Source organism: Nycticebus coucang, chromosome 18, assembly GCF_027406575.1.
Source record: "Nycticebus coucang isolate mNycCou1 chromosome 18, mNycCou1.pri, whole genome shotgun sequence".
NCBI lineage: Eukaryota > Metazoa > Chordata > Mammalia > Primates > Lorisidae > Nycticebus > Nycticebus coucang.
The window spans coordinates 8,681,712-8,753,800 of NC_069797.1; the positions used below are offsets into that span (position 1 = coordinate 8,681,712).

General features: G+C 44.9%; 1 non-coding gene and 1 pseudogene across 1 annotated transcript; one reads left to right on the forward strand and one right to left on the reverse strand.

Moving 5' to 3' along the window:
- Positions 1 to 23,599: 23,599 nt before the first annotated feature.
- LOC128571467 (small nucleolar RNA SNORD65) lies at positions 23,600 to 23,673 on the forward strand. Its single transcript, XR_008375874.1, has one exon. It is a non-coding gene; the product is annotated as a small nucleolar RNA SNORD65 (small nucleolar RNA).
- Positions 23,674 to 25,760: 2,087 nt separating this feature from the next.
- Positions 25,761 to 59,916, reverse strand: LOC128571002 (leucine-rich repeat-containing protein 75A-like; annotated as a pseudogene).
- Positions 59,917 to 72,089: the final 12,173 nt, after the last annotated feature.

Consider the following 72,089-nt stretch of genomic DNA (forward strand, 5'->3'; position numbering starts at 1 on the left):
TTCCATAATACTCCCTTCTCCTATTTTCCCTAATTATCTGACCATTTTCTCTCATCACTGCTTTACTGGCTTCTCTACCCGAAATATCAGTGTACAACTGCTTTCTGGCTGATCCTATGGCTTATTCCAGTGATTTCCACCTGGTGTGCCATGAGAGGGTCCTACATATTCCACAAAATTTTTAAAGATCATTAGTTAAATTATTATGTTTTTTGAGATAGAGTCTCTGTCATCTTCAGTAGAGTGCTATGGCGTCGTAGCTCGCAGCAACCTCAAACTCTTGGCACAAGCAATCCTCCTGCCTCAGCCTCCCAAGTTAGCTGGGATTGTAGGTGCCTGCCATAAGGCGCAGCTACTTTTTAGAGATAGGGTGATGATCTTGCTCAGGCTGGTCTCAAACTCCTGAGCTCATTCAATCCACCCAACTCAGCCTCCCAGAGTGCTAGGATTACAGGCATGAGCCACTGAGCCTGGCTTAGTTAAATTATTTTTGAAAAAAGTTCAAAGCACAGTAAGAATATTCTTTTATTTGTTCTTGATTGACATAATTTAAGTGTGCTATGGAAGTTTATCTGTAGGTTCAAGTGTGCCGGGAGATAAAAAAGGTTGAAGAACACTGGCTTCTTCTCTCAACTATTTCTCTATTCTGTCCTATAATCCTACCCCTTTCCTTGAAACAGGGTGAGCCTTTGTGGGTGCATCAACCAACAGAGCAGGGAAGAAGTGACTCCAGACATTGACAGAGCACCCAGGGCCGCTCCATGAAGACCCTGAAGAACAGGAGGAAGACTGAAGAAGATGAGAATTCAAAGAACCCACCAAACCAGCAGGGAGTTTACCAATTTTTTCCCCTTTGATATTCTTCAATCTGGATTTAAAGCAACTAATAACCCACAAGTAGACATCAACGCTGCCAAAGAAACCTTAAGGAAAACCCTGACAGTGTGTGTCAGTGATCTTTCAAAAATTTACCCCTTTCCCCAAGAAATTCAACTTTGCAAAAGCTACTCCGGGTAAGTACTTACAGGTATAGTCAAAGAGTGATGTACCACAGGATTATTATGACAATTAAATGAGATAGTGCTATGAAGTACTTAGCACAGTTCCTGGCATAGTAATACATGGATTATTCACAACAAGAAAATTAAAAGAAGCTAAAATGTCCAACAATAAAGACATAGTTTAAAGAGCAAAAGATAGCTTTAAATACTTGGTGGCTAACTATACAGCTGTTAAAATCATGCCATTATGGAAAGAATAATGACTTAGTTGATTTAAAAATATTTGATACATTAAAAGGAATAGGAAAATAAAATATTGGATGTCCCCAGAGAATGCTCAGGCACTCATCATCCCTAACTAAAGGGAAGAATAAATAATAAAGTGTTTGTCCTGTCTTTCCAGTATGAATTGTCTTTCAGGGTAATAACACGTACCTAGCGAAAAAGAAAAGTTTTTAATATGAAAATGTTCCAGCTCAATAGTGCAAAGGAAATGACAGAATCAGAAAATCACTTTGGAATCCCTAATGAAATAATGGGTCCCCTTAAATAAACAGTAAGTGGATGGAAAACCCATTACAGAAAAGGTCAAATGGAACACTTGCAAAGAAAGGAACCAAGCTGTCATCCCCAAACTCAGGGATCACTCACAGCTTCAAAATAATTGAGAAACCCAGAAATGGGGGGCCCCTGCTGTGGGGAATCATAAAGTACACAGCAACCCCCATCAAGCCGTCATGTCCCCAGCCCCTGCGACAGAAGAGAAGGGAGTTGAGCGTGAATTAAATCAGGTGGCCTGTTGTCTCTAACTTCCCCTTTTAGGATATCAGAGAGTTCTGAAAATGGACTTGATTCCAGATAATGTTAAACAGTTAATTCTATCTGCATTTGATACTACAAATAATGACATTGTGGCATGTTTTCATAAAGTACTTTTATGAGATACATACTGAAATATTTGATATCAAAATAACATGAGGTCTGGGGGTTGTTTCAGATTCTTCCACAATAAAGCAGGTGGCAGGTGTAAGAGCAGGTGAAAGGGGAAGAGGGATGTGAACTAGTAAGGCATTGTTAGTGTTGATGGTTACGGAAGCTGAGCGATCGGTACATCAACTTCATTGTACTATGGAGGGTACGTTCAACTTTCATTATAAAATATCTTAAATCATGTTATTAAAAATAGTTAACAACAGAGAAACATGTGACACAACTATTATGAAAATATCAAGGCTGAGGGCAACACGTGTGGCTCAAAGGAGTAGGGCGCTGGCCCCATATACAGAAGGTGGTGGGTTCAAACCCAGCCCCAGCCAAAAACAACTGCAAAAAAAACCAAAACAAAACAAAACAAAATATCAAGTTTGAAAAGCTAAACCCAAAGGTGGGTTTCTGATTTTGCAAAAACAAGAAATATGAAGGCAGCTTTTTAAAAAGTCAAATCATGATGGCAGAAACATAAAAAGCTTTTATATATATATAAGAACATGCGTGGTAGCTGGACTATACTGAACTCCCTTTCCCTAATTTAACCAGGTCAGGGGGAGTGGACAGAGACATGAACTTTTGTTTACTGCAATTAACAACAGGATTTATCAGGACCACTCACCAACCAAACAGGGTGCCTTAAATTCAACTCACTTCTCAAACTGTACAAACTGTCTGGCTGAGACCAGGAACTAGAGGCTCCCCGGTTCCCTCTGGCATCCCTTTCCCCACCCTACCACACAGACATAAAGCTCAACCTGTCCTGTCCCCTAACTCCCAGTCTTCCCACTGTACTCCTCAATCAAAGCACAGTTTGCAGACAGATGTGTGGGTGACACCCACAAATGAAAATAACTGGCCCTGGAGTAAGTGTCCACTATTGCAACCTTCATTTTACCTCATATTTGCATTCATTTATTCAATTAACCATATTCACTGAACTCTTAGTCTATGCAAAACAGGTCTAAGTCAACTTGTCAAAAACCTCTCTGCTGCATGTGTAACTCAAAAACCACTGCAGGAGAGCAGCTATTTCATGGGAGGGCCTGGTGCCTGCAAGGAGGCCAGTTCCTGGGGTCAAGGCCACAGGGTCAGCCAGGGAAACCCCTCAGGAGCACACACTGTCTCAGAGTTATTTATCAGGAAAATACAGATGGGATCACACATGAAGGAAGAGCTAGGCTTCCCCACTGCCAGGGGAATGAGCCTCACACTAAAACTTGAGAAAATTCTCCAAAGCTGATAAAATCATGTCAGCATCACAGACTGCTATAAACTTAATCAGCATATAAAAACTAGTTTCTGTTGAATTTATAGCTATGTAAAGACAAGCACCAGAGAGGGGCAAAGTTTCACCAGCTCTTTCTACTCCATCCCTCTCTCCACTCAAACAAAAGACCCAGTGGGAGGGACGGTGTTTCTGTCCTTCAAACCCAGCTCTCTCTTAATTAGGAAATGCAGGCTCAGGGATGTTAGGCATCTTGCCAACATAACACTATCTTTACCCAAAAAAGGCTTATTTCATTTAACACAGCCTGAAGAAATCGCAACCATACACTCATAGATAATTCTTTCATTTTTATTGACTGGGAAGTGTTGGTTATTTTCTGCCCATTCTTTTCCATGCAAACGTGTGGACTCTATCACTAGACCTCGTGAAGTGGCTGCAGGCTAGGATCCACAGTTTGCACCCAGGAGACACTTAGGCAAACTGTGGGCCTATGCAAGGTACTCAACCTCTCTCTCTTACCCCTGTTTCCTCATCTATAAAGTGAAAACGATCATCCTTATTACCTCTCAGGATTACTGAGAGAATTAAACGAAACTATTTTTGAAACAGACTTAAAACACAGTGCCCAATAAATGTTACCTGTTATTATTTTTATTGCTACACTTCAAACACTTCATGTGTGAACTATGAATAAAAATTTGGTTCAGTTTAAAAAAAAAAAAAAGGAGACCATAAATTGGTTCTAAGAGCATTTGAAAACATTTAATAAGAAGTAAGAAAATGGTAGATTAAAATACCTTAACCCACCAAGTTTTTTTGTTTATTTATATTCAATAAATTTTAACAATAAGATAAAAACACATTGCTGCTAGAATTATTAACCCCAACTTTAAAAACGGATTATTTGTTTTTACTATGTCTATTAACTTCATGTTAAAACTAATATCCTTTCAATGTCACACAACTTATTAATTATTAATGCCTTCCAATTATTTCTGTACTAATCCCCTCCCCCTCTTCCTAATAGTTTTCCACTCCATAGCTAACAAAAGGTAAAGCAAGTGAAATCAGCTTTTCAGTCACACACTAGCCACAAATCCTCCACTTACCTTAAGGTTTAATAACCAGAATCCACAGAGAACTCAAACGCATCAGCAAGAAAAAAACAAGGGATCCCATCGCAGGCTGGGCAAGGGATTTGAAGAGAAACTTCTCTGAAGAAGACAGGCGCACGGCCTTCAGACATATGAAAAAATGCTCATCATCTTTAATCATCAGAGAAATGCAAATCAAAACTACTTTGAGATATCATCTAACTCCAATGAGACTAGCCTATATCACAAAATCTCAAGACCAGAGATGTTGGCGTGGATGCGGAGAAAAGGGAACACTTCTGCACTGCTGGTGGGAATGCAAATTAATACATTCCTTTTGGAAAGATATATGGGGAACACTCAGAGATCTAAAAATAGATCTGCCATTCAATCCTGTAATTCCTCTGCTGGGCATATACCCAGAAGACCAAAAATCACAACATAACAAAGATATTTGTACCAGAATGTTTATTGCAGCCCAATTCATAATAGCTAAGTCATGGAAAAAGCCCAAGTGCCCATCGATCCACGAATGGATTAATAAATTGTGGTATATGTATACCATGGAATACTATGCAGCCTTAAAGAAAGATGGAGACTTTACCTCTTTCATGTTTACATGGATGGAGCTGGAACATATTCTTCTTAGTAAAGTATCCCAAGAATGGAAGAAAAAATACCCAATGTACACAGCCCTACTATGAAACTAATTTGGGACTCTCACATGAAAGCTATAACCCAGCTACAACTTAACAATAGGGGGAAATGGGAAAGGGGGGGTGGGTAGAGGGAGGGGAATCGGTGGGATCACACCTGTGGTGCATATTACAGGGGTATTTGCGAAACTTGGTAAATGTAGAATGTAAATGTTTTGGCACAGTAACTGAGATAACGCCGGAAAGGCTATGCTAACCACTGTGATAAAAATGTGTCAAATGGTTTATGAAGTCAGTGTATGATGCCCCATAATCATATCATTGTATACAGTTATGATTTAATAAAAAAAAATACAAAAAAAAAAAGAAGCAAAAATTGCAAGGCTAGATAAACATGGAAACGGCACTTAGGAGGAAAGTCAGCAAATTACACGATTTTCCATCACAACAAATACTGCGATGCTCTCCTACAATGAAGTGAAACCATCTGTCCCTCCACTAGAGCTCTACTGGGCCTGTGACCAGTGACACTGTAAAAAATAGGAGACATTTTATTTGGACAAAAGAGCAATACAATGTAAAAGGCATTTCTGCACCCACTGTCAGCTCTGTGAGGTACACAGAGCAAGGATTTATCATGACAATTTCAAAGAAACTAACCAAGGAATGAAAAAAGTTCTAGAATCAGCCCAAAGTCATAAGACCAGAAAGTAGCAATGCCAAAATTGGATGCACATTCTCCTCTTCTAATTTTTATTCTGGGGATCTTCTACTTCTGAGTCAGCCAGCAACTCGGTGAAAAGCTTCTGACCAACTTTCTGCATTAAGTGATGAAAGAAAAAGACCCTGCAGTCTGCACCCTGCAGGGACTAACAACCTAGTTACAATGACCAAATCTCCAAAAGGAACATTTTAAAAGCACTCTGTTTAGAACACACCACCTTAATTAAACATCCTTAGTGGAAAGGGAGTAAAGATGGCAGAGGACAAAGACAAAATATAACCAACGACTTAGGAATCCATCATACGCCAAAGAATGTCCTAGGTCCATAAGAGGGTAAAATCATGAAAAAAATATGCTTCCAGCCCTTAACCAATGATAACACAGTAAGACCATGTTGGTGGCACACCCTTAAAGCAGACATGCAGAGTATGGGCTCCTGACTGGTAACAAAACAGAACAGGGGGAGTCCCTGGATCTTTCCCCATTTGCCTGAGACAGTAAAGTCTCCAAACAGGAATAGAATCTTTTAATGAAGAAACTTCCTTGCCTGTGGCTCAAGGATAAGTCGCTGGTCCCATATGCTGGAGGTAGTGGGTTCAAACCTAGCCCCTGCCAAAAAAAAAAAAAAGAAAAAAAAAAAGAAAAGGAACCTCTTTGGAAACAATAGGAGTCTTCTCAGCCCCTGCCACTGGACTTAAGATGCATATAACTTTTCTGTTCTTATTGATCACGAAAACTAACAATTTTTGTCATTATGAGGATCAAATTAGTGATAATTCATTACTTTTCATCTTCAGAATTTCAGAGCCAAAAGAAATATTACAGATCATTTAGCTCAAACCCCTCATTTCTCCTGTTTAAAAACAAAAAAAAATCAAGCCCCAAATAGTTGCACAATAAGTTTAAAGTTATAGAAGTGTGGGGTTGCACTGAGTTTTATCTCTTATAATAACTTCACGTTTAATCATGTTTTAAATTTATGTTTTAATGGCCCGGAAATAGATCATTGATATTTTTTTTCATTTAGTGAATTTTCTTGGTGGTTGAAGTATACACAATAGTTACTGTATTTTAAAAGGTGTTAACTCTGGTTTCTATTTCTTCTAGACCAATATATCTTATGCAAAATGAGAATTAAAATAGATGTCTTGTCATGTAAAACTTTTCTGATTGTATAGCTCAGACATATCTCTCGAATAAATTTCCCCTGAAATCCCACATTATCTATCAATTGAAACATTGGAGGAAGTAGGCTGCTTACAAGCAAATCTATAATTAGACATTGATGATAACTGCTAAAATTTATGTCAGTGAATACAGAGATATCACATATAACATATCACACCTACTGATAGTCTATATTGACTAAATAAGAAAAATTCATAGAAACAGAGGCCCAAGTACAATCAAATAGGAAAAAACAGAAATTAACAAGTCTAGTTTTAGATCCAAAATGCTTTAAGTTTTTCAGCAACAGAAAGACTCTGACAAGGGCACAAGGGAACTCAAGCCTCTGGCCCTCCCAAGCAACCAGCATACCACCCAGGCCCAGCACCCTCCCTGCCCCGCAAAAAGTCAGGGTTTAAACTTGGTGTCCTGTGCTATCTGTAAGCTGACACTTTGGACATCACTCCTGCAGCTATGTGGTCTCTGTAACAGTTTTACTTGTTAATGGGTGTTATGTGAGGTCAAAAAAATATGTCAGTGAAGATGAAAAGTGTATTGACTGCTATTTAACTAAAATTGTACACTGCATTTACAATGTTTTATAATAGAGTAAACTATGTTACAATAAAACTATGCTACAGTAAATGAAGTTTGTCTTTGTCTTAATTTCCTGTGAATTGGTGTATTTCAATATTAATATCCAGTGAATACAGAGTTTATGGTATGGTATAATAGGTATGGTATGATATGTTGGTATGGGGTATAGAATTAGGCCTATTTTTAATAGTATCTTTTCTAGCAACTGGAAGCTATGTTAATGCAGAATCTACCAATCCCCATGGTGCCCCCAGATAAAAGACAAATTACTGCCTAGTTGTATTGTAAATATCATGGCAAGTTCAAGAGTGGATAACTTTTAAGACCACAATGTAATTAGCCCAAGTTCATGCAAAATGACCTCTCAGGGGTCCTCAAACTACAGCCCACGGGCCACATGAGGTGATGTGATTGTATTTGTTCCCATTTTGTTTTTTTACTTCAAAATAAGATATATGCAGTGTGCACAGGAATTTGTTCACAGTTTTGTTTTTTTTTTTAAACTATTGTCTGGCCCTCCAATGGTCTGAGGGACAGTGAACTGGCCCCCTGCAGTGCATCTTACAAGGGTATATGTGAAACTTAGTAAATGTAGAATGTAAATGTCTTAACACAATAACTAAGAAAATGCCAGGAAGGCCATGTTAACCAGTGTGATGAAAATGTGTCAAACGGTCTATAGAACCAGTGTATGGTGCCCCATGATCGCATTAATATACACAGCTATGATTTAATAAAATAAATCATATTATTTATTTATAATAAATAATAAAGAGTTTGAGGACACCTGAACTCTCCTAGATAGCTGACAAGCTGATTGAAGCCAGTTCTTATCAGTGGTTATCATCCACGCTTAGTTAAGCTTTAACACCCACTGTCTCAGCCCCTGCTTTCATACTCCGCTGTCTCTTATTCCAACATTTGACCCCCTTAAGAGCTTTGGGCCCTTGGCCTCTTACAAGGGAGGCTAAAGGGAAAAGATTCCCACTTCGGGGGTGGTACCTGTGGCTCAAGGAGTAGAGTGGCAGCCCCATATACTGGAGGTGGCTGGTTCAAACCCAGACCCAGCCAAAAAACAAAACAAAACAAACAAACAAACAAAAAACTGCAACAACAACAAAAAACTGCAACAACAACAACAACAACAACAACAAAAACCAGAAAAGATCCCACTTTGGATTCCTACTTGTAGGGGGTGATGACCCTCCCTGTGGGCACCAAAGTCTTTTCTATCTTTCCCCTGTCTAGTAATGGGACCAGGTGTCAGGGAATGGGATTTACTGGGTGTCAGAGGATGGGATTGAAGGCACCTCACGGTGGTAGGAGGGACCTTCAGGGTGGTCAGGTGGCTGTCATGGAGGGAGCAAGCAGCCCGATCAAGGGGATAGTGATGGTGCCTTTTTGAAGAGGGACAGTGCTAAGCCCTTGGGGTACCATGATATGTTGTAGGGTTGTCTGGACAACTTCAGAGATAAAAGATTTTAAAAGTTTGATAACATAAGGAAATGAAGGACAAGTAAAAACTATAATTATAATGGGGACTATAAAGGGTCCTAGCACAGACCACAGCATTCGCCAAAATGCAAGTCATCAAGACTTCATTCTAGAAGCTTTTTTTTTATTATTATTATTACGTTATAGCTGTGTACATTAATGCGATCATGGGGCATCATACACTGGTTTTATATATTTGATTTTAGTCAGCCATGGCGACTGACTTTTTAGAGCTCAGAGTTGGACGATAATAAATTTGTGCTGTTTCAAAAAAAAAAAAAATGCAGGTCCTCATGAGGATAGTTTGCTCCAGCAGCTCTGTCTGACTTTCTCTTGATGACCTTGACAATAGACTACTATAGTTGTCTTGGCTGGTTTCAGAATACCCTGTAATAATCGAAGGATTCCACAATGATGGTTAATGGGGGAATTTTCAATAATCTCTGCTCCTTCCAAATGGCAGCATGCACGTGAAGAATGAGGAAGGCCTACTTGGAGTCTGTGTAGACGTTAATTCCCTTTTCCCTTCCCAGCTCTAAGGTTCTTATGAGAGCAATTAATTTGGCCTGTGGGGCCGAAGTGCTGAGGGCCAGAGGTCCCATTTTTATACCACCGTTAAGGCTGATGATAACATATCCTGCCTTTCAGATGTCATCCAGCAGGAAGCTGCTGCCCTCTGTACATTATTTCTCATCTTTCTAATGGGTTGCCTCCTAAGTTTGGTCTGTTAGAATACACTTGTTTTATAGTTTCTATACAGAAATGTGTCAAGGTGGTGAGAGGTCCCGTGGGCATGATGTTGGCCAGATTTAAAGTCTGGCACACTTTCAGACTGATTTCCGGAGAGGCCAGAAGACCTGGTATAAAGTAACATGTCCTTCTCTTGGCCAATGGTGACGTTTTATTTCTATGACACCTCACACCGGATGGGGAATTCTGACCTCTGGGGTCATCCTCAAGGCCAACTTTGTGGCCTCTTTAGCCATCAGGACTGTGGTCAGTAGAGCTCTTCAGCACCCAGGCCAGCCTGTGGGCACTGATTCCAACTGCTCAGGGAAGTAGGCATGGGTCATGGGCCTGTTCCAGAGGCTGGGTGAGCACACTCAGAGAGATCTGTCTTTCTGTGGCAAAAAGAATGAAAGGCTCATTTAGGTCAGAGGTCCCTAACATGGGGGTAGCTGTTACAGACCTTTGTTTTGGAGCTCCTGTTGTTGCTCTGGTCACCAATTCAAGGGCTTAGTGTCAGATCCTTTTAAAGTTACATATAAGGATTTTGGCATGATGCTGAAACTGGGAATCCAAATTCTGCAAAATCCAGCCATTCCTCAAAATGTCCTTAGCCATTTCTGGGCTTGTGAAGGGCCAAGTAGTAAAACGGCCTCTTTTTTATTTTATTTATTTATTTATTTATTTATTTATTTATTTTTATTTTGTATGTGTGTGTGTGGACAGGGAATGCTGGATCCCAAGTGCCTGGATCTGTTGTAAGGATATTTGGGCTTTTCCTTTAGAGACCCTATATCCTCTTTTGCCTAGAAAGTTAAGAATCTGGACAGTATTGTTATCACATAAATTTTTGGTAGGATTATAGATAAGAATACCATTTGTATATTAAAGAACAGTCCCTTATGGGAGGAACAACTCTCTTAACTTTTTAGCCAGGGCATTTCCAAAAAGGTGATAACTGTTTTTAAATCCTTGGGGAGAAGCATCCAGGTATGCTATTGTGAGAATCCAGTATTCGGATCACTCCACTTGAAAGCAAAGAAAAACTGGGATGCACCTTTCCATTCTCTCCATGATACACATGACCATGTGGTCCCTGAGTCTGACTCCCTGCTGTCCCCATTAGCAGTCCCTGTTGGGATCTGAAAGTGAATACCTGCCATTCCCACGTGGTTCTGGAGACGTCAGGCAGCATTTAAGGTGTCTGCAAGGGCCCAGATGCACATTCTCTCCCTTAGGTGCAACAGTGAGAAAGAATTACATTAATCTCCCTATATGAGATCAAAGGAAAGGATCAAGCTTTGAATTGTTCAGTAAACTTTCCTGGATCCACAAGAAACTGGCCAAGGCTAGTCTGGTACTGTAAAGTTCTGACACAGAAAAAGGAACACTCTGGTGGCACCCTTGGCCAGCGGCCATCTCCAGTAAAGGGCACAGGAGTCCAGAGCCCAGCTTAGAGCCAGGAAGTTGAGGATACTAGTGGGTTGGGTGGGGATTTGCTGCAGAGGCTGAAATTTCCTGAAGGGGTCCTCACCTCTGTTTTGAGGCTCCAAATTGGCTCTAGAGTTTTTTGAACTGGAGGAGAAGGTGCAAGTTTAGGTCATAAGACAGGAATATCTCCTGGGGGTGGTGACTCAAACCTGTAATCCTAGCACTATGGAGGCTGAGGCTAGTGGATTGCTTGAGCTCAGAAGTTCAAGACCAGCCTAAGAAAATCAAGACCCCATCTCTACTAAAAATAGAAAAATTATCCATGCATGGTGGTGGCACCTGTGGTCCCAGGTACTCAGAGGAGAAGGCAAGAAGATCACTTGAGTCCCAGGTACTCAGAGGATAAGGCAAGAAGATCACTTTGAGGTTGCTATGAGCTGTGGATGATGCCACAGCACTCTAAACTGGGTAACAGAGTAAGACTCTGTCTCAAAAAAAAAAAAAAAAAAAAAAAGACTTAGGAATATCTAGTTTTACAGGGCAATGTGCTAGGATAGAAGGTTTCATAGCTGAGGGTTTCCTCTTAAGGCCAAAAATACCTGAACATAAAGGGAATTCAGACGGTTTCTACTGTCCTTAGTAAAAGAAGGACAGTATTAGAGTTTTGACTCCAGTTGACTGGCCAGAACTCCCGTCCCCCAGTTTATGTTGGGGCCAGGCAGCGCTACATAGGAATATGAGTTTCTTTCTTTTTATGCTATGCAATTTAAGGGTGGCCAATTTTTGGAGAATGCAGCCCAGAGGGAAGACCCTTGGAGAGGTGGGAATATTCTCCATTTCTCTGGCTTTCTGTTCAAGACCTAGAAGAAGGAAGGGGTTGCAATGGAGTCTTCCTGAGGCTCCTAGGGATGACAGTTGAGCCCTAGGTGGCTCACAGGTGAGGGAATATGGATGACCCATCTTGTCCCCTCTGTATTACCTATTGCAATGGCATCCATGTTGTCCAATCACCTTTGTACCCTCCTCCTTGCCTGGAAAAGACCTCCTCAACCTGGCAGTCATGCCCCTGGGGGAAGTCCCATCCCTGCCCCAACATCCATGAACCTGGGGACTGGGGTAAGGAGTTGTCCAGGTCTTGAGGTGTGGGTCATGCTCAGTTATCAGTGGTCCTATGTTGGGGTGGACTGCTCTAGAACTGGCATCTCTCAGGTTCCAAGACCTCTATAATCCCACCAGCCTCTCTCCTACATCTGATGGAGCACCTTTAGCTCCAACAAGGTAGTGAAAGGGAACAGAAATTTTGTGTCTGAAAGGCTCTTCTTTTATTCTTTATGTAACATTTGAGATCATAGACCATTTTCTCTATCCCACCAGAGATGACTTCTATACAGGTTTCATTATGACAGACCTCCTCTGGTTTGCAGCATTCAATCAAGAGTCTGATTCAAGTTCCCTTTCCATTGGGTAACCCTGCCTATCCTCCTAATCCTTCCAAAGGAGTCTGGCACAAACAGAGCAAACGGGGAGCCTGGCTGACATCATAAGGGCAAGCCACTTAAGGGCATCCCCACCTTGCGAGGCTGCTTATTAAGTTGCAAGTGTGTTGCCTCCAGGTATTGGAAAGTGATCCAGAAAAGTAAGAATGAAATATAGCAGCAGAAGCTAAGCAAGAATTTCCATGGCTTAGAGAGTGAGTATTTGGGCTTCCGATCTCCTGCCACTCCCTGGGTTGGTGTCACCCAGCATCCTGTGACACTTTGAATCTGCATAGCCTGGGAGCAACCCTCTGCCATCCAGTCAGCAGGAGCCACAGTCAGCCAGATGGAGCAAAGTTATGTACCTGTAACCCACTGAGAAAAGCAAAAGCAGTGAGACACAAATCTGTGCTTACATCAAAGCACAATATGGCAGTCAAGTCTAAGCTTACACGCCCTCCAGTTCCTGCTCGATCGCCATGGAGATGTTACAGGCCTCCTAGCAGAGGACTTTCAGGTTCTTGGTGATCACTGCAAAAGAAGAATTTCAGGATCCACCCCAGGTAAGCCAAAAGCAAGCAGCTTGTATTGAAAGCAAAAGTGAGAGTATGCTCTCTCAACAAAGAGCAGACAGGCTCAAAAAGAGGAGTTGCCCCCAAAGGAAGGCTTTTAAAAGTCTCACTAAATGAGGGGAGAAATAGTCAAGGCTATGGGGCTGGTTTTTACTAAAAGTATGGGGAATGATTCCGAGAATTGGGTTACACTTTATAGAGTTGTTTCAGAACTGTCATGGAGATTTCAAGGGTGGAGAACTTTTAAAACCACAATGTAATTAGCCAAAGTTTGTACAAGGTGACCTAGTTAGCGACAAGCTGGTAGTTAGGCAATGATATAATGAGGTGGTCACAGCCCTGGGGAGACTGAACTTGAGACAGTCCTTGTCTCTGGCCATCAGACCCCCATCATTAGACTTAAATACCTGCACCCACTCTGCAGGCCCCTCCACCCATCTCCTATCCTCATGTCCTAGTCAGCTTCTACCTGAAGGTTGTTTATTTTAACACCTGCATGCACCCTGCAAGCCCCTGCTCGAGCCCCGGTCTCAGCCCTGTCTCCTAGTCTCCTACTCTGACACTACAAGTTATGGATTTGGGGATGGAGAGTATTTATTTCAAAAGATCACAGAACGAATTAAGATTCAAAGGATGTAGTTATAGAAATGTTAGAAATGTCAGAGGAAAATGATTAAAGAAAAAGTCTTCATTTTAACACCAATTAAGTTAAATCCATGAGATGGAATCTAATAAATGACAGTTTCTAAAATACATTTAGCTGAAGAGTTTTTCTTATTTAAAGCAATGTCCCTGCCCCCCCCAAAATAAAACAAACAAATAAAAAGGAAATGAGTCACACAGGCTACAGAGGCTGCTCTGAATTTCATGGCAAAACCCACCCATTCTTTCCTTGGGAGGAATGTCAGTGATCATCAAGTTCAGTCTCCCCAGGGCAGTGATCTTCAAGTTCAGTCTCCCCAGGGCAGTGATCTTCAAGTTCAGTCTCCCCAGGGTAGTGATCATCAAGTTCAGTGTCCCCAGGGGTGTGACCACCCCATTACACCTTCGCCCAATCTGTTCTAACATCTCCAGTGATTGTGAATCGCTCCTTTCAAGACCACCCCATCCTAGACTAGACATTCTATAAAGGACAGACTCCCTTTGTCGGCTCACACAAAATGCTAGCAAATCTAGCTCCTCCCTCCTGAATATACTTCGGGCTTCAAATTTTTGGTTGTAGTCCCTAGGGAACTGCTGGAAAATTTAGACACTATTATTAAAAACCCTCCTAAAAGTGAGGGGGATGAGTATTTAAAAATACATTTTGGTGGTTGTATTTTAATAAGATTTAGTGACTGGCCAGATATAGGGAGGACAAGGAGGCAGTTAACCTGCAAACCCTCCAGAGTTCCAGCTGAAGAAACTGGAAGAAGGGCTGATTCAGAGGGTATTGCCATCCACCAGGAAATCATCAATGCGTAAAAGAGTAGGCTGGGTTTGAAAGAAAGATTAAGTTCAGTTTGAAACTACTGCTGTAGTCATATAAAAAGATTTTTAAAAGACAATACAAAATTTTCACCTGGAATTCACAGGAGAGAGATCTAAGCTGGAAATTTGCATTTTGAGTTATCAACATACATAGAAAGGATTTCTCAGGGTAGATGTTCAGATGGACTACATTTGAAGCCTGAGGGAAAAGCAGCATTTAATTAGGAAGGGTTAGGTGGAGGAAGATTGTATGAAGAAGCCAAACTAGGGAGAATTACATAATGGACATTCATGGATGAACATTTTTCTGATTGGATAAAATGTTATATAGTTGTTTAAATCATGTTTTTTAAATAGTGTTTTATTAATGTTGAATATAAAATATAACCTACAAATTATTAGTAATGTTTCTGGGTTTTAGTATTATGGCTCCCCAAAGAAAGCATGGAACATATACAAAAACTGATCATATACAATGTCCAAAAAAGCTACAAATTTAAAAACAATTGACTCAAACTATACTATGTTAGATGACTATGTTTCTATTATTTTGCTGTAAAAAAAAAATAAAAAGACTCCGTTTAAGAGCCCATAGAACTATAAACTATAGACATCATTAAATAAAAGTTCAGCTAAGAAAATATTCATAAGGCAACTCATACATTGCTTACCAATGAAAATATGTCTTTACCTGAACAATAATAAACTAGAAATAAAAGTTAAGTTTCCATTACCATTAGTGATAAAATGTATGAAGCACCCAGAAACAAATAAAAAATAATAATAAACCTTCTGCGGAGAAAAGTTTAAATTCAGTTAAAAGAACACAAAAGGTAATCTGATAAACAAAGAGCTCTTTCACATTATTGGAAAAGATATTATAAAAGTGACAATAGTCCTCAATTTATCTGAAAATTTGATAAAATCCCAATCAAATGCCATTAATATTTTTAAGAAATTCAACAACCTATTCTATATTTATGTGGAAGATGACAAGGTCCACATTGATGTATTGAGTTAACTTTTGAAAATGCTTCTCTTGGGGAACACCTGTGGCTCAAAGGAGTAGGGCACTGGCTGGCCCCATATATCGGAGGTGATGGGTTCAAACCTGGCCCTGGCCAAAAAATAAAAATAAATGCTTCTCTTTGAGATAATCAGACATGGAGCAAAGTTACATTTATAAGAACCATATCGTACTTGCTAAAGATGGAAAAACAAATAAAAAGGAAGAATAGGAACCTCAGAAACAGACTTATCTATACATGGGAATGATATAAGGATGATAATCATAAATCAATGAGCAAAAGACTTTAGCAGGTGATGTTGGAAAAACTGCTTGCCATATGGAGGGAACAAATCTAGATCCCTGCATTACACCAGCACTCAGAGGGGTTCTAGATCAAACACTTAAAGGTAAAAGATAAAATGATAAAGTTAACAGAGGACAGATTTGTTTTTTGATTTTGTTTTTGTTTTTGAGACAGAGTCTTGCTCTGTCCCCAGGCTGGAGTGCCATGGCCTCAACCTAGTTCACTGGCAACCTTAAACTAGGCTCAGGGGATTTCCCTGCCTCAGGCTCCCAAGTAGTTGTTAACTAGACACGTGCCACTACACCCAGCTAATTTTTTTCTATTTTTCGTGGAGATAATTGGAGTCTTGCTCTTATTCAGGCTGGTCTTGAACTCCTGAGCTAAAGCGATCTTCCCTCCTGGGGAAGTGCTAAGATTACAGGCATGAGCCACTGTGCCTGGCCAGGAAGACAGAATTTTGATTAGGAGAAATAGAATTTAAATGTGACAAAAACAGCACAAACCATATGTTAAAAATAGATTGGACTGCAACATAATTAAGTATTTCTGTTCAACCAAAGACATTACAAATGTAAAATAAATATCAGGAGATGATATTTACGATATCTAAAAGCAATTCTATACTTCAAGATTAAATGATTATATAGAACTGAATCCACTCTGAATGATTTAAATGGGAAGAGAGTTACTACAGGGTACTATTTCATTTACAGAATCTTGGAAAGCCTGGACAAAAAATGTTTTAGAATCTTTTCAGAAACCATTCACAAAGCCACAAATAGGAGCAGGCCACCAATGAAGGGGCGGCCTCTTCTATGATCTAATATCCTGGGCTCTAATAGCACACACCCTGCTGCTAGGACCAGACAACCTCATAGTGGGCTGGACCTCTGGGAGTTCCAGAGCTGTTGTGCCTGCTGCAGCCACCAGCTGCCTGGGTGAACCATGCCCTGCCACGTGGCTGATGCTCTTGGACACTAGACCCCTGCTAACATCACCCTGGAGAATTAGACATTTCCTCAGCTGTGCTAGAGAAAGCCATCTCAGGCCTCTCTGAAGCTTTTCAAATCTGGCACAAATTCATCAGACCTACGTCACATGTGAAACAAAACCTCTCAAGAACTCTGAAAAATGTCACTTTTACATTTCTGGTCTCTGATGTAAGGAAAGAAGACCAACAGGAGGCTGAGAGACTATCATATCTCTAACACTGGTAATAGAATAATGCCTAGAATATGCAAAGAACCCCTTTGAATAAACAAGGAAAATCAGAAAACCTGACAGAAATGTAAAAGGATATGAATAGGAGATTCATGGGTAAATCCAAATAGTTAAAATTTCCTCATAGGCATTATTCATCAGATAAAAACAAAGTAAAAAGTAAAACGAGACAGCCCTTTCCCTTCTTAGATTCATGGAAATTAGATAATACTAATTTGCTGTGCTAATGGAGCATAAACTTGGAAGATATTCTGGAAACTGATGACCAAGATAAATGAAGTAAACCTTTATTTGATGAGCTAGCAATCCCACTCCTGATGGACATCCACAGAAATTCTCATACAGCACTCTGCATAGGAATATTCATTGGACTTTTTTCTGTGGTGAGCAAGAAGCACAGGCATCTAGGTGTTCATTATAGTGAAAAATATTTAAATACAATCTAGAGAATGCACCCAGAGCCACCACACTGCACAACTTCAGGGGAACAAACGATTAAAAGCAAACAGTGCCCCCTGGTGTTACACGACTCGGAAGAACTTTCACCCCTAGGAAAATTATACAGCAGTAGGAGGCAATAAACCAATGAAAATTCACCCAGAAATTTTTGTACATTTTTTTCCCCCAAAGTCAACTGAGGTTTAGGGTGGGGGAAAAAGCATGAAGTCCACAACTCAAAGTATTTGCATAAACTAAATATAAATAGACATATCACCTACTTTACACAAATACCTACAATTTCAAGGATCCCAGACACATAAAAGCAGATCTGTCTGTTGATGGGGCGGGCAGAACACAAAATGAAAATGCCGGGGATACAACAAGGACTAAAGGAGTTTTGCACTGACTAGGGATGGCAGGGTGTTACGAATCGAGGAGTATGCTTAAATGAATTTATTTTTTGTTTTCAGGGCAAACGAGTGTCAGTAATACCTAAAACTGCCAGACAGAGCTATCTAAAGCAGTGGTTCTCAATCTTCCTAATGCCGGGGCCCTTTAATACAGTTCCAGGTTGAGAACCGCTGATCTAAAGAATGACTGACAGCTGGACAAAGGAAAATGGAGACTAAAAATGAGGTGCTGAAACTGAAGAGCGCTACATCTTAATATATATTAAAAATGTATGTAGTGCATTATGCCTGTGTATAAAAGATACAATAATTTATATGTGCTAAAGAACATACTGTCTATATTAACATATTTCATATTTATCATTAAAGAATTTATACTTTAGCCTCCAGGCAGTAGGGGAATAATGAAATGTTTCTAAACTGGGATGCCCCCATTAAAACTTTGTATTTTAAATATAAAGTTTACTCTCTTGCCTTGTTCAGAATAGAGTGGAAAAGAGCCAGGCTGTGGGCAAGATTATGATGAGGAGACTATTGACAAAGATCTGAGCTAGGAAAGGTAGAGGTAAGGGAACAGAAATTGAAAGACGTAAGAGGTTAGACAATTAAGTTCGTGAACTCGCCCTAGAAAAAGTGCTACAAATGTCATTATTGAATAACATCAGTCACTCTGAGGTACTCCTTTGGGGAAGCTATGCGCCGATGCCAGCACCTAGTCCACCCTTCAGAGCAATTTTGGAACTCTTTTCCGAAATGGCCATGAGAACTGGTATAATGGTCATCATTATACCAGGTCGGACAATTAAATTCACAACCTCATCCTAGAAGAAGTGCTATGTACCTCACTGATGAATGTCACTACAGTCACCAGATGGCCAAGGGGAGGATGTTGAAAGGTCACCATAGTGATATTCATCCATGAGTAAGTAGTACTTTTTTAGGATGAGTTCCCAAACTTAACTGTCTGATCTCATATTAAAGAGATATTTAGGAAAAGAACAGAGAAGAGGGAAAGATGAATTAGGTGTTAAGTATGAGAAGGAGAGAAGAATCAAAGAATATGGCAAAACTGGACAGCAATGCCTTGCCTGGGAGCCCCTGGAGGATGGGATGAATAATAACTGTAGTTTTAGACACATTGAATACCCTAGAGCAGGGGTGTCCAACTTGCAGCCCGTAGCCTGCCTGTTGATTATTTGAAGACTGTTTGGCTTATCTGTGGTGTGAGATATCGTGAGAAGTATGGCCTGGCCTTTCTATTGCTCATCAACTTTCTTTAGTATTTGCACATTTAATGTGTAGCCAAAGGCAACTCTTATTCTTTCAATTTGTGGCAGAGAAGAAAAAAGGTTGGATGCCCCTGCCCTGGCCTGTGATATCTAGATGAGGTGTGTCTGGTACCCCGAAGAGAGCTAGAAGCTTAGCTAGTGCCAAGCTGTGGTCACTGGCCAAGCCCCGGTGGTGGGCGTGACTGAGGGAACGGGGGCTCTGCCTCTGCTCCTTGTCTGGACCTCGGCTCGTCTCCCCGGCCCCTCCTCAGAGCATCCGGGGAACACCAAAGGAGGCGTCCTGAGGGCTGAATCGAAGCCCTCTGGGTCCAGGCTGGCCGTCTAGAAACCTCCATACCCCTCCCTATGTTCCCCCCAAAGCCTCACTGGAAAACCAAGCTGCAAGGCCAACCGGCAGCAGAGCTGAGGTTGGGGGTTGGGGCAACCGCGGCCTTTGCCTGTGAACAAGAGAGCCAAGCATCCCTACCGTCTCTCTCCTTCCCGTCCTACTGAGGCGAGGGATCCCTCCAGGTGGTCTCACAATCTTTGACACTGAGTCCACCCCACATTCCGAGGTCTGATCCACACCTCGCCACCCGCTCCCTGCCCTGACCAGTAGTCTTTGTCCTCCCCTTGAACACCACCAGCCCTCCCCACCCCAGGAGGGGGCCTCCTGCACCAGGGACGTCCTGCTCCCTCAGGCCCCACCCTGCGTGGGACTCTCCAGGGTTGGGGGTGGCTGTTCTCAGCTGGGCCTTGCCTGCAGCCCAGGTCTCCACGAGGTGAGGGCAGGACCTGACTCCCGTCCAGGGCTGGCACGGGCTAGAAACGCAACCCACAAGGACACCTGGAAAGGCTGGCCTTCATCAATCAACGCTAATTGAAAACAGACCCTTTGCAGACCTGGGAGATGAGGAATAGATATCGATCATGACCGTTTGGACGCAAGTATGTGGACACAGGCTCTCCTGCACAGTGTGGAGCATGAAGTGGGAGAGCACTGTGGCCACGTCTGGCAACGTCTAAACGCACATATCCCACAGATGAAACGTTCAAGCCATGAAGATCTCTCTGTAGCCCAGGGTCCAGTGCAGCGAGCCTAGTGTGCGATACAGAAAAATCGGGAGTGAGCCAATGGTCAGCAGAGGGCGCTGATGAGACCGTGTCTCAAGAAAACTCGCCAGCCAGGATAAAGAGTCAAGGACAAGTTCTAGAATCCGGCTGGCAAGGGCAGCACTCACCTTCCAAAATCCGAAGTTGTTTGTTTCTCTTCCTGATCGATATCAAAAGAGGTTGATTTAGCTTAGGAATCAGCTAGCTACCGGACACGCTTAGGGAGGGAGGCCGCAGAGGCAGGGCGGGGAAGCGGGATGAGAAGAAGGAGGTGGAGCGATCACCCTGGTCCCTCACCAGGATGGCACAGCACCTCTTGGAAGATGGGAGAGCAAAAGGGCAGGGGTTGAGACATGGCCTGGGGGTTGTGAGCGGGGCAGTCCTGGGGTTGGGGTGGAGAGGAGGGCCCGCAGCAGCAGCCATTGACTTGCTGGGTGTAGGGCAGAGGTCCCGGTGCACAGACAGGGCTTTGGAAGGACCCTGGCCACGCTAACCTCGGGACCCAGAGCTGGCGTTCAGAGGGAAGGGGACTGAGCTCAGGGCGCAGGAGGAGGAACAGCTGGGGAAGCAGCGCGAGTGCCCTGGGCTGGATCCGGAGGCGAGTGGGACAGAGAGGCTTCCAGGCTCCGAGAAGGGACCCTTGAGGGAGGAGGCTTCTGAGGACCGTTTGGGGTTCCCCGGATCTGATTTCGGAGATTAGGAAGTCTGCTTGCGCGGGGCCGTCCGGAGATCGGGGAGCCACAGACCTCTGCCCGAGGCAGGAGATCGTGGGTGTTCAGAAGGGCCACTGGGTTCCGGTTTAGCCGGGAGAGCAGCCTCTCTGAGGTGCAGTAGTTAATAGAAGTCTTTAAAGGAGGCATACAAGGGTCCCGCTTGACCCACCCCACACCCTCTCTTCCTGGAGTGTTCGGGGCCGGTGCTGGTGCTCGTGGGCAACTTCCATTGTGACTCTACTCGGCGGGGCTGCCCGGCCACGTCCCCTTTGGCTGCCCGGCCACGTCCCCTTTGGCGCCCTACTCCTCGACCAATAGACCGGGAACATTGAGGTCTCGCCCACCCACATCTGTTTCCCTGCTAACTCTGGGCCCCACCTGTCCCGGCTCATTTGTTTTTCTGACCCGCTAGGGATTGGAGTCTGTCTGGACGTGTTGCTGTACTCAGCTGGGTCTCATTCATGAGTTCCCATTCCCCTTCCCGTAGGTCCCGCTTTCCCTCCCCCGCCACCACCCGGGATGTCGGAAGAAATCCGACAGGAAAAACTGGCCAGATCCAGGAAGAAAGTCCAACGTGCCAGGGCGGCGGCTCCCAATACAGGCCGAAGACCCCAGGCCAGGACCACGGCTACAGTCTGTGTGCCACACCTGAGACACGCAGAGCTGCCTTCCAGGGTGCCCCTCGGCTCCCTCCCCAAGGTCTCCTCAGCCCGTCCTGGCCCCTCAACAGACAGCATGGTGGCCCCCCAGTGACTCTGGGCTGCTGATTCCCCCTAGTCCGGGCTCTGGCCTGGGCCCCGGCCTCCTGCAACCTCAATCTTGCCCTCCCTGGGTTTGGCGTCCTTTCCTATCCAAGGCCCTGGGTCCCTGCTCTGTGCTCCCCTCCGTCCCTCCCTCCCAGCACAGCAGAGAGTGGGGACACGGGTGGACTCGGTAGGCAGGAGTAGAACGCATTGAAGTCACATGCTGTTCAATCCCTTTCTCCTTTCGCCCATCTCCACGCAGATTACCCAGGGCAAGGGGTCTAAGGAGCAGAGCATTCAGGTCTGAGAATTCTCAGGCTCCCTCACTCCCTTCACTCAGTCATCAGCAACATGTCTGAGTGGCGGATGGAGAAACAGGCTTGGTTCACTGTGCTCTGCAACTGGAGAGACTGTGATACTTTTTTCACTGAGTTCTCTCCTCGCGTTCACTCGCTTCTATCTGGAGTGAGATCTACTTGGCTTGTGTGGGTCAGACCCTGGCAAAGTGAACGTCACAGCCTCGCATATTCCCCCAATCGTCTCAACCTGAGGTTCTCTGGCTGCCACACGCTTACCGTGGGGCATCTTTGCAGAGCATCGGTTTTCCCAAAAGCTCTGAGGACTCAAAAAGCATTCAGGGGCTCAAGGATAAGACCTGCCTAGATTTTCAGGTTGTGTCAGGTTGTGATTTTTCAGGTAGACCTCTCTCTGAAATGATGTTCAGCTTGGCCTCTTTCTCTGAGGTTCCCAGATTGACTAGGCACGCAAGTGTTCACCACCCTTGTGTCATTATGATACTCTGACATCAAAGTTGGATCCGTACTGGGGCGCGGCGGTCTCCCATTTGTGCAAGGGAGGGCCCCGCTGTCTGACTCCACAGCGCACAGTGCACAGCTCCTGCCCTCTCGAGGCTTCCTTTTCTGGTTCCTTTTCAAAATCCTTTAATTTTCTTCCCCCCCTGGCACTCGCAGATTCCCGGCAAAACTCAGGAGCTTCTATCAGACGACTGAATTTAGGCGCCGCTCTTACCTTTTGTGAGCCATTTAATGGGTCCCTTTCAGCCACTGAGTGACCATCACACTCACTTGTCTGGTCGTCTGCGTCATTAGATCAGATGGTTCACAAGATACCGAGTCTTTTGTCAAAACTGTGAAGTAGACCAACAGAGGATAACTATTCCTGTCTGACTGCAGTCAACAAGTCCTCACCAGTTGCTACTTCCCAGGAATGAATTTGTCTGAACTGTGGCCTAATTGCTGTATTCATCCAGGTTGCAAATAAGTGAAGGATTACCAGCATGTTCGAATGCTAAGTACTGGAGCCAGGAGCATTGACCTTCATGAGGTATGTTTTATTCTATGTTGGGATAGTGTTTTTATCCCAACCTTGAAACAGAAAAGTAGTCAGAACTTTGCATAAAGAAACAAATGCAATAAGTGTAACCTGGTTTCTGGTATCTTCAATGAATCCCCAATAATAAAAATAAGTCTTCAGAGACTCTTGTTAGGATGGATTTAGATTTGTACGTTTGGAATGAGGCTCTCAGAAATGTCTCCTGCTCAGCATCTGCATTTTGTATTGTGTGTGGCTTCTCTTTTCCAGGTTTTTGAAAACTGAGTGCTGCAGTGCATAGATTGAGAGCTGGCAGCCATAGCAGCTCAGGCAAAGCAGAAGAGGTAAGCCTTGATCTGACCCCCACAGTAGAATGAATAAACAGCTGATTTTGTTAACTGATTTGAAGAAAAGGATATCAAATGATGAAATCACCCCCAAATAGCTGGAATTACTGGCAGATTGTGTAGTGGTGAGCCTATGGTTTTCTGACGATATCTTTTCCTGTGCGAATGGCTGTTGGTTAGAGCAGGAAGTGAAACTGAAATTTAGTTTCTTTGCAGGCTGCATCCCCAGAGGACGGATGTCAGTCTGTGAAGGACCAAGAGCTGCTATCAACTTGGATTCTGAAAACCTAACTGTTGAACTTTTGATGTAGAAATATGCCTTGTGTATCAGGACATTCTCAAGAAAGCTAAGAGAGTATTGAGCAATAGTTTTCTGTAACTGGCACATTTGGTATCATTCATTAAATTTTCTAGCATTGTCCCTTGCCAGCCTATCCAACAGGAGCTTATACAAATTGGTTGTTATGTTGGGAGCTAGTTCTTTAAAATGGTAATTGTTAGTTCCCCTTGAGTAATGTTTTCATTCATTTACCATGAACTAATACCATAATAAAGAATGGTCTTTGGTATTGGTTGTTACAAATGTGTATTTGAAGAAAAAGTAAATTTGACTACTGCTGTCAGGTATTAGCAGTCCAGTTATAAGCACTCAAGCTTGTAAACTTCCTTACAGTCAAAACTCTTTGCTCTTAACAGTTTTATACCTTAGAGGGCAACAATTCCAAAGCATTTAAGACATGGACACAAAGGGTTCTAATCCCTGCTGCCTCTTGAGTACTATCCCTTTGCATAGCTTTGTTCAATCTCCTTCAGCATTTAAATGACTTTGTAGCCAAAACCCTTGACAGTATGCAAGGCCCCATCTTGCTGCCTGCCTGGCTTGAGGCCCATCAGGCAGTGCTTACTCATACTTTTTCTGGTTCATGAATGACTGTTTCCCTGAAGAGACCTGGGACTAGGGGTTGCCTGTTTTTTCTAGGTGGGATTCTTTCAGTAAAAGTGTTTGAGTGTAAGGGGATCAGGTAAGCTGAAAAATCTTTGCTCAATTAGGCTCTCCTGGGAGCTTCCAGGTGACTGATTTTGTTTGGGCCTGCTGAGAATGTGGATTCAACTTGGTGGGTTTTTTTTTTTTTTTTTGTAGAGACAGAGTTTCACTTTATGGCCCTCGGTAGAGTGCTGTGGCCTCACACGGCTCACAGCAACCTCCAACTCCTGGGCTTAAGCGATTCTCTTGCCTCAGCCTCCTGAGTAGCTGGGACTACAGGCGCCCGCCACAGCGCCCGGCTATTTTTTGGTTGCAGTTTGGCCGGGGCCGGGTTTGAACCCGCCACCCTCGGTATATGGGGCTGGCGCCTTACCGACTGAGCCACATTTTTAAGAGCCTTCTGTAGTAGGTTTTTAGAAATATTCTCAAAGAATGGGTTGATGGCAAGTACCTTGGCCTTCACACGCCAGAGATATTGGATCTCACATGAAGGCCTGGCTGAATGGGCCTTCACGTGCATGCCTGTGCACAGGCACCTTGTATGCCTTAGTCACTACTACTTGGTGCTGATGTATTGAAGGATATAATTGTGATAGGTAGCCCTGGGGGAAGGTGTGTAGAATCGTGGGGGAGGGGTGGGGACAGCACTCAGGAGAAGTAGAGGTTTAGACAAGTTCCATGGAGTCCAAGGCTCCATAAGGAAGGAGGTAGACCACTTCCTTTCAGTCCATTAGCAAACATGGAACTAGGCTTCTCCCCCCAGTTTCTTCAGCTAGGAGTTTTGGTAAAAATTGCACCCTCCTAGAGTGTGGTACCTTCAGCATTTGGCTGGAGTCACTCCCCTAGATAAAACAAGTGACCCAGAATGGGAACATCTGGGTTACTTTTAGGGCCCCAACTACACTGGGGGAAAGCATTCTCATGAGCTCAACCTGCTGGCACTCAGCATACAATATGCCTGTTCTCATAAGCCTTTGCAGGGAGGCCAAAGGCTGACTTGGGAGGGGTGTCTGGAGCTTCAAGCCAGGGATGACTTCATAGGAGCCAAAACGCAGGTAGTATGATTTATAGGGGGCAAATGGAGAGGAACAAGAAGTAAAAGGCCCCTTTCCCAGGTGCTGTGGCTTGCCTTTTGTGATAGAGTTGGCCAGGCCAACTTTGGCAATAGCCTGAGCCTCCTGACAGGAGCCCCTGGCCTGCCTTGACCATCTCTATCCCATGAGGGCTCCCTGGTGAGGCCGCTTCCATGTCATGTCTCTAATGCTGCTATAGTCTCCTTGACCTCATGGTAGTCTTTGGCCAAGGCCACAGGACACCCTCCAGGGTCCTCCTGGTCCACTGTCCCTTCCCGGGCCTCTTCTGCACTGCCTGGGCCCTCACCCAGCTCCAGGATAGTGAGTAGGTGGCCCTGCTTCGGGGACCGCTTGTGTAGGCTGAGCAGAAAGGGCTGGGGCAAAGAGAAGATGTCCACATTTTTGCCAAGGTCGATCCACATGACATTGGGGAACTTGCTGGGGTCCTTAAGGATGTCAGTAGCATGGCCCGCATTAGTCGGTTGCCGTTGAGTGCCAGCGTGGTGAGGCGGGGCAGGGTGCTGAGTGCTGGCAGCAGCTGCAGGACCACGTCGTGCGTGAGGCCTGTGAAGCCCAGCTCCACACTATCCACCTGCTCCCCACAGCTCTGCAGATAGCTGGTCACCCGTTCCAGGTCACGGGAGGTCAGTGGGATGCCTGACAGGTCCACCGTGTTGTCTGGAGGGCTCCCGGCAAGGACAGCCTTGAGGCTGAAGGGGAAAGAGGCAGGCAAAGTCAAGCACATGGTACAAGCCTCCTCAGAAGCAGCAGTGCTCTCTGCCTCTAGTGATCATTTTTATAAAACTTGCAGATCAAACGCAAGGGAGAATCCAGGGAGCTCCAGGCCCTTGGCACTACCCCACATCCTGGCTGGCCAGAACCCAAGTTCTGACTGCCCTTCCTGTCTCCATAAGGGGTGTCTGCATTTGCATCTTTACATTTTCCCTTCCTATTCTGTGACTTTATACTCTGCACCTGTTATTATCCTAAAAAATGGAGTTAGTGGGGTTATTATGTGAAGTTAATATATGTAAAACAGAACAATGCCTTGTATAGGTAAGTGATGGACAAATAGTTGCTGCTGCTGCTATTATTAATCACTTGGGTTGAGCTCCCTGCTTCTACCACCCTTGGCTGGTAGCTGAGTTGCCCCAGGATTCGCACAAAGGATCTAGAGGCCCCATCTTTCCCACCATGTGGAGGGATCTGTAGGGTGAGCCCTGCAGGGGAGGGGATGGGGAATCCAGGTCTGGGGCTGAGTGTTCTCCACCCATCCCTCTCCCTGCTAGCTGCCACCCTTGTCCTTTGTTCCCCTGCTTCTTGCCCTGGGTCAGAGCCCCAGGCTGCTCCAGCAGATGGTGTGTCCTTTCCACCAGCCCCTTCTGTTTGCTAGTGGTGCTGAGATGCTCATTCCCCACATTTCCAAGCGCCCTGGAAGGGGGTTCCCTCCTTGTTCAAACAGCACATGTTAACAGCAGCTCAAGAGTCAGCCTGGGCCTCCTAGCAAGGCAGGGTAAGTCCCCTACTTCGGGGATCTGAAGCTGTCCGCAGTTTGCTCATTTTGCCTCTGACTGGGGTCCAGCCCCAGGGTGTTTGAAGGTAAAGCTTTCATGGCATGACATTTAAGTGCTTGCAACACTGCCTGGCATCTATTCAGCAGGATTTAACTGTTGGCTGCTGGTATCAATGTTAATAAAGCAGACCCAGTACCCCAGGGAGACCGTGGTGACCAGCCCAGCCCCACCCATACTAGTCAAACAGCAACAGTGCTGTCTTCTGCCCCATTCATTCCTTCAACAAGTGTGTGTTAAGCTCCTACTGGGAGCCAGGCACTAGGATCACTGAACGGGATGGACAATCTCTGCTTTCATTCTTGGGGTGGGGGAAGGCAGACCACAAACTTGAGGGAGAAGTGATAGAGTAGCTGGGCACTGGTCTATATAGAGGGAGGTTGCATTTGAGCTGAAGGGAAGAAAAAAGGTGCAGGCCATCAGAAGAGTTGGAAGAAGTTCCAGGAGAAGACAGAAAGGCCCTAGGGCTGGAAAGGGTTGGGTGTGATTATGAACCACCTGGGAGGCTGTGGCTGGGACTGGGGAGTGGGGGAAGGACAGGTCACAAAGGGCCCGTCTGGATTGCTTTTAAGTGTGATGAGAAACCAACAGAGGGGAAGGAGACCTCATTTTCAATGGCTCCCAAAGAAGAATGGCTTCACTGCCCATGAGTTGGGGGAGACAGAAGAGGCTCCTGGATTCCAGTTACCACCCCCCGTCCCGTTCTATCCCCGTATGTGACCCTTCCCTCCACCCAGGTGGAGCTCCATAAGAGCCTCCCAGGGGTCTCCTTCCCAGTGTTGGGGTAGGGGTGGCCAGAGTGGAAGGAGGTGCCGGAGCTTGCTCTTCTCCAAGAGGGAGGGGGACAGTTCTTCCTCCCCCACCTTTGGGACTGACAAGCAAAGCCAGCAGTAGCATCAAGACCTTGCCAAAGAGTCTTCGAAGGCCAGGCACCCTGCCCGTGGTCATTTGCAAAAAAGGCAGGAGTGCTTCCTCCTCCAGGAAGCCTTCCAGGGTACCCTCTCTGTTTCTGATGGTACCTACCAGTTGTAGCTCACAAGGTCTATGTCCTATGTGCCACCCTCCACCATCAATCTTCTCAGGGACTATAAAGCCCCTGAGAGTCCTTCCTGCTGTATGGACCAGGGTTTTTATCTGGGCCTCCTGGGAACACCCCAGAGAACTGGCAGGTTCAGTAGGGAGTGCCCATTTTTAGCACACCAGATATTAGAAGCTGCTCATGCCCCCTCGCTTCCAGCCCCATCTAAGTGGGCCCATACTTCCCAGCTCCCACCCTACAGCCAGGGTGCCTCCTGCAGCTCCTCACGCCCACCTTGCCCTCCTGGCTGTTCCTCTGACTGAGTCCTCCCTCCAAGTGTCCCTCTGCCCTTCTTCCAGCCCAGGGAGGGGCACCATGTGTCACACACTCAGACTGGCATAGACACACTGTGGATTACAATTCACCAGGCCTGTGGCTTCCTCTTCACCAGCCCCCGGTGTAGCCTCCACTGGGAGTGGGGGCTGAGGTGGTATGTACCTCTGGTAGGTACCATAAGAAACAGAGAGGGTACCCTGGAAGGCTTCCTGGAGGAGGAAGCTGGCAGCATAGCTTCTCCATGGCGCCCAGCGCATCGCTTTCCTGCAGAAGGGGGTAGGTCCTGAGTCGCTGGAGCAGCTGAGTAGACGCCCCTCACAGACAGCAGTGGTTGCAACCAGTCTGTACAATGGTTTTTGTTTTGTTGTTGCAGTTTTTGGCCAGGCTGGGTTTGAACCCGCCACCTCTGGTATATGGGGCCGGCGCCCTACTCCTTGAGCCACAGGTGCTGCCCCGATGGTTTTAGTTTTTGTGGATTAGTTGCTAGCACTGAGAAACAGATTTATGTATCTAAGTCTTGGTTTCAGGCAGTCCGACAACAGTTGGCAGGAGCTGAGTGCCCACTGACCCCTTGGCCAGGATCCACCCAGGATCTCCAATGGCCATCCTGTTCATTCGTTTGCTCAACAAATATTTACTGAGCACTTACTAGGTGCCAGGCACTTCTATGAATCTGAGATATGGCCATGAACATCCTGGTTTTGTATTTCACATGGTAAAGAGGAAAGTGTATTATTTTTACCTATTTCTCAAATGTGGGAAGATAAAAGAGTGAAGGGGGCAGGTCTTTCCCAGCATAATCCATTCATCCATGTTACCCCTCTGGCCCCTCAGTATTTGAGTTTGAGACTCTGGGCATTATGGGCTGAATTGTGTCCCCCACAAATTTATATGATGTCCTAACCCCTAATACCTCAGAATATGACTAATTGGAAACAAGGTCTTTAAAGAGGTGATCAAGGTAAAGTGAGGTCACAGGTGAGGCCTTAATCCAATATGACTGGTGTCCTTATAGGAAAAAATCAGGACACACAAGTACAGAGGGAAAGACCATGTGAGGAGAAGGCTAGACAGTGGCCATCTACAAACCTAGGAGAGAAAGCAAACCTGCCAGCGTTGGACTTCCGGCCTCTAGAAGTGTGAGACAATTAAGGTCTGTTGTTTCTGCCACCCAGACTGTGGTATTTTGTTCGGGTGGCCCACCCAAACAGAGACACTGGGATAAAGGATGCAGCAGGAAGACCCTGGAGAGCCTCCAATTCTGATGTCCCCAGGGAAGTCAGTCCAACAGGCCCTGAGAAAGAGCTGTGTGGGAGCAGGGGTGTGAATCCCATCTAGGGGGGTGGAGTGTGGGCCGCGAGTGTACTTCTGCCAGACCAAGGGTTAGCAAGTGTACTTCATGCCATGGCCAAGGGTTAGCAAGAGCCAGGCAGAGACCCATGTGTGGCCAACAGCTCGGGTGAGGGGAGGGTCAATGCCCTGACCTGCATAGCCCCCAGCCACACAGTGAGCACTCAGCAGGCTGCTTTGCTATGTGACTCCAGGATCCCTCTATTAATGGAGGAGCTGCACAGAGTAGTGAAGAGCACACACCTGGGGCCAAACTGCATGGATTCCAGTTGGCTTTAGTCACAAAGTGTGGCCTTGGGCAAACACCTGACTTCTCTGTGTCTCTGATGGGTATCTGTGAGGGGATCTCACAAGAGTTTTTCTGAGGGTTTAAGTGAGTTATGACTTGTACTGTGCTTTGGTAGAGACCAGCATGCAGCAAGCTCTCCAGACTGGCTTGGTCAGCGAATACTGTGCTGCAACAGCGCACTGAACTTGGGCAGGGTAAAGAAGGAAGACTACTCCCCTCAAATTGGAGCTGAGCTTTTAAGAGCAGGTGGGTTAGTGATTATTCTATGGAAACAGGAAACACAAGGCATCCCTGAGTGAAGAGGAAACAATCTGAGCAAGGGGTTGGGAGTCTTGGGAGGGTTGAGACTTTGGGTAGAAGAGGGCTTCAGAGGAGAAGAGGGCAAAAAGGCAGGGCAGGGGATGACCCACTCATGCAGGGTCATGATGAGTTGAGGGGCCTCTGGGACCCCCAGCTGGGGTACCATTGGATTTATCAGGCAGGGGCTCCAGACAGGTCTGAGATAAATGCATCCATCAGCAGCTGATGTGCACCCCTGGCCAGGGAATGAACCAAGGGGGATGTGGGGGCCACCAGACACATAGGAGTGAGAAAAGGAGAAAGAAGTAGAGCCTGAGCACCAAGGGAAAGGGTGGCCAGTGGGGTCAGATCCCCAAGGAGGCCACAGGGTCTCAGCCAGCACAGGCTCAGGGAGGGGCGGTTGTGGTGGGGGCCCAGGTGAGGGCTGACTTTGGAGGCCAAAGGGAGAATGGGAAGTGACACCAGAGATGGCACACCTAGGGCCACAGTTCCCCACCTTGGAACTTTGCACACCAGGATCCTAAGACACTGATGCCCTGGCCACCTAAGTGATGGTGGGCAGCTCGGGTACAGAGATTCTAAAAGTTCCCTTGTGCAGCCACGGTGGAGAAGTGCTGCAGGCGGATTTGGGTGATCTGGCCAGCATCACTCCAGGAGCCCCCTACCCAAGGACAGAACGCTGCCAGCCTCCAAAGTTGAGAACTGAGCTCAGCTGACCCTCCTTCTAAAACCTCTTCCCAGAGTTTCCAAGATCCTGGTCAGGGGCCCTCCCTCTCCACCCTCTAGGCCAGGGCAGCTGAGCCTTGCAGGAAGGGAACAAAGAGGAAGAGGAAGCGTCAATGCCGCACTACAGCCACAGGGGGGCAGCCGCGCCAAGGCGCGGCTCGTGATGGCTTAGCTCAGCCGCTACGGTGGAAAACCGACCCCTCCCTGGCCAAACGGGGACAAAGATAGGCACACCTAACAGAGCTGTCTTGAGACTAGGCGTGCGCCAGTGTTCTCACAGAAGTGAGAGTTCCCATCTGCTTGTCCAAACTGAATAAACAATAGCGTCCGGGACACAGTAAACATCTCTGTGCACTTGGGGCTCAGAACGTGACACCCCAAGTATGGCACCTTGGCATGCCGAGCACTGTGAGCAAAGGATATTGGAAGGACTTGGAACCAAGGTCCCGCTGTCCTTCTCCTGTCCTCTCGTGCCCCCCAGGATTCCTCTTTGCTTAGGAAGCTCATAGGAGCCAGAACCCCTCTCACCAAAGGCAGCCACAAAACTTAAAAAGGTCGCTCTCCCTCCCCCTGGAGTACTCTCCTTCCAGGGGGGCTGTTCCACCCTGGGAGCGAAGTGTAGCTGAACAGGCCAAGTGTAGTTTGAGCAGCCGCCCCGCTGCTCCCTTCCCCATGCCTACACAGGCCCTTCGTCGGGTCACTTAGGGCTGATGGTGTCAGCAGATCTGAGAATAAAAAGTTTTCCCTGGGTTTTGGAGTCTTCTTTTCTTTCTCTTTCTCTCTCTCTCTCTCTCTCTCTTTAGATACAGAATCTCACTCTGTTGCCCAGGCTGGAGTGCAGTGGTGGGATCCTAGCTTACTGCAGCTTTGAACTCCTGGACTCAAACCATACTCTCACTTTAGCCTTTTAAGTAGCTGGGACTACAGACACATCACTATGCCTGGCTAATTCTTCTTTTTTTTGTAGAGACAGAGTCTCACTTTTTCACCCTCGGTGGGGTGCCGTGGCAGCACACAGCTCACAGCAACCTCCAACTTCTGGGCTTAGGTGATTCTCTTGCCTCAGCCTCCCGAATAGCTGGGACTACAGGCGCCCTTCACAAGGTCAGGCTATTTTTTTGTTGTTGCAGTTTGGCCGGGCCCGGGTTTGAACCCGCCACCCTTGGTATATGAGCCACAGGTGCCACCCAATGCCTGGGTAATTTTTTTAAGAGACAGGGTTTTGTTGTGTTGCCCAGACCGTTCTTGAACTTCAAGTGATTCTTACACATCAGCTTCCCAAAGTGTCAGTATCACAGGTGTGAGGCACCATACGCAGCAGAGCTTCATTTCTGAAGGCTCCCACGTCACATAGAACTTTGATTAAATAAATCTGTTATGCTTGTCTCTTGTTAAGTGTCAGCCGTGTCCCTTATAATGGGTGAAGAAGGGTGTCACACCATTCTGCCCCTACAAACTCATTACAGTCCCGTACCTCACAAGAACCCCAGGGAGTAGGAGGTACTACTCACACTCCCACTTGGCGTATGAAGGAACTGAGGCATAGAGGAGTTAGCAGACTGGCACACAGTCTGTAAGAAGGAGTCGGGACCCACATCTCATCAGAGGCACGGAGGCTGCTGCTGTCTCCTAACCACCATCCCAGGTGTTCCCTGCGCTGAGAAAGCTCGTCTTCTCTTTGGCTTAGCTGAGCTCAAGGCGTTCTATCACCTACAACCAGAAAAGCCTTTAGATCAACCACCTACTACTGACCCAGCTCCTGGGGGAACAGGCCTGGGGGAACAGGCCTGGCCCAGAGTGCAGGACGAATAGGAGAAGGTGGGGAAGGGAGGAAAGGGAGTGTCCTTCCTGCAAGTTTGTAACATTGTATGGAGCAAGAGCTGCAAACCAGGCTGGAGCTCTGTGATACCAGCACTGCCTTGTCCTACGTGTCCAGGTGCCCTGTGCCCAGCACTGGCCAGGACTGCAGCCCTATGCTCTGGGAACTTTCTTCTCCTCTAAAGTGGTGCAGCTTAGCAGCCCTATTTTATTTATTTATTTATTTATTTATCTTTGAGACAGAGCCTCACTATTGTCCTGAGTAGAGTGTGGTGGCATCATAGCTCACAGTAACCTCAAACTCCTGGGCTCAATTGATCCTCCTGCCGCAGTCTCCTGAGTAGCTGGGACTACAGGCATCTGCCACATGGTTGGCTAATATTTTTCTATTTTTAGTAGAGACAGGGTCTCCCTCTTGCTCAGGCTGGTCTCCAACTCCTGAGCTCAGGGAATCCACCCACTTTGGCCTCCTAGAGTGCTGAGATTATAGGCCTGAGCCACCACACCTGGTTCTCCAGCAGCCCTCTTGTGTGACCAGACCCCCCTGTTGACTGAGACGACATACCAGCCCTTTCCCTGGAACCTGGACTTGATAATAAGCAAAACTCCTCCATGGCTAGAACCTGACTGGTAAGCTGGGGGCACAGGCAGCCCTTCAGGGTGTAGAGTGGACAGGGAGGGAGGTCAGGTGGGCAGCCAGGAGGTGACATCACAGTACCGTTGGGGCTGATTCTCTACGAGGCTTCAGCCAGTCTAAAGTCAGTGTGCTGTGGGTGGGGTGCAGTCAGGGAAACTTAGGACACTGCTGGGTCAAGTGTGGGGTGGGGTCTCTCCAGACCTGCCCAGTGACACAGCCAGGGCCTTGGGGAAGAATGAATGTGTTTGGAGGCTTCTCACGGACCCCCAGGGAAAGATGCTCCAGGTGACCTGCAGGCCTTCCCCAGCATCTGATACTGCTCCATCTCTGCACTGCCAGGCAAGGTTGCCATCTGCCACCTTCACACCCCATGCACCCCAGAACTGCCCCGGGACCCCACCAAGCACAGCCCTCCACTGCCTGGACTCAAAGGTGTCCCTTGTTCATTTCTAAATTATTTCCATCATCCACCTGTCCAATGCTGACTGCCCTGCTCACTTCACTGAGCACGAGGCACTGTTGCAGAGGTGGGGACCCTGTGCTGGTTTTCTCTGCTTACTCCTTCCCCATTGCCTGTTCCCTGCCCTTCCCTGTGCTCAAGAGGGCTGAGCTCTGGAGTTCCCTCCCTGCTTCAGCAAGAGTCCTCACCCCAGCATCCATCTCCTTCCACGCTGGATCAGGGATGGCCTGGGTGACACCAGAACCTACAGAATGGCAGTAGTGATGGTTTGTGACTTCTGAGATGAGGTCATAAATGTACTGCAGCTTCCCTCTTACCACCTGCTTTGGCACAAGTCAGCACAACAGCCATGATGCAAGAGGACTCAAGTGGTTCTATGGAGGGGCCCTTAGGGCAAGGAACAAGGCCTCCTGCCAACAACCCTATAATGTGCCATCTTGGAAGTGGACCTGCCACCCTCTGCCAAGCCTTCTGATACCTGCAGCCCTGACTGATGCCTCGAGAGACCCTAAGCTAGAAGAACCAAGCTAAGCTGCCCCTGAATGCCTGACCTACAGAGGCTGTAGGACACATGTCCTTTGCTTCTAGCCACTGAGTTTTGGGATAATTTGTTACATTGTGACGAACACAGTGTGGCTCTGGACCCTGCATTCTCACCCTGCTCTGCCATCAGGTCCCCACGGTGCCTGCAGTGTAGCAACTTCCTGCTGCTTGGAGGCTTTGGTGTCTCAATGTTTTCTGCTGATTTCTTTTATCCTGCCCACAAGCCTTTATTAACCCTTCTTAAAAATTCACAATGGAATGTGTCACTTGCTTTCTGCCTGGAGCAGGATGCAATTGTGAAGGAAAGAGACATCACCATTGTGGTGGGGAAAGCAGAAAATAAATTAGCAAGGTGGTTTCGGAGACCAGCAAGTAAAATGCAGAAATGAATGAGGAAATGAACAGGGCTCAGGTAGACCAGGAGGCCGACCCTAGGCAGGCTTGTTGAGAAAGGCCTCTTGGGAACTTTTAGGAAGGAAGCTCAGAGGAAGGAGGGGGTGTCATGTAGTCAGGAGGGCAGCAAAGTCCCTAGGGCAGGAGACAGAGGCAGCTGTGTGGTTGCAGCAGAGCATGCAGGGCCACAGTGGGAAAGATGAGACTGCCTTGCTTGTACAGAGACGGTGCTAAAGGATTTTCAGGGAGATGCATGTGATCCCACATACATGTTAGATGGTGTTCTCTGTACAATGCATACTACTAACAGCAGGCTGCACCTACCCTCAGCCTGGGGAACGCATAGCTTAGGGATCTCCCACCCTTGCCTCATCCACAGCTAGGAGAGTTCTTAAGAAGAGCCATACCCCTGTCACACAGCCTCGGGCATTGGCAGAGACCCCCAGGCCTCCAGTAGAGCTGGCCCCCACTAGCTGGCTTTGGAACTCCTGAGCAGGGACCAGACCATTACTCTTTAGGTCTCTGAGCCTGCAGGGCTCATGGCCCAGGGACCAGGTCTTCCTGACAACTAGCCTGCTGGGTCTTTGCACACCACTCAGCACATGGCAGGTGCCCACCAACTGGTTAGCACCTTCTGGGCACTGTGTGCTCACATGTGCCAGGCACACAGAAGAGCTTCTTGTGAACCATCTTATCTGACTCTCCAAACAGCTTGACAGGAGAGAGATTATTTTTATGTCTATTTTAGAGTTGAAGAGAACCAAGTCCAAGTAATTCAGTGATTGGAGAAAGGTTACAATATGCCATGGATTGAAATCATCTCCCCAGAATTCATATGTTGAAACCCTAATCCTCAAGGTGATGGTATCAGGATGTGGGGCCTTTGGGGAATTAGGTCATCAGGGTTGAGCCCTCATGATGGGATTAGTGCCCTTACAGGGGAGGCCAGGCCAAGGAGCTCCCTAACCAATCTTTCTTTCTTTCTTTCTTTCTTTCTTTCTTTCTTTCTTTCTTTCTTTCTTTCTTTCTTTCTTTCTTTCTTTCTTTCTTTCTTTCTTTCTTTCTTTCTTTCTTTTATTGAGACAGAGTCTCACTTCGTTGCCCTCAGTAGAGTGCTGTGGTGTCACAGCTCACAGTAACCTCAAACACTTGGACTCAAGCAATTTTCTTGCCTTAGCAAGATAATTCTCTATGAGGTTGCTGGGAGCTGTGATGCCACAGCACTCTACTGAGGGCAATGAAGTGAGACTGTCTCAAAAAAAAAGCTGCTGCTGATTGAGAGATGTGATAGAAGGAAAAAAAAAAGACAGAGGAGAGCTCAGTGTGGAGTTGCCTGGCTCTCTCCTGACTTCCCGGGTGGGGAAGTGTGTCCAGCTGCTCATCCCTGGGTAAGTCAGCCTGGCACCCCACAAGGCCCAGCCTAGGCCCCAGCTGGCAGGACAGGAGTAGAACCTCCCTCCAGAAGGGGCTGAGGAACAGTTTGGGTGCCCGGAGAGTCCTAGAGCTTTTCCTTCTGAAAAGGAAGGAGGATTCTGGGCGAGGTGGGTGGGACAGCCAACTTTTTAAGGCAGTAAATGAACATGACCCAGGGGGTGGGCCATCTTGCATTTAAAGACAACTAACTGGGAGTAGTGGGGATTGAGGTAAACAAGAGAGCCCCGAGCAGGGCTTCTGTCATCCTTGTATGGCTTCTTTGTGCAAATAAGAAGTCCGCCTTTAGGAGGACACGGTTCTGCACCATGGTCATGGTTTGGTTGGTGGAGAGAGGGCTGGGTTTTAATAATTCCCTGCTTCTCTCCAATCTCTACCTCTCTCTGAGCATGTATTTGTGCAGTGTACAACCTGAACAACTGTACATGGTGTACCTGGCCCTGAATAACAGCGATGGCTACTCAGCTGCAGCCCTGTAGGAACCAGGGCTTCATGTTGCTGAAGCTTCTAGTTTTTTAAGGGCTGCAGAATATAGGGATCATGTGAAAAATCCTGTTTTTAAATGTTGGCAATGAATTCACCCTGGGTGCCAAACCAAACCCATCTGTGCTGATGGCACCAAGGGAGGGCACCTTGGGGCTGCTCTCTTGGTGCCTGCAGGAGGGGATTCTCTTGCTCAGAAAGGTGCCCACCTCATACCCCGGGAACTGAACTGCAGAGCCCTACCAGCTTGGGGCAGTGGATGTAGCGTGCCAGGCTGATGATGAGGTCGTGAGTGATGGGGTCCACCAGGTTCCGGAAACTAGCATAGCGATACAGAACGTCATCCAGCGAGGTCGAATCCATGCCCAGGTCCTGCAAGAGCAGAGGGCGCCAGAGGTCAGGATGGCTGCTTCACTCACCTTGCCCAACACACTGGGACAAGTGGGCACAGGCCACTGGGTGCCCCTGCGGGCAGCTCAGCATCCCCCCGAACCCTGGCAGGGAAGTGTCTGCAGGCCCTGAGGGGGTTTGGATAAGCCCGTGCCTCTTTCTGTCTCTCTGAGCAGAGGAAAAGTGGGCTGGACGTTCACGGGCGCCACAGTCTATGCAGGTCCCAGTGTGTTCACCTCTCCTGTGACGTAACTGGCCTATTCCTCTCCATTTTCCCAGAGGATGAAGCCAAGGGTGGCCTGCCACAGCATTAGTGGCTGCTTCCCCACTGGGGGCAAAATGTGGAACCAGCATGCATAGCAAAACTCCTCTGCCTTGTCACAAGATCGTTCATTGATAAAGAGTTGTGTCTTCAGCTTGGTGCCTATAGCACAGTGGTTACAGTGCCAGCCACATACACCGAGGCTGGCAGGTTCAAACCAGGCCCTGGGCCAGCTAAAACAACAATGACAACTGCAAGAAAAAATAGCTGGGCATTGAGGTAGACATCTGTAGTCCCAGCTACTCGAGGGGCTGAGGCAAGAGAATTGTTTAAGCCTAAGAATTTGAGGTTGCTATGAGCTGAGATGCCACAGCACTCTAGTGCGGGTGACATAGTGAAACGCTTGTCTAAAAAAAAAAAAAAAAAAGTTGTGCTTTCTTCCTGCTTCTGAAGTTATATTTACTTCTCCTTAGGCAGATGTGGCCAGAGTACCCCTCTGCCTTGGGAGCTTTTGAGTTGCAGGCCAGGGGAGGAGGAGGGTCCCAGCCCCAGTGGCCAGGAGGGAGGGAGAGAAAGGTGTGGGTGACCATCTGAGTTGCTGCAGGGGCTTGCTTCTTGTTTTGTTGGGATATTCTGGTCTTTTCTAAACACCTTCCCCACGATTCTGAAACATCACAAGAAGGTGGGACATTCAACAAGATGGGATCTGTGCAGAACAAGTTCCCAGATACCGACTCCTCCAGCTGTCAGAATCTCAGGAAGGTGGGGATGACCTAGACCCAGCCTGGGGCTGTCCTGCACAGACCCCCATCTGCTCTTATCCACCTTGGGATGAGCTGGGCAGGAGGCAGGGGGAGGACAGCGACTCGGCTCTGTGGCTGACATTTCTATAATATAAAAAGGGTCTTTCCCACGTGGGTCTGGAGGGGCCAGGGTGTCTCCTGGGGGCAGGCTCTCTGAGTCTCTGAGCTGGTCAGGTCCAACCTGCACCGGTAGGGGCATTCTGCCTCCTGCCCCTTGGACAGCTTTGTTGGTGCTGTGGTGAGGACAGGAGGGGCCGGTCTGGAGGGCTTTGTTTTCCACATGGCAGGAATGAACCTTTGAGGCAAACTGCCAGCCCCGCGCCAGGTTGTCTGGCTGCTGACATAATTACAGGGACCTGTGTCCGGGGGCTCAGGGTCTGGCACAGCTGCAGTGGCAGGAAGCTTCTCAAGTGTTGGCCTAGAGCCTGGCCCCTTGTAAAACCAAGTGTCACACTAGCCTTAGACCTCTGGTCCTGCTCTGGCATCTTCAATCTCTCAGGCAGTGCTGTATCCTGAAGCAGATGACCTAATATCACTGAGCCTCAGTTTCCTCATCTGTCAGATGAGGACAGTGACTCCAGCGTCATGAGTAGATAAGAGAAACACCACCAAGTGACATATGTAAAGTATCTGGCAGGGAAGAGAGTCACCAAGAGTGGACGCCCTGAGCCCACTTCACTTCCATTTCTTTATTTCTGCCCCCTTCACTGGGAAAGACCCCTCCCCTTATATAGTGGCTCTTAACTCCTTTTTGGATCAGAGACCCATTTGAGAATGTATCAAGAGCCATGATCCTTTATTCAAGAAAAACACAGGAGTGAGAGAAGGGTTCGGACCTTCCACACTGGTCGCATGGTCAGGAGGATGTGTGGGAGCCATGTGACCTGTGGAATTCTGGGACACAAACCATCACCCAGTAACATGCAGAATCTCAGGGCAGGAGGAGGCTGGGAAGGTGGGAAGGCCGAAAGTCAAAAGGGCTTGTGGTCTCGGGTCTCAGAGGCCTGCGTGGCCAAAAGAGCTGTGGCCTAGTGCCTGGCTCCCCAGCCGGACCTCGCTTACACCTTGAGGCTCCCCTTCCTGGGGCCAGAGAGGTAAGGAAGGAAGGAAGGAAGGAAGGAAGGCAGAAGATGATGGTGAAAACAGACACTGTCATTCCCATGGTCAGAGGCTAGACTGTGGCCATGGGAGGAGGCCAGAGGCTGCAGTTATTTTTCTTCTATGGGCTGTCTGCAAGCTAGGATCCTCCTCTGTGGCTGTCAACATCATGTCAGCCTCTTTCCCTCCCCTGCTTTCCCCGTGCATTCCCCCTGGCACCTAGTGGTCTTCCCCTTACAGCCATCCTTGCTCCCTATCACCGGATGACCCTGGGAGAAAAAGCTGGACACGGGCCCGGCTGAAGCCCAGCTAACTGAAAGTCTGTGGCAAGGCCCCTCTCTCTGTGATCTCCTTCTCCCTCTGTGAAATGGCAGGTGAACCACACAGTAGTTTTTAAGTTGTATTCTAAGATTTTGGGGCTGACAAGTGGGGGCAGGTTTGGGCAGGAGAGGGGAGAGAGGGGCAGCAAGGCTGTGGGCTGCGGTGCTCAGGAGTTGCTCCTGGCTACAGACAGACACACAAAGGTAGTTCTGTTGTCAAAGAAAAGCCTGGACACTCTGCTTCGGTGACCATTAGGGTTTCTCATGCTCCTGCCAGCCCCACTTCATCTTCCCAGCTTCCGCCACATTTCAAGGCCAGTCGAGGCTGACCTGTCCTGGAAAGACCAAGAAAACCCTAGATGCCAACCCAGAGGCTGTGGCAGGTCTGAGCAGATGCTGTGTGTCCTTTCCCAGAGCCACGCTCCCACCATCCCCTCCTCTGGCCAGTCGCCCCAGGTGCCCGGCTTGCTGTGGCTGCCCTCTGTGTTTGTACCATCCTTCCTTGGGATGGGGGAGTGGGGAGAGGGGATCCCCCAGGCGGGCGCTCTGGGTCACTGTGAGTCATGGCCACTGCCCTCCCTGTGAATTCCAGCTGGGTGGGGCTCCCCAGTGTCCCAAGGCCAGGGCAGTGAAACCCAGGCGGAGCCTGGCCAAAGGCTGCTGCATGCTTTATTGCTTTATTTTTCTATCTCGAGTCTGCCTAGGTCCTCAGAATGCTTATGCTGTTTCAGGGCACTTCACAGTCCCGAGGACCTTGGCCACGTTCAGGTGTCCTCTCCACATCCACTCCCAGTAAGCCAGTTTACTGGGGATGACTGTGTCCCCGCCCATGGGGACTACTTATGGTACTGGGTGACGGAGGGGCGCTCCCTGAACACTCAGGTGTCACAGAAGGCTGCAGCCTGGGCCATAGCCCTGGGAAGTGTCCCATCTCTGCCCCTGTAAATGGCCGCACAGACACTGCCCAACACTGCCCGTCCGGCACTCCACTCTGCCCTGACTTCCAGGAAGAGATGGGGGACAGGCATGTGAGACCCGCTGCCTGTGTGAGGAACCTGGGAGAACCAGATCCAGATGTGGCCCCTCCTGAGCACAGCCCTAGCCCAGGAGGGGCTGGTTTGCCGGCAGAGCTCCCAGCATTGAGGAAAAGCTCATCTTCCTCCGTATGGGTCTGGGTTCCACCTCTAGGAACAGCCCCCAAACCCAGCTATTCAACTTCAGTCGTGTGGGACCCACTTCCTCGCGATGGTGCCTCCTGGAGAGGCTGGTTGCAAGTGGGGTAAAGGGTACAGGGTGGAGGGTACGGATTTCTAAAAAGCGAGTAGAGATTCACATGGGCGGGGTTGGTATTAAAACAGCATTTCTCAAAGTGTCTTCTGAAGACCTCAGGGAGGAGTCATTGAAACCATTTTGGGGGCACAGCCACATTCTCTCCCCACCGGCCCAGGGTGTGGATGCCAGACCTACTTCAGCCAAAGCAGCCTGTCACAAGGCGGGCATGTGGGCGCAGCACGTCCGAGAACCCGCTGTCTTCTAGGGTGTCACAAAGATGGGAAACACCACCTTCCTCATTTTCTCCTTTGGAGAGAATAGTCATTTTGTAAAAATGTATTTCTTCCCCAGGTGAACTTACTAATTTTAAATGAATGAATAAAGATGTCCTTGTTTTAATTTCTCCCACAGTAAATAGCATTAGATAAGTGATTCAACCCACGTAGAGAAAACGTCTTTGAGGGCCTCAGTAATTTTAAAGGTATTAAAGGGCTCCTGAAACCCAAAAAAGTTTGAGCCTTGGGGTGAGAAGAATGTGGTGCCCTGAAGAAAGGGGCTGAGAGTGGGGTGCCAGGTTAGGAACTGGGGGCCCCCTGGGAAGGATGTAGCTTCCTCTGGACCTCTTCTCTGTCCCCCACACCTGACGCCTTATGAGGCTCTCCGGCAGCGCAGATACAGATTTGTGTGGTGCCACTGAGGGTCCAGAAGAGCCCCGGCCCACACTGGGGTCTGGCAAAAGGAGACACATCCAACCCAAGGGAATGTGTTAAAAAATTTGAACCACTATGGACCCTATTGGTAATTGCTGGAGGAGAGGAGTCCATGAACAGACCACCAATTATGGCTCTCGTGGTGCTAACTCCCTTGTGCAAACATATTTACATGAGTGCAAACCTATGGCCCTCCACCAGCAGCACCAGCTATAGGAGGGGAATCCACCAGTCGCTCTAACTGTTTCTGTTCCAGTGGTGCAAACATTCCTTGTGAAAACCATTTCAAGGAAGCTGTAGCATTACCCCTAAAATCTGATTTGTAGACTTGGTACAAGGCAGCCATCACCTGTGGCTGGGGAGGAGGATCTGGTTCCTGGACCTTCCCAGCCTAGGTCACCTGAGACTAGGAATGTCTCTCTCTAAGTTGGCAGGAGGGGTGTGAGGAGACACTGGGGCACAGTTACTGGGCAAGAACTCTCCAGAGGGTAGAGAAAAGATCCTCCTTAGAACAAGAGAGATCCAGGAGAATCCACGCCATGTCAAAGGGAGTGTTGCACAGCCACAATTGCCTCTCACAACTAGGGATGGGTAGCATTTGACTCAGTGGCCCACACAATAGAGAGGTCTCTGAGAGATCTTGTCAAACACCCTGACATCTGCGGGGGGTATTCTGTCAGGCAACCAGAAAGTGGAGAGGATGGGCTGTGGGCTCAGGATTGCAGAGGAAAATTTGTTCCCTTTTGCCGCATGCAGCATGGGAAACCAGAGGTGAGAATTTCTTGGCATAAAAGAAGAGCCTTCATGGCTCTCAAAGAGGTCCTTTGTTCCTGGCTCACTCACAGAAAGCCCATGGCAGGCTCCCCATTTGAGGGGATGTCTCCCTTCCCGGTTGGCAACAGGTGCATTCTGTCTAGTTGCTCCTTATCTGATCTCTATTCTCTTTCTCACCCTCTCAGTTTGCCTTAGTGGGGATAATGTGTACCTTTTTATTTATTTTTTTGTCATTGTGTTCAACTCTCCAATTTCAGTTTCCTAAAGTTCCCTTCAGTTTAATTTTTCTTCTTTTGGACATGGGCTTTTGGTGAATGTTGCTTCTAGTTGTTCATCTTGTCCCATTATTTATTTATTTATTTATTTGGAGACGGTCTCAAGCTGTCACCCTGGATAATGCCATGGTGTCACAGCCCACTGCAACCTCAAACTGTTGGGCTTAAGCAGTTCTCTTGCCTCAATCTCCCAAGTAGCTGGGACTACAGACACCAGACACAATGCCCAGCTACTTTTTTTTTGGGGGGGGGGCGCTGTAGTTGGCGTCATTTAGCAGGGCTGGGCTAGATTTGAACCCACCAGCTCTGGTGTATGTGGTTGGTGCCCTAGCCGCTGACCTTCCCCTCTTGATATGTTACAATTTTATATGACAATATTGAACTCTATTGTTTAGCATGATTAAAAATTTCACTATAAATCAGTTATTTATTCATTTCCAATAAAATTCTCTCTGAATTTTGATATCTCTCTGTTTGAGAGATATCTGTTGATATCTCTCTGTTTATTAGCCTGTATGAATAAAAAATATCTCTAGTATGTTTGTTTTAGTGGTTTTGGTCAAAATGTGTTTGATTCTGTCTAGGTGAGTATTCATGAAAATTGTAATTTCTGCAACTATATATTGATGAATATGTATTACATTTATGTGAGAGAGCTACTTTTGTAATTTGAAGGGAAATTTTGAAAAGTTTTGTAAGTGTATATTTGAGATATAATTTTTCTTCTCATTATTGTAAAACACAATATAAAATTCACAATTTAATTATTCACATCAGTCATGTTAATTATATTTACAATGTTATGCAATGTATGTCTAAAATGCACACATCTTGCGAGACTAAAATTCAGTAATATAAAACAAAAACCCATTTCACCATTGCCTAACCCCTGAAAAATATCATTATTTTATTTTGTTTCCAAGAGTGTAACTACATCAGAAATAGTATTATATAAGTGTACTCAGATATGCTACATCTGTATATTTTTGACTTATATTTAAATATGCATAATGTCATCAAGGTATATATCTCTATTGCATCTATGATAAGTTTATCTGCTTCTGAAAACCTCAAAAATAATACATTATATTCCAAATTGTATTTCATCTCCTAGTTTTTGTGAACATTAGTGCATTAATGTGAGTTTGCAAATAGCTGTTAGAAAATACATGCAAGAATTTATACCTATGTTTCTTCTGATTTATTGGTTTAGTTGCCTGCCTTTTTGTCAGTACAAAACTACTTTGATTACTATAGCTTTTTAATGTTTTGAAATCAGAAAGTGTGGTGTCTGTAACATTGTTTCTCTTTCTAATGATTGTTTGGATCTCTGTGGTGCCTTAGGATTCCAGGGGATTTGAGGGGTGACTGTTTTTCTTTTTGCAAAAATAAAATGGGAGTTTTAAAAGGATTACATTTAATCAGCAAATAAATTTGAGCAGTATGGGCATCTTCTCAGTATTAAATCTTCGAGTGCTTGAACAAGAGTTTATTTCCATGTATTTGTGGATTTTTTCTGTTCTTTCTAATTGATTTATACTTCTTTTCCATTTTCGTGAGAAATGAAAGTATAAAATTTCAATTTTTAAAATTGCTTCAGACTTATTTGTGACAGTACAGTTGGTAGTTCCAGGAAAATGTTTTATGAGCTAATGAGAAGATTGTATATTCTGATATTCTATGTCTCTATATACCTATTAGGCCTAATTGCTTTATAGTATTTTCAAGTTTTTTTTATTAATAATCTGAATTTATTTATTACTGAAAGTAGAATATTGAAGTATTCTATTATATGTTTTTTTATTTCTTGCTGCAATTCTGTCAATGTGTTTACATTTTTTGTGACCTTCAGTTCAAGAGAAAGATATATATATATTATGCATACATATATTATTTATGCTTCCAAGCAAGAAAATTTTATTATTTAATGAACCTTATCTCTTGTGAAAGTAAAGTATATTTTTTAAAATGTAATATTTTCAACATAAAATGTGATGTGCCTACCATAATTGTGATCTCCTCTGCTCTCATAGTCTTTTTTTTTTTTTTTTTTTTGAGACAGAGTCTCACTATGTCACCCTCGGTAATACCGCTCACAGAAACCTCAAACACTTGGACTTAAGCAATTCTCTTGCCCCAGACTCCCAAGTAGCTGGGACTACAGGTGCCCACCACAATGTCTGGCTATTTTTTGTTGCAGTTGTTATTGTTGTTTTGCAGGCCTGGGATTGGGCTCGAATCTGCCACCTTGTGTGTATGTGGCCAGTGCCCCACTCACGGAGCTACCGGAGCTGAGTCTGCTCTCTTATTCTTAACATCTTTTTTTGGCATGTTTCTTCTATCACACCAATTTTAGTACATTGCTTTTATTAGATACGAAGTTGAGACTCTTGTACACAATGTAGTTGGATTTTTGATAGTCCCTTTGTGGAAGGGATTTCCATATGTCTTTTAAGTGGAGCATCTATTGCATCAACTTCATGTAATTTTTAAAAAGGCAACAACTGGGCGGCGCCTGTGGCTCAGTCGGTAAAGCGCCGGCCCCATATACCGAGGGTGGCGGGTTCAAACATGGCCCCGGCCAAACTGCAACCAAAAAATAGCCGGGCGTTGTGGTGGGCGCCTGTAGTCCCAGCTACTCGGGAGGCTGAGGCAAGAGAATCACTTAAGCCCAGGAGTTGGAGGTTGCTGTGAGCTGTGTGAGGCCACGGCACTCTACCGAGGGCCATAAAATGAGACTCTGTCTCTACAAAAAAAAAAAAAAAAAAATTAAAAAGGAACCAACTTATTCTTTCTCTGATTGTTTTCTACGTTTGTCAGAATTTGCTGTTTTTCTCATTGTTATCCTTTGTGTCTCATTGACTTTTAGAGACATAGTGTATTTTCACATTTTCTTCTCTGTATCTCTGTAAGTATTCTTTATTTTTATCATGAGAATTTCCTAAAATCTTTTGAATTTACAAGATACATTAAAATGGTGTAACTTAACATTACTTCTGTATAAAATTTTATTGTCTTTCCAATTTTATAGCACAATTAAAATGTTTTATGCACTATTATTATAACACCACAGTTTTCTTTTCTTTTTATTTCTTTATATTTCTTTTGAGACAGAGTCTCCAGCTGTTGTCGTGGGTAGAGAACTGTGGCATCACGTTCAGAGAAAGCTCAAACTCCTGGGCTTAAGTGATTACTCTTGCCTCTGCCTCCCAAGTACCTGGGATTACAGGCGCCCGTCACAATGCCTGCCTGCTTTTTGGTTGTAGTTGTCATTGTTTGGTGGGCACACTCCTGGAAAACAGGCTGGGGATTGATCAGGAGCTGTGTAGAGAACTGTGGGGCCAACGGGGGACTTTCCCTTGGGCTCAGAGAGCTGAGTTGGGAGGAGAGATCATTGGCCAGAGACAAGAGGAGCTTGTGTGCAGATGTGCCACAGACACACATGTGAACACGATTCACTGCCACCGGCTCACCTGTACTCAGGCCTGTCCCCTTTCAGCAGTAGGTGCAGCTCTACCCCTTCATCCCCCCAAAACTCTGAGAATCTTGGTGTCTCTTCCTTAAGTCCCCAGCTGTCAGTCCCCTGTTTTTGGATTCATTCCTGTCTCTCATGTCCCTTCTGCCCTCTCTTTTCCTTCTTTTTTCCCCACTCTCCCCTCTTGCTCGCCTTCTCCCTCCTCTCTCCTGGTCCTCTGCTGGGGATGCTGGCTGCTCTTGCCTCCTTCGACCAGTAGATGGCAGCCTCTCCGCAGCAATGGCACCCACATTTTTGTTTGGGCTAAAACTCAACAGGCTCTTCTCCCTCTGCACCCTGGAAGTTCTGAGCTTTGGGTGTGGTGTTCTTAGGAACCATACTGGGTCCTGGGGATAGCAGAATCCCCAGAAGCCCACAGATGGGGGAGGAGGAGCCTGGAGACATCACTGGTCTAGTTCTCTGCTTCAGAGCTGGGGCCCCAGGACACCTTTTCATTGCTCCATTAGTAAAAGAAAAACAAAACAAACAAAAAAATCGACCAAAACCAAAAACCTCTCCCGTATTTAAAATCCAGGATATCTTACAGAGCATATCAGGCAGTCTCTGAGAATTTCAGAAAACGTGGCAGCAGGGGCCTCATGCTTTCTGGGGCACAGGAGCAGAAGCAGTGTCCCGTGTCTCTCTGGACAGACGAGGTGTTTTCAGATCCGCCTTGGTGTGTACACCTACTCCACCCATTTCCCCCAGGCAGAAAGTCTTCTGTTTTCCAGGAGTGTGTTGTCCAGCTGGAAGTTCCCCCAAAGCAACTTCTGTGAGGTGGAGACCTCCTGTCAAAGGAATTTCATCAGCATCTTGCAGTGTAAAGGCAGCAAGGACTAAGTATCTGGGCACAGTCTTTGTGGTCTCGGCCTCGCAGCATTATTTGCCATCCCAGTGCAAATACCTAAGCCAGGAGAATCCTGAGGTACCCCAAGAGGGTACAGTACACCTGAAGGAGCGGGCTGCCCATTTTAGAAAACCTTGGAGACTGTTCTGTAATGGGCTGTGTGTGGTCGTGGTGGGGAGTTCAGCTGACCAATTTCCAGATTTATCATCACCAGGGTATTGGGAACATATATGAGGGTAAAATATGTTTTTACTCTTGGAAAAATGTAAAAGAAGAAAGACCTCAATTTATTTCTGTTCAATTATGTCTTCAGTGAGACAATGGGCATTTATGGAGCGCCTGCCATGTGCAAGGCTTGAGGGTGTAATGTGGGGTGAGGTCAAGTTGTTCCTTCTTTTCACAGGAGAGAGGAGAAGAAAACGGGTAAAAGACCTGGATACAGAGTCACACAGACCCATGCATCTTCCAACCAGCCAGTCCCTCTCTGCTCATTTTGTGCAGATGGGAGAGGATGTTCCCAGGACACAAGGGCATCTTAGTCTGGGGCCTGGCATGAGCTCAGTAACACCCAGTGTCAGAGGCTACCCTCTCGCTTGGTATCCCTGTAGGCTCCAGTTTCTTCCTAGAACAAGGCTGGACGGCTTCTCCAGGTGGCATAAGGAGGGAAGGTTAGTGCATGCACTGGGGTCAAGCTGCCTGGGTTCAAATCTCCTGTCTTCTGCCGCCATTAGCTATGAGCCCTTGGAAAGTTCCACCATTCCTTTGGGCTGAAGTGTTCTGCCTGTGAAATTGGTCATAATTATTGTTCTGGCATAGCTATAGCCATGTGGATTGAATAAGAAAATCCATCCAAAGAAGGCTCTTTACATGGTGCCTAGCTCATGTAAGCCCCTACTGAACACAGGCTGTTATTCTGTCCTATTGTTTTATCTTCTACGCTCTGCCAGATTTGAAACTGAGATTCTGAAGAGACTGATACCAGCTAATGGATTTTTCACTCTATGATTCAAAAAGAGTTTTGTTTGGTTTTGTTGGGGAAGGGATTTTCAACCACTGCTGATCTGGTCCCATGTCCCCAAAGACACGAGCCATTTCTGGACTTGGTGCCAGCATCACATGAGTAAGTAGAGGCAGTGTCCACCTGTCAGCTGTGTCTCTGTGAGGGAGGCTGAGACAGCACCAGCGTACAGAAGGTACACAGTTCATTTTCTGGGGTGAATGGACAATTTCCCATTGCAGGGCCCAGACTTTCCTGCTGTTCTATCCTGCATTCTTCCCCCATCCGATCCTGCCCATCCTTAGGTTCCAGCCTCAGACTTCCTTGAGACCATTCCCTATGACTCACCCTCCCATTCGATCATCTGTTTACTTGCTCAATTAGTGCATGTGCATGCCAGGCCCATGACAGATCCCAATAGGGCAAGGATGGACAAATCCTTATTACTGTCTGCCAGGAGATGGCCGTGGGGTAGGCAGACAAGTACCTGGGTGACTACAATTGATTAGGCAGTGTCCCCATGACACCTGTTCAGGCCTGTTTTAGGGGAAGGGGTTGGTCTGAGTCCTAGAGGAAGTTATTAAGTGCCTGTGACACAAACAAGGCCTTCACAACTGGGAGCAGCTTTCTCTGATCCCTCAGGGAGGCTGCCCTGCTCCAAGAGGCCGGAGAGGATGCAGAGGGTATGGAGGGGTGGAGGCATGGACAAGGAGCAGGGCTGGAGAAAGACAATGACCATGCTATGAAGATGGCTGCCTCATCCAGGTGGCTCTGGGGCTCACAGGGCAGAGCACCCGTGATTGGAGCAGAAAAAGAAAGGGCAGAGTGGAGACCCCAAGCACTGCAGGGGCCTGGACTCAGCCTGGACAGAGGTGGCTCTTTTTCAGCACCCAGAGGTAACAGGAGGTGGGCAGTTCACAGCAACCTTCGGATGTGCCTAATTCATGTGTGTAGCACCTGTGGTGTCTCATGAAGGGATGTTAAAAATAAATGGTAACCATTTGCTACAGTGTTGAACAAATGGCATCAGCTCGATGGGTCTCAATTCCAAAATGCATTCTTCCAACCCTGGCAGTTTTCAAGACCCTTACTTGGTGAGCTTCCCCAGAGCATTTGTCTGGGCCTGATTCACTAGAAGGGCTGCTGGGAGGGTCTGAGCCTCTAGGATGGAGGTGGACCTGCTAATAATCCCCCCAGAAGGTCTCTCGTCAGAGGGATTCTCATGGGTGCAGTCAGCATTTTGTCCCAAGGGTACTTTTCAGCACCGTGGGACACCTCCCCCATCCAGCCAAGGCTTTGTAGTTCTCAAACTTCCTAATGCTACAACCCTTAAATACAGTTCCTCATGTTGTGGTGACCCCAAACCATAAAATTATTTTTGTTGCTACTTCGTAACTGTAATTTTGCTCCTGTTGTCAATCTTAATGTAGATATCTGATATGCAGGATTTATTTTCATTGTTACAAATTGTAGGTTGAGAACCGCTGCTCTAGGGTCATGCAGCTATTCACTTGGTCACCTCATTCTCAGCCTAGGGTTCATTTTTTCTCCACAAGAAAAATATAATAGATTACTTGGCCAGAGAAAGTAAACCAGGACAGAGGAATTAACTTCCCTTTTTGTTCTGTGACTCAGAACTTCTGACAAGTGATTACCAATGGTTCCTCCTTTTCTGGCGGTGCCTGTGTGTTGGTAAACCCCAGACTGTGCTGATAATGTAGAAACTCAGGTCATCCCCAGGGCTTCCACCACCCTCGGTGTCCTGGGCATTCCCAAGCTGGTGTGTTCAAGTGCAAAATTTTATATAATAATACATGCACATGAACTAGTAAATTGATGAATACAAACTAGATGCAACAAAAGTTTTTAGAACTTAGCCTGGCCTCACATTAAACATGGGCATTACTTCTACAGAAAAGTGAATTTTTGGATCCATACAGAAAACAAGGTCAAATCTGAAAGCTCAGCTTCCAAACCTCCTCCTTGTTTATAAAGATGTTTTAATGTGGTTTCTGTCCATTCCTAGGTCAAGAATGTGTTAATAAGAACATGAGAGGCTGATGAGAACCTCTGGTTTAAGCACACACACAACAATTACCTCTACTTTCTTCCACTTAACGAGTTCTGTGACTTTAGATTTTAGTTCCTGGATTCCTCTAGAATCAGATCCTGAGAAAAAGATTTGGGCAAAGGCAGTTTTTTGTGGGGTATAAGATCCCAGGGTACAGAAGGGAGGCTGGGGATATGAGACAGGGAACACGGGAGTCTCACAGTAGCTTCCTCAGTCCTGCTGGGGACCCTCATGGGAACCATATGGGTCAGACCCAAGGAAGCTGGGGTCTTTTACCTGGTCCCGCAGAGCCATGCATGACATTGTGACATTACCTTCCTTTCGTCATGTTTCTGTTTGTTTCTGTCTTCTCTTCCCAGACTCCTGCTCAGTTTCAGCTATCTGCTCTCTTCTAGCCGGGACAATTCCAGATGCCCGACAGTGGGGTCCTGAATTCACAAAAAGTGTTCTCTTTGTCTTTTAGGAGCTGACTCAGATCTTAGTCTTCACACCTGACAGGACACTGGCATCCCCACCACCAACACAGCTCCATTGCCCTGCTCATCCCGCAAGTTTAAAATGAAAATGATGGAAAATTAGTCAAACCGAGAAGCCACAGCAAGTCTTTCCTCCTCATCTGGCTGAAGCCTTAGTGCCCCTATTGCTGCCACCTGTCCCTGCCCCCTGGAGTGTACCTCCATCCTCATGCTTGCGTGTGCACACGCACAGACACACACACAAACACACACACTCATACCGGTGTGGCCAACACCCACTCAAGCACACATCCCAATTTCAGGTTCCCCATCTTGATGGCTAAAATACTCCCAGTGACCAACACACAGCCCTTTTCTCCTACATTGCCATTTTACGTTACTTGAATGCTTGTGTTAATCTAATAGTTTAGATTTATGTTGGGTTCTGTAGCACATTATATTTTGATCAATACTAACATTCCAACATTTAGATGGAATAAGATAAGAAAACTCTCTTAATCACTGCACTTGGGTTCCATCAGCTGTCAATAATTCATCATTTGAGTCCTTCAGACAGATTCACAAGTTTGAATATAAGGCACCCATCATGGAAATTAACTTTAGGGGCAAAATGATGTGAAAAGTCACACAACTTCTCCAGGAGGCAGATAGTGTGTTTCAGAGATGAGTCAACTCTTGACACATTTATGTGGAGGAGGCAGGCTGGCAGCATTGAAGCAGCAGTTTGATAGGGGCCCAGGCGGACAGGGACTGCTGGCAGGGCATCACTCAGTGTCCTGTAAACAGAGCTCTCTGCTGGCACCAAGAGTCTTGTGCCATGCACCAAACACAATGCACCATGAACCACTTGAAGCTGGAGAGGGTGCAGTTGTGCTGTGTGTTAGGCAATATCAGGCACGGATCATGTCAGGTGAAGGCATCTCTTTTGGTGGAATTCTGCTTGTCCTGCTCTCATGGTGAATTCTTGGGAAGCAGAACTGGAGTTAAGGACTGAGGTCATTAAGGTTGAACTAATGTGACCAATAACTTATTCTCAGGAAGGGAAAGAGACTAGCAATATGTGTGTTGTCAAGCCCAGTGGGCAGCTGGAGCTTTGGTGGACTCCAGGAGTTACCGCACCTGAGAGATGAGGACAGTCCATTTTCCAGACAAATCACCACCCACCTTGGAGGAGGGCAACTTGAACCCTAGACATGAACTCCAAGGCACTTCCCATTTTTGGGAAGGCTTGCCTCTGTATCCTTGGGAAGTCAAGAAAAGCCTTTAGTAGCATGTAAGATGGTCATACGGGCATTTACAGTGGGTGGATTTTGGCATTTAGACATGGGGACCAAGTAGACAGGGCAGGGCAGCTCAGACATGGTCCCTCCAGACATGCCTGCAGTCAAGGAGGAGAATGAGACCAGGCCGACTGAGCAGGTCATTGGGTGTCAGGCTGGACTGCACTGCCCACCTTCCCACCTTTTCCTCAACCCCACTTTCCATGAGAGACTTAGGCATTTGAAGGAGGCCGGGAGGCACATACAACAGTACAAAGCTCAGTTTCTCTACCTGGCTTCATATTATTTGGCTTTGATTCCTGTAGCTATCTATAGGATGATGACTACTAATCTTAGAATTGTTTTCTCCTATCTCTAGGGATGTGGATATGCCATTTAAACTTTGGGATAGAGATGCTTATTAGGGTTAGCACAGCTCATCTCCATTTCTTCTGTGTAAATAGACAAACAAATTTGTCCTCAATTTTGCTGACTCAAGTGTTCAAGGTGCAATAAGCCTAGAGCCTTAGTGATCCAAAGTAGGTTTGTGTTGTCCCGCAGCAGGACAGTGAGCAGAAAGCTCAGAGAGAAATGTGGGGAACACTCAAAGAACCTTAGTTACAGTGTTCTCTCCGTGAGATTTCTGTTTCTGCTTCATGTTCAGAGGCAATAGTAGTGAATACTCCAATTCCTGTGTCTCCTGGTACCCCAAAGAAAGATGAGATATTTGTAGACCTTTTTGTCTAGTTATTCTTTACCAAGGAGGCATGTTTAGAGCAACAGAGATGACAACCCTCTGAACTTCTCTCTATGAAAGGGGTGTTCAATAGTGAGGGTTCACAGAAATGTCTTCTGCTTTTAAACTCCAAATGCTTTAAGAAATTCCTTGACATTTAGCGTCTTTTGACATACGCTATTTTGGGTGCTACCAGATAATTATTCCCTTGCTTTTAACTATGCACAATCTGAATGTAAAACCTTGTGCATAAAGTCTTACGCATGCTTATTGAGACTCCATGGCAAATTTGTGCATGTGTAAATCATGTGGCTTTCACTCTCCAAGTCCATTCTCTGCACCATATACCAGAAAGTCATGGGCTTCTCCCTTCCCCCTCAAGGAGAGGGCGCCCTTGTCATCATCAGCAGCATTATGTCGGAACATCTTTGTATTGCAAAAATCCACTATAACTTCATTGCTATTGGAGAAGTGGTTAATAAATGAAGGTAGCACAAAATATGATTTCAAATCAGTTAATAAAATTATTCATGTAGATTTAAAATAGTTTTTACAGTTGATTTAACATTTGTGACTGGTTTATACATGATGATACAAGTTGATGTTTGCATCTTTGCAATTTTATTTCAATTTAAAAACAGTACAATTGTAACTTTTTTTCCAATAATGGAGCCTTTGAGAATTAAGCTTGTCTTTTCTTAAAACACATTTTATGAAAATGATTTTAATATGATTTTAACTATATTTCTGAGGAGTATTTGCAAGGAAACTCCTTTAATAGGACTTAAACAGAAGATCCTTTTGAGACCAAGGTGGATGGTTTTTAAGAACGAGGCCTTGTTTGTGGGAGAATGACCTGAATCTTTTCTACAGTTGAAGAAATTTCTGAAGTTTCTAGAAATAGTTTATTAAGGATATGAGTCCAATTGGAGTAAACATTGGCTCATATTCAGTTGGTTGCCTGGATCACACTGGGACCAGGCCAGCTGGATCTGTGCAAAGAAACAGGCAACTGGCAGTTTCTTTTGGTTTCATGGGCCTCTGCATGGGTTACCTTTGGATCATTCATGTCTAAATTTTGTCTTACTTTAGTAGATCTTATCTTAATAGCTGGGTGACTGGTGCGCAGGTGTCATATTTGGTCCTATTGATTTAACTTCTGAAAGGTCCCCTGTTGTCTTGTCGTGCACCTACAGAGTGCATCCTGGGCTGAAAGGACACGGTCCTTGACACTCACCTCCCTGGCCACAGTCAGCTGCACTCAACCATCTGCCATCGTAAGGGGCTGTGGCCACAGGGCCTCCCAGGGTAGCACAGTGTACCTTGCCAAGGACACTCACCACAGCTCCAAGGCCCAGAGCCTCAGTAGCGAAGGAGATCCAGGGGAACAGGAGAAGTAGGCAACACACTGACCCTTTGGCCCTATCTGGCTCTGCTTTTCTGATGCTGCAGATACAGATAACTGCACTACTTTATGAATTGTATGTTATTACAAACTGATGATAAACAATGACTCTGATTCTTTTGTGAATTTATTTTCCCTGGAACCTAGAAACCCTTTTAAAATCCCCTGAAGTGCTTGTCACATAAGAAAAAGCCAAGTCCGAGTGTTGGATGTGAACCGGCTCTGATTCAGGGGAGATTTGGTGAACCCCAGGAACACTCTGCCCAGGAAAGGGAGGAGAGGCTCTCAGAAAGGGAATGGGGTCTCTATGTCCTCTTGGTTCAGGGCCCTGGAGCAGAGGGAAGCACTCTGACAGGCACAGGTAGTCCCCCAGCCATCACCCTGATTCCCCAAATGTCCTTCCATGGAAGCAGGAGAAGCAGAGTTCAGACACTTCTCCCTGCTGTGGCTGAGAAAATCAAAAGCTTCAGTGTCCAGTCAGGGTTTATATTTAAAAAGAAAAATATTTCAAGAGTGTTTGAGGTGAGAAATCAGACTGCAAATGATCCACAAAAAGCATATGTACAGCATCTAGAAATAATTACCAACAGCTCAGAAGAAGCAAGGGCCTACAGAAGCTTCCCAGGGGGCTTTCATTTACCAAAGGTTCAGCCACTTATGACAACAACTGGGGGGTGCTTAGGACCTGCGGCAGGAGTGGCACCTTGTGTGTGTGTGTGTGTGTGTGTGTGTGTGTGTGTGTGTGTGTCTGTGTGTGTCTGTGTGTGTGCGCGCAGGGTCAGAGAGACTCAGATCCTGGTGTAGCTGAAAGGAGAGATGGTACAGTCCAGCCTTTGACTCTGGCTGTAGGCACAGACACCTACAAAGTGCTTTCAAAACTGTAGATCCTGGGCAGAGCTGGTATCCTCCAGAGTCACTAATCTTGTTGCTGGAACCTTGGGGCCAGACAGGGAGCCTCAAGAGAAATCAGATGTATGCTGAGAACCACCCCCTGAAGGCTACCACACATCCTGAAGTCCAAATGCTGAGGGACTGGGGACCTACATTTTGTCTCTTGTAATGGATGGTTCTTGTTTATTCCCAGGCACTGGGGAAATGCAGGGCAAAGGGTACACACACAGGATCTTCTGCTACTGGACCTCTCAGCAGCAAAATCTCTGGAGGGGACAAGAGGACTGGGCCATCCTCCACTACTGAAACTTCCAGGATTCCTCAGAGCTCCTTGATAGCCCCCTGGGCTTCTTCAAACCCTTAGACCCTTACTGCTTTGGGGTTTACTTCTGATTTTTGTTCTCTGGCCATCTGTCAGTTAAATATTTATTCAAAAATAAAGAGAAATACATACCAAATATTTAACTAGTCCCAGGAAATAGTTGTAGAGTGGCTGTACATTCTTAAGCACAGAGCCGGTGGAAGAACACATGATTTATTCTTCCATGCAGAAGAAAGGGTGGAGTGACTGCCCAGGCCTTAAATCCCCCTGCAAAATGGCCATTCAATAAAAGCTCAGGACTTTCTTTATCCATTCATTGGCCTTATTTTTTATTTTTGAAAATTAATACATCCACGGGGTGGGTTATCAATAGCTTCTTCCCCTTAATCACTGCTCCATAAATGTCTCTGAACAGAGTGATTTCACATCCATAGCTAGATTACTGAGTGAGGCCTAGGGTGACGAAGGGAAAGAGAGCAGGCAGAAGTGACTTTCTTGGCTGCTACAGGGACCAGGGAACTAGGGAGGGAGACCAGGAAAGCCTTGGGCTGGAGGCTCCACGTGCTTGTGCCAAGACTGAGTGTGGCTCCTGCAAAAACAGTCCCACCCTGAATGGGGAGGCTGAGCTCTTGCCAAGGAGGTGCCGGGGGCCCGGGCTTCTGAAGTGGCTGCAGCAGGCAATCTCAGCAGGAAGGTCAAGGGCAGATGTGTGTCTACTCCTAACAATCTGTAGACTTGATTGGCTTGACTCACCCAGAGCCTCTGACAGCCTGGAATTGGTGGTTGATGTTTAGAACTCCAGGGATTTCACATAAAAATATGTTTCTGGCTTCTTGGGAACTTTCAAAAGGCTTTGGGCCCTCAAGCTGTTTGGCTGACGAGCCATGGTCAGCCAGAGCTGCTGGCCTTCTGACAAAAAGGGCCTGGCTCTGGGTGCCCAGTTCCACCCAGACCATGTCAGGAACCGGAGTTACATGCTATATGCTCAGGTGGGTGGGCTTCCTGCCACTTGAACATCTGGTCTTTCTTCACCCACTGGGAAAGACTCAGACTAAGGGGAGGCAGGGAAAGCCAGGGAACATGGGACAAGGCTGTGGTGGATGCTGTCAGGTGGAGTAAAGGAGACACTCGCAGGTCTGGAGGCTCGGGTGACCATCCTGGCTCTGCTCTGTTATACCAGGAGCAAGAGGGGAGAAGGCGGAGACCCATCCATAGACTCAGCTGTCCCTCAATAGGCCCATTTGACAAATGTCTTTCTACAATCCTTAGAAATCCCTGGCCTGCTGGGGGGGCTCTCCATCCCAGCTGTGCAGACCCCAAGGCAACCTTTGTAGATCTGGGACAAATAGGCCTGTATACTTTATGGACAGGCAACATCTACTTTAAGGAAGGGGTGCCCAGGAGGGTCATTACTCGGTTTTTCTGAAGAAAAGGAACCCAGAAAGGTCCTGATTCACCAAGCTTTATGCAGATCTGTGTGCTAGGTTTCTGCTTGGGGTGGAGCCAGCAAGGGAGGTGGAGCCAGATGTGCCGAGGACTCAGAGGGGACTTCCTGGAGAGAGCATGTGAGCTGTGGGGATGTGGGTGTCCCCAGCAGAAAGCACAGCCTAACAGCTGTTAGCATAAAGTGCAAAGAGTCCCTCTTTGGTGTCTCTAGCCCGCTATTCTTTTCTTTCTTTTTTTTTTAATAAATTTTTTATTTCAAATTTATATGAGGGCACAAATTTTTAGGTTATATTATTCTCACTTCCGAAGTAAAGTTCAAGATGTAGAGGAACCCCTCACCAAGGGGGCTTGCTAAACACTGTATCATTGTGCACATTAGGTGGGATCCACCAAATACCTTCTCTCCTCCCATCAACTGCCCTTCCAACATCCCCCTCCCATTTTCTTCCTCACCTCTCCCCCTTTCTAGACTATATTTTTGTTTTGTCATTTATATAAGGGTGTAGTTGTTTATATATTTGGTTTCATATTGGTATTGAGTACATAGGACTTTTTTTCTTGAGATACTTTACTAACAAGAATGTATCTCCATCCAGGTAAACATAAAAGATGTTAAGTCTCTATCTTTTTATGGCTGAATAGTATTCCATGGTATGCATGTACCACAATTTGTTAATCTCTTCATGTGTTGATGAGGGTGCAGGTTGCTTCCATGACTTGGCAATTATGAATTGAGTTTCAGTCAACACTCTGGTGAAAATGTCTTTGTGGTAAAATGATTTTGTAGATGCTTAATAAGGGGATTGTGAGATCAATGTGAACCTCCATAGAGTTTATATCAGTTTGCAATCCCACCAGCACTGTAAAAGTGTTTCCTTTTCTCCACATCCACACCAGCATCTGCAGTTTTTGAGAGTTTGTGATATAGGCTAATTTTACTGGAGTTAGGTAATATCTCACCTGAGTGGTTTTGATTTGCATTTCCCTGATGATTAAAGACGATGAGCATTTCTTCATGTGTTTGTTGGCTATTCATCTGTCTTCTTCAGAGAAGTTTCTGTTCATGTCTCTTGACCACATAGAAGTGGGGTTGTTTGCTCTTTTTGTGGTGATTAGTTTGAGTTCTCTGTAAATTCTAGTTATCAGGATTTTGTCAGATTCATCACAGGAGAAATTTCCTTCCATTCCTAAGGCTATCTGTTTGCTTTGTTTGTGGTACCCTTAGCTACACAGAAACGTTTTAGCGTGATCAAATTCCATTTATTTATTTGTAGTGTTGATAGATTTGCCATGGGTATATTCCTCATATAGTTTTTCCCAAGGCCAATATCTTGAAGTGTGTTTTCCTCACACTCTGTTGTACATTTTCTATTGTTTTATGTCTTAAATTTAAATCTTTTATCCAGTGAGAATCAATCTTTTTCAGTGGTGAGAGGTGTAGGTCAAGTTTCAGTCTTTCACATGTGGCTGACAGGTTCTCCTAGCATCGTTGGTAATATAAGAATTATTTTTCCTAGTGGGTCCTTTTGTTAGGCTTATCAAGATCATATGTCTGTATGTGGCTGGCTTCCTCTCTAAATTCTCTAATCTATTCCATAGGTCTGAATCTCTGTTTTTGTGCAGTGCCTTGTTATTTTGAGCACTATAGACTTGTAGTATAATATGAAATCTGATAACATGACGCCTTCAAATTTATTGTTATTTGTAGCTGGCTATTCCTGGGATGCTAGTGTGGAAGCTGGATGGGCATTCTAAGGCCTCTTCCTTGCAGGTTTTAGGGCATCACTCTGCCTGGTAGATGCTGGTGGTGTTAAATGGTTTCCTTGATCTTCTATCTCCTATTGTCATCATTAGGATTCCGAAAAGCCAGCCTGTTGTCTGGTTTAGGAGGCTGGAGACTCCTGCAAACTTTTTCTCATTTTGATGGCTCCTAATTACTCAGGAGCATAAGTGGCTAAGTCTTCAATTTCCCTTTCCATCCTACAGTCTCTTGGTACCCCCCCTTCCCTGATGTCATTTCCACTGTGTGAGAAAGAATAGCACCCTGGGAATCCACAATGGTGTCAGCCTAGCCAATGTGGACTCTGACAGTCATTAACTGTTTCCTAGAGGAGGCTTTCCTGAAGATGGGGTCACTCCACTTTGTCTTCAGTAAGTGATTTGTTCATAATTGACCGTGAAAAGAAAAGGGAAAACGGCAGGGCAGTCCCAGAAAAGTAGAGTGGAGGGAAGACAAAGGAGCCTGTGTGGCCTTTTGTGGCCTGCTGAGAAAACCAGGAGGAAGGAGCTTGAGCACCACCCAATGCAGAAAAGCCACATCTTCAAATCCCCAAGCCATGGGTCTCACCTACTCCTAACCTGGGCAGTCGGGGGATCAAATAATAATTGGAATTCTTAGAACACCCCCAAGTTTTGGTGTTGCCCATGATCCCACCATGAATTGAGGACTGGAGGCAAAGGTATGTTTCCCCAGTTTAAGAGGATGTATCGCGTGATTATAAGATGTACTGAGAGTTGCAGAGACAGGTGGCTTTTAATTCCATCTATTCTCCCTTAATTGCAAAATACTAATTACATTACATCATGTCTTTTGGTTAGTGAAACTTATTTGGAGTAGTCTATCTGATCCTTCCCATCTAAGGAGGGGAAGTCAGTCCTTCCCACTGACTTTTGAGAATTGAGAGATTTCACTTAAAGCAGAAAAATAGGCCCTTCAGCCAGGAAATTGAGAGTCTGTGATTCTGTGGGAAGGAGGACTCCACAGAGCTGAGTATTCCAAAGATAGGCTTCCACCCAGGCCATGCAAACACTGGGCTGCTAATAATGCAATGATCAGACCCTGCAACTTCTTTCCATTCTTTATTTTGTCCCATTTTTGAAAAATCTGACCCATATTCCTGACTTACAAAAGAGGATGTGAAACAAAATTTAATTGAAATAAATTACACATTGCCATATTCCCACATAAAGGTTTCGAGAAGCCAGTGAAATCCACACTTTGACGATTTTCAGCTCTCTCTGTGATAGGAGCCTTTCGCCATGTACAGGACAGGGCATCATCAACCATGAGGAGGTGTTTGTCCTTGAATGCTGAATTAGCAGCCAACATTATGGCCATAGCCACAGATAACGGTGTTGGTCTGTTGGACCTGGCCTCTTTTTCTGAGAAATATGCAAGCATTAGTACCTTTGACAGATGATAAAACTGAAGTCTTGACATTAGGAGCTTGCTGAAGGGCATGCAGCTTTTAAGTGCTGGAACTGGAGCTGTCTCCCAAGCTGAGAACCAGGTGCTCTCCTTGCTCCTGGGAATCCACAATGGTGGCAGCCTAGCCAGTTCAATCATTTGAATGTGTTTGAAGTAATTTGGGGCTTCAAGCTAAGACTGGACATGACATTAACCTGTTGTTTTGAAGATTCAGAGAGATATTTATCCATGACGCATAGTATGCTGAAAACTTGTCTGTGTTTGCAGAGAGAGGAGAAAAAAGAGGCTTTTTTTTTTTTTTTTTTTGTAGAGACAGAGTCTCACTGTACCACCCTCGGTAGAGTGCTGTGGCCTCACACAGCTCACAGCAACCTCCAACTCTTGGGCTTAAGCGATTCTCTTGCCTCAGCCTCCCGAGTAGCTGGGACTACAGGCGCCCACCACAACGCCCAGCTATTTTTCGGTTGCAGTTTGGCCGGGGCCGAGTTTGAACCCGCCACCCTCGGTATATGGGACCGGCGCCTTACCGACTGAGCCAGAGGCGCCGCCTTTTTTTTTTTTTTTTTTTTTTTGAGGGATGCTCATTTCTCTTTACCCATTCCAGCTTTTTAAGCTTCTTTGATAGGGGTGAGGAAAAGGAGTTTAGAGAGTTTAACCATTTGGGTAAGATTTCTGATTCGTTGTGGTTATTGCTGCAACAATATGGCTGTCAGATAGGAAATGAAAGAAGGGCAGCCTGAGCCTTGATCAGGTATATGGATACACTTGTGTGTTTGTAGTGATCATCAGTGACCAGGATCAGACTTCCTGAGCCTGCATCCCTGTGCATCATGCAGAAGAGTGTGTGCAAAAGCTCTTAGCAAGTGACACAGCCTGGTGCTAATAGTGATGGTGAAAGGAAAAAGAAATAGAAAATAAAAAAGAAAGGCTGACATGCTTTTTTATTCAGGGCTTCAAGGAACAGAATTGGGTTTTATTTCTAGATACTAGAAATTGAAACTTTCAGTGTGGCTTTTTGTTTTGCATGTATTTAAAAAATAAAATAAACTACTGGTTGTTTGAAAGCAAATGAGGCTCCCTCTTTCCTTCCTGAAACATCTCCCCATCCCCAGTTTTAGCGAAACTGTGTGTGTAAACAGTATCTTAATTGACTTCAGGTTAAGGAAGTCTGGAAAACAAGTTAAAATTTATAAAACCTAATGGACATCCTTGAGACCTCTTCACATCCTTGAGACCTTCACCTCTCAAGGTCTCATCCTTGAGACCTCCAACTACAGGGATTTATTTACCAACCACAAAGTGGGTGCAGGATGTTTGCTACATATTCAGTGGGTGGAAACAAATAGCAGAAATATTGGACTAGTGTGCTAGAGGACTACATTTGGGGAGAAAAGATTCTCCCTGCAAAGCAGAGGGCCAGTCCCAAACTTGGTCCCAGATGATCAACCCTCACAATGAAGTTGGTAATGGAGGCTCATTTAGATCTCTTTCATGTCTAATCTCTCTCTCTGTTTAGTGTTGTGTCTATTTTGAGATTCAGAAAGGAAGTATTTTAATTTGCAAAGTAAATTGTTTTTTGGTTGTTTATTAATGATCATGTACATTTTTCTGTTTGATCAATTGGAGCCAAATCTCGGCCTTTAGGTTTCACCTGTAAAGCGGGATCATGGGCTTCTTTGGTAGTTCAGAGAGGCGGCATCTGGAGCCACAACACCTGGTTTAAAACAACAGCTGCCCTAGTTCCTGCTTCACATGGGCACATTATTCACTGTCTTTCCTCCTCAGTTTTTGAACCTGAAAAAGGGGAGATCATAATAATGGGACTTACCTTTAGGGTGATGTGAGGGCTGAATGGCACACAATCCCTCATCTCATTCTTAAAACAAACAGCTAGTATCTGATTTAAAAAAATCTCCCACCCATGAATAATTTTTCCCCCTTTTGGCAATGTTGGATTTTTTTCCTTTTCATTTTAGTAAATCATTTTGAAGGATTTTCATAGCTTGACTGAATATATTGGCTGGCTACTAGGAATTTTATGACCTGGGGTTGGGGGCTCAATGAGGCTGCTTCTAACAGTCTGAGTTACAAAAGGTAGAAGAACATGTTTGCAGAGGAGTTTATGGGGCAGGTAGAGCAGATCAATTTGTGTAGACTAGATGCCTCCTGAACAAAATCCCCAGTATCTTAGAAAAGCAAACTAATCCAGATGGCTGACTAGCTGGACAGGCAGAGTTTCGCAGCCTCTTTCTGTATTAGGTGGTCACCTCTACTGTCCCACACCCCACATACACATGCCAAAAAAGACAGACTTAGCATCTGGGCCAGTTATCCCAAAATTTAACATTTGTAGTGCTCCACGACGACTGCACATTGAAAAGTTTATGCTTCCCCATCATCCCCTTTTTATTTTGTAATTGTCTGTTGTTCACAGTACTGATTTGTAGAATTGGGCATGATAAAGAGTAGTTATTTTAAATTTATCCAATATGCCCATCTGTATGGATAGAGACGGCGGGTATGGACCAAAGTGTCTCATTTCTTTATGAAAGGAAAGATGTGCCATTCCCTCTCACACATACTAGACTGACATTAAAACAATACAATGGCCCTGAATGTTGATAAATGTGACTGCTCTTGTGATACTGTTTTTGGTGAGATGACTGCAACCCATATGGGCTCCAAGAAATACATTAATGTTTTCATGAAAGATGTGCACATGTAGTAAATTATCTGCAAATAACCTTGGGTATCAGCTTACAGTGGACTGGATATTTATTTACTTAAAGCATTTTGTGTTGGTGGTTTCATAGGTCTGCTCCTACCTCATGTGTCATTTTGGAGGAGGCAGTGCACAGCACAACTTTGGCAAAAGCCAAGTTACAATATTGGCTCCCCTCCCATTTTAAAATTGTATGATGAAACAAACTACAATTAAGGGTTGATGTGGTCATTTTAAGTGAAACAATGCAAAACAGGAAATGATTGAACCAGTAGAGATCACCCACTACTTTATTTAACTGGGTGTGTACGGGCAGGCAACTCCTCTGCTGAGAGAAAAAGCACACAAAACATCACCCAGTCCTTCTGACATTGGTATTTAGACAAGGGTGCTAGAAAGCAGAGATTGGAAACTCTAACACCACAGATGCCTGGCTGCTGAAGCCCAGCAGAGATGCCACTTGGATGCCAGGCAGTAGTTATCACTAGGACCTGGCACTGAATTGGCTGCTTCCAGAAAGATCTTGCCAGACCTTTTCACTTCTCTGGAGAAAATGGAAATCCATGTTGTTATGTGATTTTTTTTGGACTTTTTTTTAAGGTAACATTGCCCATTCATTACTTTTTTTTATTATTTAATAGTTTTGGGGACAGAAAAGTAAAAATAAATGTGTGGCTGCAGCTTGTAACCTTTGGGAAGGATGGATGTATTTATGTGTACAGGAGTGATGGGATCTATGATACTGCCACTGAGCCACCATGGGGAAGAGAATGTGGACTTTGGGGACTCATAGTCAGATTGGGCAGACCCATCCCTGCCCCATGAGGAAGTGGTTAAGGTGGAGGGAGAAAGTAGGGAATGAAAAGCCAAACAGACCCTAATTTGCATTCTCTTCCCCATCCTCTTCAGCACCCCCTTCAGCACATAGGCCTTGCAGAAATGGGCTATTAAATAAACATATCCTGCTGAGACAGGGGATTAGTCCAAAGTTACAGCAGATCCTTGTAAAAGGGCATTCCTATCCTCAGTTCCCTTGGTAACTAACCAACACCCAACCTTGTAAATCTAACCTGGCAAAGGCTTGCTTTCCTTCCCCACTCCAACTGAAAGAAAGGTATAAAAACTCTCTTCTTTTGTTATGCAGGTGCAGAGAATTTTCAGATGTGAAACTTTCTGGGTCGTCCAGCCGATAAAGGACCTGATACTCAATTGAAACCGTGTGCTGGCATTTTCTCTATAATTCCACTTGCATTGGGTACAGCATTTGGAGGCCCCAGTGAGACCTCGCTAGCTGGAGTGTCCGACTCCCTGTGACGCCCCCTGGAGAGGGCAGAAATTAAGGTGAGGTGCACTCTGAGACATTCCAGGCCCTGTAATTTCCTGAACTCCTCTTGAGGGCTTTGAAGAAACTCAGATGAATTCCACCAAAATCCTCGGTCTGAAATTCCCTCTCAAGAGGTAAGTGTTCTTTTTCTAAGTGTAGTTTATTTGTGTTCAGGAAGTAACTTTACATTGCCGAGAACAGGCCAGCGAACAGTCACAGAGACTCCAGTGCCGTTGGGATGCTGCTAAGTGCCCCAGGGAGCCACATTAGTGCACAGGAAGAATGACAGGCACCCAAGAAGGAGGCACAGGGACTCCAGAAGGCTGCCCGGTAGAAACCCATGAGGGAGAGATAGGATCTCCTGAGGGTTGGCTCATGCTGAATAGACCTTTCCAGGTTCCTGAAAACACCAGGATGCCAGTGGGGAGCCTCAGCCTCAGAGGCACATTTGATTTGTTCTTTGTTCATGAGTTTGTTTGTCATTATTGTCATCAGTGTGCTGACTATTCTTAGTGTCTGTTCTGATTTCTATTCTTTTTGATTGGGTTCACAATTGTGGGAACTCAATAAAGTGAACCCCGGACACCCCTCCAATGCATGTCAAAGAACTTCACTGCTGGCTTCTCCGACAACTATGGAGTCCAGTATTCTAAGAAGCATCTCTGAGTCCTCTGTGAAGTTGAATGGCCCATATTTAATGTAGGGTGGCCTTCTACTGGCTCCCTTGACCCAACTGTCATGACTGTGGTCCATCAAGTGGTCACTGGGAAGCCAGGTCACTTGGGCCAGTTCCCCTACATTGATCAGTGATTGATTTTAGTCCATAATCCCCTTCCCTGGCTTTGTGGATGTGCAGTGGGTACAACAAAGCGAGACCACTCAAGGAGAGGATATGCTCAGATGCACCTGGTAGCTACCAACTGGCTGGCAGAAACTGGCATCTGCACTGGGAAATGTCTAAGACAAGGTAGAATCGATCCAGGGTCCCCACTATTTTAATGGAATTAGGTGTCGATCAAACCCTGGATGTTAGATTGCTGGCAGGATTGGTGAGAGGTATTGGAGAGTGTGTGTGTGTGTGGTGGGACTGAGACTGGACACCAACTGTAGACTTCCCCATTTCCCCTCATGAATCCTAGGAGAGTGTTGGTTTACCTTCTGTGGCTAAATGACAGTTTGTGTGAGAAATCGAGGGCCAAGTTAAGAAATGTATTGGAATTGTGTGCATGTGAATGCTTGGAAACTAACTCAGATGGGTAATAATAGGCAGGAGGAGTTCATGCCCCCATTCCCTTTTCATGGGGAAAATAACTGTGTGCTGGCTGCTGTCTGTATCCCTGTCTATAAAGTGTTTGCAGTTTGTCTGAGGGAAAGAGATTAGAAGCACATGGAAGAAGCCTGCCCGGTTAAGAACTGTGCTGAAAGATTTTGAAAAAGGGCTTGTGGAGAGACTACTGCCACAGGTCTCTGGGAAGACTGAAAACTTTAAACAAGAATAACTTACATGTCCTGATGTTCAGGTGATTGTGGTATTATTTAAGATAGAATTTGTTTTAAACCTGTTACTAAAGTTAAAATGTTCAAAGTTTATAGAACTGCTACCTCTATAATATTTCTAAGTTTGCTGGATTTGACCATGAGTTTATGTTCTTGATTTTAAATCTCTGAATTGGGTGAGCTCATTCCCCTACTTAGGCCAGCAACTGCAGGGCACAGCCTAGACCACATGGCTCCTTTCTTCCCTGCTCCAACTTTTCCCACTGGCTATTCTGAAAGAAACTGGATGTTCCAGGTTTTCTGCTTTCTGTTTTGGATGCAGATCCTGTCCTTGATGGCCATCTTTACTATGTGGCCATGTTTGACTTAAGGGAACAATGAAAAGACATCAGAAAGAATACTTATGTTATGGTATTGTTGCTGGAGTTTCTTTCTTTAGTGAATCCTTAGTCTCAAGGACTAAGAGTTAAGCCTATGGGCCACAGATCAATGATAAATTGGGATTTTGTTGGAGGGAGGGGCATGCAGACAGAGTGAAAAATGCCAGACACTAAGAGAAATTTTGGCCAGGACTTGGTAGATGGGAAGATGCCTTTAAAAACTGATTGAGTGTTTTAACAAATAAATGAATGCAGTCCCTTCACTGGGACAAGGTTAATAGGTTTTTATCGTAGGGAGGGGATTAGGATATTTACTCTTTGTTCAGGCTGCTTTCATCCTGGATTTGCTCAGTTCAGAGGGTGTAGTCTGCAGGGTGCAGCCTGTTTGTGCCTAGAAATGGGAATGTGATTTCTGAGCTCATCTGAGCCTAAAAAATGGGGCGTCCCTGTCTAGCCCTGAGTGGGAAAATCCTGTATCAATATTATATTCCACAAAATGTCTCTCTTTTGTAAAACATAATAATTTTATTATTTAAATTATTTGGGAAACTGAGTCTTTGTCAAAGAATAAGATTCTTGCCTTCTAAATCTTCTAATTATCAGTTTAGCCAAGTAAATAATTAACTTCATAGTAAACTGTGATCTTGTTTTCTAATAAGTAGTTTTTTTTTTTGAGAGTAAAAAACAAATAGGCAGAAAAGAAAATAGCATTTTGTAAGAAAATGATCTTATGTGGTAAATTTTGTCCTGAAACAGAATGATTATTTAAGAACGTAAAAGGCAGGACAATCTGAAACATTTAGAATGTTTTTAAATTGTCTGTGCAGGATTGAATAAAGTTCATAAAATTTTTTTTGAAAGAATTTACATATAATCCAGATGACTATCCAGTATTGCCTTTAAAATCTTTTGACTTGTCTTCTTGTTAAAGATATGTTTTCTGCCTGTAATATTTGACAAACCTTCCAAAATAAAAACCCTAATTTGTTCTTTTTCAAATATCAAGACCTCTGAAAATCTGAGAAAGAAATATTAAACTTACTCAATATACCAAAAATGTATAGAAAATATTGTCAAATATGAAATAATTTTATATAGATTATATTTATATGTATTTTCCAATATATAAAATATTGGTCTTTCTTAATATATATTATCAGTAATCATTTTAATTCATCACAAAAAGTATGTTTTGTAACTGACTGAGTTTAAAGTTTATCTTTCAAGAGAAATTATTAAAAAAGACTGAGGAATTCTCTCCGATTCAAATTTTTGGTGTCTTTGATAATTAAATAGCATCACGCTAAAGGCAAACTTCTAAGACTTTAATTAGAAAACTAATCAGTCCATAAGTATTCTTATCCTAACTTTAAATTCAGAACAAAAATCAGTAACATGGACCTCAGCTGGTTTGTTATGGTTTTTTGTTTTAAACATTGCTGATTCTTTCTGTGTTCTGTTTTCCAGAAGTCAAGAAAACCATTTTCTGTCTTTTGAACTTCAGGAATGTATATACTTATAGGCAGAATGTGAAACATTTGTTTTTCCTCTCTCCTTGATTTCTCTTGAATTTGAAAGCCATCTGTAAGTATTCCTAATTTCTGACAATATAATTATTTGCATAAGTTCAATAAGAATATATTTGGTTCTATAAGATATTATAAAAACACTGGTATTTTACCAAGGCTTTGACTGGAATAGCATTTTCAGAGGTGTCCAGACTGCCTTAAGGAATTAAAGTTGACTTTATAAGGCCAATAAAAAATAAGTTCATTGAAAAAACTGGACAGATACCCATGAATAACATTTCCTGGTCTGTATTAAATAAAGAATGTCACTTTTTGACAGGTCTGGGAACCAAAATTTGCTTGGGGATCTCAAAAGACAAAGAATTTATCCAATGCATGTAGGTATCTAATGGCACAAATTAAATCTGGACTCATGGAAGGCTTTCAAGTCTAACCTGAGATTCCTTATAAGGAGTTCCAGCAAAGGCAATTTTAAAGGGAAGAAAGGCCTAGGTAACTAACAATTATTCTTGCTGCACTTTATGCAAATGATCACACACAGTATACTGAAAGTACAGCTTATTTTGGCAATTGAATTAGTTCTGCTATTATTAGTTTTTAGTAAAGTGAGAAATTAGAGAGAGAAAATAGTTCAAAGAAAAAAAAAAACTAGCCCACCTGTATTAGATTCCAGCCTTGTCTGCAATGCCAGCTCATAAAATGAGACATAGCTGTTTTACTAAACTGATCCGTTAAATGGGACTTAGATATGGGCCAAAGAATATAAAGCTATATACAGTAATTATATTTACTCTGAAGACTTAAGTGTCAACAAAGGTCACCTGTTGGCCATTCTGAAAAAAATTGTGTAGTATTAAACGTTATCTGTTTTGTCTATCTAGATACCTTGAGAAAAAAAACTAGAACTTGAATGAGAATTTCCCAGTAAATGATGTGAATGTAACATGGCCTCATAAATGGCCCAAAACTCAACTGATATGCAAGAATATTCACTTGAATTGTCCAGAACTTTGGATCAGTTCCATAGAAACTCTTAAACCTAGGTATTATCTTAAAAACTGTGCTCAGTCTGTAGATAAGAATACTAATGTTCTCACTGTGAATATCCAGGTGAATCTTAGCCTTGAAATCTAGAACTTGCCAATATTTATAGTTAACTGCTAAATGGTTTCATTCTCTTACACTGAACCCAACCTTGACTATGTCCTTGTCAGTATAAGGAAGCCAGAGAGCCGCAAACATATGCAAGGTGGCTGAGGTCAGGCAGAAGCCAGATGAGAATTTCTGTGAAAGACTAAATGAAACATACAAACTGGCCAACCATTATATGAAATTATTAAGGGAGGAGGGAACGGGCCAATTGAGTAAAAATCCAGATAACCAAAAGCCTTTAAGCTGCTAAAGGAAAAACTATGAACAGTCCTGGTGCCAGGCCTCCCTGACCTGGCCAAGCCCTCTTGAACTATACGTATCAGAAAGAAATAGAACAGCTGAGGAAGTGCTTAACCCAAATGTATTATCCTTGGCAAGACCAGTTGCTTATCTCTGTAAGCAACTTGCCAAGGGCCCGAAGAGATGGCCTCCATACCTAAGAACACATGTAACCCCTGCCATACTAATGCAGGAGGCTGATAAGTTGACTTTGGGACAAAACTTAAGAGTCCAGGTACCATATGAAATGGTCACTGTTATGAACACCAAGGGTATCATTGGTTGATCAACTCATGCCTCACTGAATACCAAAGCTTTCTGTAGGAAAATCAGAGGTTGGTTATAGAGGTTGCATACATGAGGCCATACACTTAGGAAAGAAGCAAAAAGAAAATTGAAAGACTTCTTGGGAGACACTTTTACATTCCCCTACGTACACATGCTTGATTGTAAGCAAGGAAAAAAATCAATGAGGAAAACACAAACTCTTTTTACAGGATAGCAACTACAAAAAGGAAAGTGGTGGATGCTGAGGGGAAATGGATAAAACTACTGATCAAATTGGATTTGGCAGTTACATGAGACCTTCAGTCCTCCTGCCTGTTCCTGTTCTTTGAAAGGTGGTATCTGTGCTTCTCTGCTCAGTGAATGTGCAGCATTTGTTGAACACAGCTTCCATTTCCCCAGCCTAGATGATGTCATAGAAAATAAACCCCGGATATTACCAGGACCTGAAAACCTACAGGGAGAACAATGTGTAGGGATATATTCTCTGACTGTTACTTTAGTTCTTTGAATCTGCTTTTATCAGATAACCATTTCATTTTTTAATGAGTCATAAATTTGTAAGGAAAAGCTAAAATTAGACTCTCTTTAGAGTTATTGTAGGAATCCAGCAATATACAAAAATTGAAAGAAATGGATCTTGATCTTTAAAAACTTTATTTACAACAAATGGTGCTGGCACAACTGGATAAACACATGTAAAAGACTGAAACTCAATGCACAACTTTTACCACTTAAAAAATTGATGCAAGATGGAAAAGAGACTTAAATATAAGACACAAAATGATAAAAATCTTGGAAGGAACTGTGGTGAAAACTCTTGACGATGTTGGACTGGGGAATGATTTTTTGGACAAAGACTTCAGCCGTCATTGCAACAACAAAACAAAAAGACAACCTTCACAACAGGAAAAGATATTTGTAACGTATGTATCTGACAAAGGGTTGATAACTAGAATCTACAGAGAACTAGTATTGATCAACACAAAATAAACAATCCCATCTACCACTGGGCAAGTGATATGAACAGAACCTTCTCTGATGATGACAAATGCCTAACATTTGAAAAAAATGCTCACCATCCCTGATCATCAGAGAAATATAAATCAAAACCACTCTGAGACATCACCTAACCCCAGTGAGAAGGGCCCCCATCACAAAGTCTCAAAGCTGCAGATGCTGGTGTGGATGTGGAGAGAAGGAAACACTTTTACACTGCTGTTGCGACTGCGAACTAATACAACCTTTGTGGAAAATAGTATGCAGAATCCTCAAAGAACTCAAACTAGACCTCCCAGTTGACCCTGCAATCCAATTACTAGGCATGTACCCAGAAGAAAAAACATCCTTTCATCATAAAGACATTTGCACTAGACTGTTCACTGCAGCTCAATTTACAATCACCAAAATATGCAAACAACCTAAATGCTCAACAACCCAGGAATGGATTAAGAAGCTGTGGTATATGTATACCATGGAATATTATGCAGCCATAGTATTCTTTTGTATTAATTAATTTTTGTATTAATCTTTTGTATTAACCTGGATTGAGTTGGAACACATTCTTCTTAGTAAAGCCTCACAAGAATGGGGAAGCAAGAATCCAATGCACTCAATTCTCATATGAAGGGAGTAGATGACCTAATAGAAGGTGGAGGTGCTTTAAATTAAGTAGGCAAAGTGAAAAAGATACTTCATGATACGCTGTGCTCTTCTGTTTCAGATGTAAGGAGTTACTCTACTGGGTGCCTGTTGGAATGATTACAAAAACATGTTTCTGACAGTGTCTCAGAAGTTGAAGGATACCACCTTATTGGACAGAATTTCTATTGTTTTCAAATCTAATTTTTAAACAAATAATATTTCAAGATGATAGTCAAAAATTCTTTTACAATGAAATGCAAACAATTTAATGTCTCAGGCTATATGAAGCACTTGTACTTGTGGCATGAGCCAAGGTCAACATGGTCCTTGAGACCTCCTCCGTGCTGCATACTAGGGGCTACTGGTACAAGATTCCTCGGGCACTGGCAGCTACTTTATCTGGCAGGTTAACTATAAATTCATGTTGCATGTCTTTAAAATTTTCAAAGTTAGTATTAGAAAACATTATAAATGCACAGGCTGATTTCATTTGTTTTGTTTTGTTTTTTTGTGTGTGTGAGTATGCTTACTTCCCATGTTATGTTTAAAAATAAAAATTACTTTGTGCAGACACGGGAAAGAAATCTGAAGAAATCCAAGACTCTTCAAATCAATATTCCAGTCATTTTAGTGGTATTTGAAAAATACTTTATAGGTTACTTGTCCATTCACTATGGTGTATGCACAAAATAAAGCCAATGGCAACACACCTTCTTCTATTCACTCTTCACAAAACAGTTACATTTCCTTAAGGATGACTTCATCAGTTATAGTTTAAAATTTTTCATAAAGAACATCTTTGTTCTTGTTGAAAATTGAAGTCAACATAATTCAAATCACCAAGTCATAGGGTTCACTTTAAAATGTACTTGTAACAAACCAAATCTACATTTTGAATCATTTTAGCTTTCATAATTTAGGAATCTTGCCAGATGATTATGAAGACAGTTGAAAAGTCCAGTAAATTACTTATTTCCATTAATAAAAATTTGCATGAAAATATCTTGCTAAAAAGGTTAGAGACCACAGTGAAAGCCAGCAAGAGCCTACACATATTTGAAAGTTGGAAAATTTTATCAGTTAGAGAAAATACAATGGCTAATTTTGAATATTTGGTTTCTGAAACAGAAAATACCACAGATAAACTTGAGTCTAGGCAAACATTTAAAACCACATATGGTACTAATGTTCTGTACCTTTCAAAAAGTGCAGGACTTTAGTCTTCTCAGTGTCTTTCTGCCGGCCCTGTGTCATGCAATGGC